The sequence below is a fragment of the Staurois parvus genome, unplaced genomic scaffold, assembly GCF_062004578.1.
Source record: "Staurois parvus isolate SC_StPar_1 unplaced genomic scaffold, SC_StPar_1.0 ptg001352l, whole genome shotgun sequence".
Taxonomy (NCBI): Eukaryota; Metazoa; Chordata; class Amphibia; order Anura; family Ranidae; genus Staurois; species Staurois parvus.
In genome coordinates, this window is record NW_028319148.1 from 2,295,996 (window position 1) to 2,368,084 (window position 72,089).

Consider the following 72,089-nt stretch of genomic DNA (forward strand, 5'->3'; position numbering starts at 1 on the left):
TTCCTCCCACTGACACCAATGATGGGGCACTATTCCTCCCACTGACACCAATGATGGGGCACTATTCCTCCCATTGACATCAATGATGGGACACTATTCCTCCCACTGACATTAATGACGTGGCACTACTCCTCCCACTGCAAAATTACAGTTATGAAGTAGCAACGAAAATAATTTTATGGTTGGGGGTCACCACAACATGAGGAACTGTATTAAAGGGTCGCGGCATTAGGAAGGTTGAGAACCACTGCTCTAGACGGTGTTTAAAGAAATGGCAAAACCAACCAAGAAGTCTAAGGGGTGTTGATGTGCTTTCTGATATTTCAGCGCTCTCCAAAGACCAGATTTTCTAAATGTATCTATATTTCCAGATGACCATGTTTTACAATCTTACAACTAACATATGTTTGCACAAAATGAAATCATGATTTGATAGATATCAGACAAGATATGAATCCTATCTATGGCCCCTTCAGAAGGGGTATTGTGTCCTATCAGCTTTCTGCACCTCATAAGATAGAGTTGGTTGAAAAATACAGTATATATACGATTTGCATTTCCGGGTAGGGAGCTGCCATTGGTGGCTAGGGATGTCAGTCACTGGGTTTCGGCTGGCACCTAGCGATCATCGGGGAAAGCTGACGGGAGAGACCTGTTTGTCAACAACACAGGTCTCTCTCCTGCCAGCAAGGACATGCTGCTTTGTATCTCTCTGCACAGCAGAGAAATACAAAGCAGCATGCCTCCCAAGTCAGGCACACACAGCACATAATGTAAAACAGCACACAGTTAACCCTTTGATCGCCCCACATGTTAACCCCTTCCTGCCCAGTGCCATTAGTACAGTGTTAGTGCTTTGAATTAGCACTGATCACTGTATTGGTGTCACTGGGGATGTCAGTGGCAGTTTGCTAGTTCCCCCCCCCCCCCCAGTGTCAGAATGTCTGCTGCAGTCCCGCAGTCCCACTATATGTCGCTGATCACCACCATCGCTAGTATAAAAAGAATGAAAATAAAAATTCCAGCATATATACCGCCATTTGTAAATGATATAACTTTCACGTAAACCAATTAATTTACACGTATTGTGATTTTTAGACAATACATTTTGGCCTGCATTTATGAAATTAGATTTTTTACATTTTTTTCACTGGATATCTTTTATAGCAAAACGTCAAAAATATTGTTTTTTTTGTTGTTGTTTATAGTGCAAAAAAATAAAAAATGCACAGGCAATCAAACACCACCGAAAGAAAGCTCTATTTGTGGAGAAAAAAATGACATACATTTAATTTGGGAGCAGTGTTGCATGACCGCGCAATTGTCAATTAAAGAAACGCAGCTCCGTATTGCACAAAATGGCTTGGTCAGGAGGGGGGGGGGGGGGGGGAGTAAATCCTCCGGAGGGTAAGTGGCTAGACATGTCCAACCATGATCATATAAGCGTGAGTTCAATAAGAACCTTACGTTTATTGAAAAGTATTGGTGTGGCGGGGGGGGGGGGGGAACAGGACAGAACACACAGAGTAGATGATAAACACACAGAGCTTTATTAAAGAACTGAAAGTCAATCAATTGGGGTCGGAAAGTAGCGTAGCAGCACCTAGGGGAATAGCAAGGAGAGGGCTCAAAATAATTGTAATCTGTCCCCAAGGGGCAAAGTTAGAGCCTCTAGCAATTGGTAATCCAAGTAGGGAGCAGAGGGGGAACAGAGTTCAAGAACAGTCCAGGGGAATAAAACAGGGGTGCACACACTCACGACTCTGGCAGGGATGATCCCAGGTTCACAGCAGGCGACAGTTCAGGGGGCGACCCTCCTCAGCACACAGCAGAGGGTCCTAACAACAGGTACCAGTCCAGAGTACCAGCAGTGTACTCCGTGGGGAACAAGCCTCTCAATCTCAGCATCAGTGTCAGTAGTAGTAATAATCCTTCCAACTTTAGCATCAGTGTCAGTAGTAGTAATAATCCTCCCCAGTGTTGGATATTGCTGCCGAGTGTCAGTAGTGAGAATAATCCTCCCAATCTCAGCACCAGGGCAAGCAGCAGTAATAATCCTCTCAGCTCGGGGGCAGCAGTAATAGTCTTTTGGGTCTTTTGCAGAGTGCTGCAGGGGTCTCGCCTCCGCGCAGACCTTCCTGACAGCTGCACAGCGGTTGAACGACCCGGGACTCTCTCTACCAGCCTTCTTAAGGCCTGTATAGAGCGTCCCTGGTCGACCGGCAACGAGCCACGCCCCCTTGACACAGGCCACGCTCATGGGAGCGCGGCCTTTGTCATTTGCCGAGTGCAAGCACGGGAAAACCCCTGTGCCCACGCTGCCTCGTCGAGGTCGTGAGGAGTCAGAGTGACTGTCGCGGCCCAGTGGCTGGGGAAGTGCGGGCTTCTCAGCGGGGGACCGCCTCTCTCCCTCTGGCTGCTCTGGATGGGGAGAGACAGGAGATGGGGGAGTGACGAAAGTCACACCTCTCATCCTGGACAGCCCGCATCAAAGGGCCATGACAGGATGAGGGTGGGGGAAGGAGGGGGAAGCTGCAGAGGAGAGAGGAGCAGAGCAACAGGCAGTCTGCACACTGTGACAATTGGACTCAGGGGTATTCTATGTGATATCACCTGGCAGTCACTGTGTTGAGAAGAGCCTTGTGTCAAGGGTGGGTACAGAGTACCCTGTCTGTTCTGTCAGCTGGCCAACCCCTTGTGTGCCATCCATTGTCCTCAGTGAATTGGAGCTGTCAGGAATGGACTGGCTAGCAATGGTGGGACTCACCTGCCTTATGAGCTGCAGTACCAGGGCTGGCCAGCGGGTGCTCCCAGCAATCAGAGACTCAACCTTGCAGCCAGCTAAACACCTGGAACTGATTATACTGGTGTATTTAAGGGATGGCCAGACCTGCAGACTCTGCCTTGGTGTGTGTTTTTCCTGCGCCCTGTATCTTGTTCCTGCATCCTGCATCCTGTTCCTGTTCCTGTCTTGTTGCTGACCCGGCTTGATTCTGACCTCTGCTGACTTCTCCTGTTCTGATCCCTGGCTTGTGACCCCGACCATTCTCTGCCTGACCCCCTGTACCTACCTGCCTGTTAGTTGCTGTACCCTGCTCGTGACCTGACTACTCTCTGCCTGCTCCTCCTGTTCCTACCTGCCCGTTTGTTATTGACCCGGCCTGCCTGACGACGCTTGCATTGTATGTATTATCTGTGGGTGGTTTGGTTCGTTTGCACTGTGTTATGTTTTAGTATTGCACTGCGTTTATGTTTGTATTGTTAGTCTTGAATAAATTATATTGTTTATAACTTATCTGAAGCCTGCATTTCCCTGCGTCAGTCACATACCTCTGGTCATACCCTGGAGCCCTGACAGGAGCTATCCCTCCTTACTCAGGGAACGGCTCTGTTGAGAGCAGTCTTCTGCTGGACAAAGTAGGGGCTGGAACCCGGGCCCAGAGCATATTACCCCTCCATGTAAACACTCTGCTTGCCTGGAGGCCACGTGGGCCCAAAGCTGGCCATAAACTGATATTGTTTTGTTCAGCCTACAGGCTACACAATATACATCAGGGGTGTCAAACTGGTGGCCCTCCAGCTGTTGCAACACTACAAATCCCATCATGCCTCTGCCTTTGAGAGTCATGCTTGTAAAAGTCAATCTTGCAATGCCTCATGGGACTTTGTAGCTTGGCAACAGCTGGAGGGCCACCAGTTTGACACCCGTGCCATACATCATAGAGTAGTATTCTGAAAATGAATTTATATTAATCCACTTTACTTACTGGTCTGTGAAAATGTATTTGTTTCAGGTTTGGAGAACAAAGAATAATAATGTTTCCTTATTAGGGAATAGATATATTAAAGTAGAAGTCCAGTCTATTCCTAACTAGTCCTTAGTAGCTTAAATGTGCTCCCATCTGTCTACTGGCTGTACACCTTCTAAACCTTCTACAGTATCTACTGTAATTCTCACAATTGTGAGAACAATCCGGTCTGGTCACATGGTCTCCCCAGCGGCTGGCTTCAGTGAAGAGGAGAGATCGCTGATAACAGTCAGGGTGCCTGGGTGCTGACGTCACCCATAGATTTGCTTTGGGGGATCCATTGCCAGCTATCCCTTCTCTACACCGAAACAGACTCTAACACCTGATCATGTGACCAGAGCCGATCATTCTCAGAATAGGTAAGTATACACATCTTCCTATCACGGGGTAGATAGAATAAAGTTTAGACGGGGGGTAGGGGATCAGGTTTAAACCTAGTTAGGAATAGGCTGGAATTCTACTTTATAGAGCAGTATGTTTGTATTATTGTAGGTAATATTAGTTAAAGGATAGGTTCACCTTTGGGAACGTTACCATGTTCCACCTGTTTTTTGAGTGGAACATGTAACATGTTCCCACTGCCTGAGTCCCTTAGGATGGGGGGGGGGGCTGGTAAATATGTAATTTACTGCCCTCTTTCTTTTCTACATAGTTACATAGTTAGTCTGGCTGAAAAAAGACAAAAGTCCATCCAGTTCAACCATTAAAAAGAAAAAGTTATAATCCTACACCCACAGTTGATCCAGAGGAAGGCAAAAAACCCAGCAAAGCACGATCCAATTTGCTCCTGCAGGAAAAAAAAATTCCATTCTTATCCCCCAAGAGCAGGGGTGGACTGAGCATTTGAGCACTCGGGCACTGCCCGAGGGCCCGGGATCAGTAGGGGGCCCCATGAGATGCCCCTGGTACCTTTTAATTAGCTTTTTCATAGGCTTTTTTGGGTGCGGGCAAGAACACAGAGGCCCCATGAGTTGTCAGTCTTCCCGAGAGGCAATCGATTATTCCCTTGAGTTCTAAATGAACACAGTGAGTGACTGGTACCGATTACTGTGTTCATTCATAACTGATGCATAGTAAACTGTGTGCTTCAGTTAATGATTGAACAGGAGACTCTGTACAGAGCACTTTCTGTTCATTCACTGTCCAGTGCAGCTGAGGCTGCAGAAAGGAACTGGGGAATGTGTTTCCTCAATCCCTTTCTCTGTCTCAAAAGTGAGCCTTTGGAGGTTTATTTATTTATTTCAGGTACTTATATAGTGTCATCAATTTACGCAGCGCTTTACATATATATTGTACATTCACATCAGTCCCTAACCCTCAAGGGGCGTACAATCTAAGGTCCCTAACCCTCAAGGGGCGTACAATCTAAGGTCCCTAACCCTCAAGGGGCGTACAATCTAAGGTCCCTAACCCTCAAGGGCCGTACAATCTAAGGTTTAGACCCCGGATACCTCACTAATGATCCCGCGACAACATTGTGAAAACAAAATGTAAACAATTTTTTTTAAAAATTGTAAAACAATAAAAAATTAAAAAAAATTTAAAACTCAGACTCAAATTTCTAATCAGACTGAAAAGCCACACCTAATATGCAGCATAATTTAGTAACATTCACTGTTTTCCACAATGCACTACGTGCTCCGCAGTTCACCATCTCCCTGGCATCAGCATTACTTTGCCCAGGGGCTATTAAGATGCCACTGCCCTTTACTCCTGAACACTGAACGAACGTTATACTATGTGTAATATATCTTCTCTGTTCTGAGATTGGGGAGATCACTTTTTACATTCATGCAGAAGGAAACATGCAGTTTGACACATTGAGAACATTTTCATACCCCTGTAGCACTACCCCCTTAGAGGTTGCTGATGAATTAGGTCCCTCTATAGTCCTGCACAGCCAATCATTCAGCATTTTCTACACAAGCTTGCATTCGGAGACAGAAATCAGTCCTTAAGTGTTGGTTTTGGTATTTATTGAGGGGATTAGAACTTGGATAGGGTAAGGGGAGGGTATTGGATGCCCAAGGGAACAGATATGAGGACAACTTCCTGAACTATTCACAAGCTTTTCTTCTTCAGCAACACAGTCTCTGTTGGAGAGCTAGCCAGCATCTCCTTAGTCAACCACACCAGACCCTAGATTAACTCTTCTTCACCCAGCAATCTGGAGACTTTCCTCCTGAGCAGGGGATGTGGCTCCTGATCCTTTAAATAAGGTGCACAGTCACTAGCAAAAGGCTAATCTGGTTTTCCACCAGAGTGTTCCTTCCCCTGTCCACCCAGGGGGTGCAGGTGTACTCATTTAGATCCTCTCCTGTACCACTTGTGGGTTGGTGGCTGCTACCATCAGCTGGGCTGCTTCTTGTCCGCCATACAGTTGGTCCTCTCTCAGTCTGTCCTCTCTCAGTGAGTCCTGAGTTTTCTTCCTTTCAAGCTCCAGGCTCGCAGGCAGGCCCCATCCCACTAAGTCTCCTGGCAGCCTTCCTCCACCAGCTTCACATCTTCATACTCCTTCTTCAATCCAACTCCTCATGCTCCTGCCACTGAGCAGGATCCAACACTTTTAAGGGAGTCCCAGCCCCCTGCCAAGCCTTCCATTGGGGATTGGCTGAGGTCCCTCAAAAGTGTGGCCAGCCACTCCTTAGAACCACCCACTTCCTCCAAGGCTCTGCTCTGAAAGCCTCAGAGCAGGGGGAAATTCTAGAGGGACTCGCCTGCAGAGTCTCTCAGTCCTGACTAGAATTTGGTCCCCCTGGCTATTACACCTAAGCTGCTAACCAGCTCCTGACTAACCATTAGAATCTAGCTCCTTCTAGCTACACTAGAAAGGTGTTACACCACTATTACTATATTTTTTACATTATAATGTTTTAATGATTTTATTTAACCTGTAATTATTTATTTACTAATAAACACATTTTTATTAACACAGAATAAAATGTCCATCTTCTCAGTCTTAAACGGTATTTCTTCAAAGTGTTTAATTAGAAAAAATAGTTTTACACTCTCCCTGGATGATTTCATATATTAACCACTTGCCCTCTGGAAGATTTACCCCCTTTCCCGACCAGGTCGTTTTTTATACGGCGCAACGTTACATTATTTGACAATTTCACAGTCATGCAACACTGTACCAAAATGAAATGTATATCCTTTCTTTCCCACAAATAGAGATTTCTTTTGGTGGTATATGACCACCTCTGCGTTATTTACTTTTTGCAATTTTGAAAAAAACCCAATATTTTTTATATTATACTATAAACATATCCAATAAAAAAATTTAAAAAGAAGATGTCTTCATAAATTTAGGCTAAAATGCATTCTGCTACATATTTTTGGTAAAAAGATTCCAATAATCGTATATTGATTAGTTTGCACAAAAGGTATAGCATCTACAAACTATGGGTCATATACTGGAATTTTTTAACTTTTTTTTAACACTAGTAATGGCGGTGATCAGTGACTTATATCGGGACTGCGATCTTGTGGCACACATTTTTACACTGACACTTTGTGGGAACCAGTGACAATAATACAGTAATCAGTGCTAAAAATACCCTGATCACTGTACTAATGACACCGGTTGGGAAGGGGTTAAACATCTAAGGTGATCAAAGGGTTAACTGTGTGCCTAGCTATGTGCTTGGTGTACACTAGATTGTGCTGGTACAAGAGGAAGTGATGGATCGTGTTCTCAGATCTGCAGGGACACACAATGGATCACTTTCTCCTGTCACAACACAGCTGTGTCTATAGAAATAGCTGTGTTCTTCCTCCCTTCCCGATGATCTGCGGGGATCGGCAAAGATCCGTTCAACTCGCAGATTACCTTCTGCTGTGAAAGCTCACAGCAGAGGCAATCTGCCGGCTACACACACTCCCCTCAGTGAGGCAAAAGTGTAAAATCATGTACAGTGAGGAACAGAAGTATTGGAACACCCTGCGATTTTGCAAGTTCTCCCATTTAGAAATCATGGAGGGGTCTGAAATTCACATTCACTCACAGTGGTCTCGGGACCACTCCGAGAGACAGAATTAAAAAAAAAATTCAGGAAATCACATTGTATGATTTTAAAAGAATTTATTTGTCTTGCACTGCTGAACATAAGTATTTGAACACCTAAGAAACAGCAAGAATTCTGGCTCTCAAAGACCTGTTACTGTGCCTTTAAAAAGTCCACCTCTACTCCACTCATTAATCTAACTTAGTAGGTCTTTAAAGGCACCTGTCCACCCCACAGTCAGTCAGACGCCAACTACTACCATGGGCAAGACCAAAGAGCTGTCAAAGGACACCAGAGACAAAATTGTGGACCTCCACAAGGCTGGAAAGGGCTACGGGGCAATTGCCAAGCACCTTGGTGAAAATAGATCAACTGTTGGAGCAATTGTTAGAAAATGGAAGAGGCTAAAGACGACTGTCAGTCTCCCTCGGACTGGGGCTCCATGCAAAATCTCACCTCGTGGGGTATCACTGATGATAAGAAAGGTGAGGAATCAGCCCAGAACTACAAGAGAGGAGCTGGTCAATGACATGAAGAGAGCTGGGACCACAGTTTCAAAGGTCACTGTCGGTAGAACACTACGCCGTCACGGTTTCAAATCATGCATTGCACGGAAGGTTCCCCTGCTCAAGTCATCACATGTCCAGGCCCGTCTGAAGTCTGCCAATGACCATCTGGATGATCCAGAGGAGGCATGGGAGAAAGTCATGTGGTCAGATGAGACCAAAGTAGAACTTTTTGGTCTAAACTTCACTTGTTGTGTTTGGAGGAAAAAGAAGGATGAGTTGCATCCTAAGAACACCATCCCTACTGTGAAGCATGGGTAGTAACATCATGCTTTGGGGGTGCTTTTCTGAGAAGGGGACAGGATGACTGCACTGTATTAAGGAGAGGATGAATGGGGCCATTTATTGTGAGATTTTGAGCAACAACCTCCTTCCCTCAGTCAGAGCATTGAAGATGGGTCGTGGCTGGGACTTCCAACATGACAATGACCCGAAGCACACAGCCAGGATAACCAAGAAGTGGCTCCATAAGAAGCATATCAAGGTTCTGGAGTGGCCTAGCCAGTCTCCAGACCTAAATCCAATAGAACATCTTTGGAGGGAGCTGAAACTCCGTGTTGCTCAGCGACAGCCCCGAAACCTGACAGATCTAGAGGAGATCTGTGTGGAGGAGTGGGCCAAAATCCCTGTTGCAGTGCAAACCTGACCAAGGACTACAGGAAACGTCTGACCTCTGTAATTGCAAACAAAGGTTTCTGTACCAAATATTAACACTGATCTTCTCAGGTGTTCAAATACTTCTGTTCAGCCGTGCGAGACAAATACATTCTTTACAAATCATACAATGGGATTTCCTGATTTGTTTTTAATTCTGTCTCTCAGAGTGGGAATGCCCCTACAATGTGAATGTCAGACCCCTCCATGATTTCTAAGTGGGAGAACTTGCAAAATCGCAGGGTGTTCAAATACTGTACTTCTGTTCCTCACTGTATATATACGTGATTTTGCACAGGAGAGCCGCCCTATAGGGCAGAGGGAAACTGGTTATATGTAAAGTTACAGTTAAAAATAGATACTTTAAGTATAATTTATTCCAAGACATTAATCCAACTATGCAAGGAATTCCAAAAGGATTTTTCCCCTCCATGTGCCAAAGTTGTTCAGGCAATTTCGTTTTGACTTCATCTGGGCCAAACCTCTAGGACAGTGGTCTCCAAACTGTGGCCAGGGGGCCGGATGTGGCCCTTTTCTTGCCTTTATCTGGCCCTCGGGGTCCACTTATACAAGACTATTCCTTTCCTCCCATCAACAATGGGGCATAATTACTGCTACTGACATCAACAATGAGGCACTATTTCAACATTGTCACCAACAATAGGGCACTATTTCTCCCACTGACACCAATAATGGGTCACTATTCCTACCACTGACACCAACAATGGGGCACTATTTTAACCCCCAATGACACCAACAGTAGGGTACTATTCCTCAAACTGACACCATTGAAAGGGGCACTATTCCTCCCACTGACACCAACAATAGGGCACTATTTCTCCCACTGACACCAATAATAGGTCACTATTCCTACCACTGACACCAACAATGGGGCACTATTTTTACCCCCAATGACACCAACAGTAGGGTACTATTCCTCAAACTGACACTAATGAAAGGGGCACTATTCCTCCCGCTGACACCAACAATTGGGCACTATTCCTCCCACTTACATCAATGAAGGGGTGCTATTCCTCCCCCTAATACCAAAGATGTGTTGTTTACTCCCACAGATGCTGGAACAATTTCTACTCCCAATGGCCAAAGTCCGGTCCCCGAAAGTCTGATGGACAGTAAACTGGCCCTATGTTTAGAAAGTTTGAAGACCTCTACTCTAGGAGGTTGAGTTTGATTGACATTAGTCTTGTTGTGGAATCTCTTATTTGCATGGTGACTAAATGACCAATTACCAGGGATGCTTATGGGGGTGGCATGGGGGTGTACATTATGGTTACCATACGTACCTGCTTCCTGAGGAAGTCCCTGTTTTGAGGTTTCTATCCCCCAAAATAACATGCTCCCCCCAGCACTGTCCCTGGCCATCCAGTAACATAGCATACACATTGTATTGTACAAGTGTCAACCCACCAATAGCACTGTGTAGACACCAACCCACAATGGAGCCACTTGACTTTTTCTTCTTGATACCTTCAAGGCATCTCTCTTAACTATGCATGAATATCTTGATGCCTCTTATTTGAAGTCTATTTGTCTTCTGTCCTCTTTTTCCAAAAGTCTTGGACCCATTGTTTGAAGACATTAAAAATGGAGGAGTGCTTTTGATGGTATAACAACATACGGGGGGCATCATTTTGGGATGGTGGGTGGTTAAAAGTGGATAAGGCCAGCAGGGTGTCCCTGCACTTCATTTTGAAAATCTGGTAACCTCAGTATTCATAGCTCTGCAGACGTTTTGACTTTACTAGCAAGTCAAGGCAAAGCTTCATACTGTAGGTCAAAAAAAGATTTGTTTTAAATGCTTTCATATTTGTATGACTTCTAGAGCTAAGTTGGGGGCTGTAAGCAGTGCTGCATGCACATTCTGCATTTTTATTGGAAACATGAAGTAGAGGAGGTGGAGGGGATTTCCTCCCCAGAAAACCTGTTTGCAAAGTTCCAAAAAAACCCCAGAGTTAAGCAACATCACGAATCTCCAGTCAAGTTTGTTTTTTTTATTAGTTCTTTTTCACATCTGCATAGACAATCTCTGTATCGGGATCCAATGAGCTCTCTGTCTTTTTCGTTGTAGAAGATGATGAGTGATTCACAGTAGCATATACCAAATTTTCACCCTGTTGGAATATTTAAATGAACAGTATAGGTTAAATAATTATAGCCATGTACAGTGCTCAGCATAAATGAGGACACCGCTTTCTTTCTGAAAAAAAAAAAAGAAACAAAAAACAATATATACAGACACACAAGGTGACACACGCAGGTTAAAATGGCAATTAAAGTTTAAGTTCCCACATCTGTGGCTTTTTAAATTGCAATTAGTGTCTCTGTATAAATAGTCAATGAGTTTGTTAGCTCTTACATGGATGCACTGAACAAGCTAGATACTGAGCCTTGGGGAGCAGAAAAGAACTGTCAAAAGACCTGCGTAACAAGGTAATGGAACTTTATAAAAATGGAAAAGGATATAAAAAGATATCCAAAGCCTTGAATATGCCGGTCAGTACTGTTCAATCACTTATTAAGAAGTGGAAAGTTCAGGGATCTCTTGAAACCAAGCCACGGTCAGGTAGACCAAGGAGGATTGCAGATCGCAAAGAAAAAGCAACAGGTAAATTCAAGAGAAATACAGGCTGCTGTGGTTGTTTCAAGGAGCACAAAACATCGATACTTCATCAAAAATGAGCTGCATGGCTGAGCTGCCAGAAATAACTTTTACTGTGCCGATGCCACAAAAAGACCCGGTTAAAATATGCCAACACCTTAACACATCTCACAGCTTCAGGCACACTGTATTCTGAAATGATGAGACCAAAATAGAGCTTTCTGGTCGTAACCATAAGTCATTTGTTTGGAGAGGGGTCAACGAGGACTATAGCGCCAAGAATATCATCCCCACTGTGAAGCATGGTGGTGGCTCACTGATGTTTTGGGGGTGTGTGAGCTCTAAAGGCACAGGGAATCTTGTGGAAATTGACAGGAAGATGAATGTAGCATGTTATCAGAAAATACTGTCAGACGATTTGCATTCCTCTGTACGAAAGCTGCTCATGAGACGTTCTTGGACTTTTCCATCACAACAATGACCCTAAGCACAAGACCAAGTTGACCCTCCAGTGGTTACAGCAGAAAAAGGTGAAGGTTCTGGAGTGGCCATCGCAGTCTACTGACCTTAATATCATCGGGCCGCTCTAGGGAGGTATCAAATGTGCGGTTCACGCAAGACAACCAGACTTTGCAAGACCTGGAGACATTTTGCCAAGATGAATGGGAAGCCATACCAGCGGCAAGAATTCGGGGGCCTCATAGACAATTATTACATAAAGACGGCACGCTGTCATTGATGCTAAAGGGGGCAATACACAGGATTAGGAACTAAGGGGATGCAGACTTTTGAAAGGGGGGGGGGGCGCATTTCATTTGGTTTCTTGCCATGCCTTGTTTTAAGATTGTACCATTCTGTTATCACCTACAGATGAATAAGAATCCAATAAGAAATAAAAGAAATGTGTTTTGCCCGCTTACTCATGTTTTCTGTAGAAATGGTCCATACTGTATATTACCAATTCTCCAAGGGGAGGCAAACGTTTGAGCACAACTAACTGTGAACCTGGAACAAGTAGATTTCTAAAATCACATTACCCTTACTCCAAAAAACATAACAGAGGTTTACCACACTGCCAGTCAGATGTAACCTTTCCTAATTCCATTAATGTACGTGGTGTACAATGTATCTGTATACTCAGAACTAGTTATTTACTAGCCCTAGTAGCCAAACGGAGAGCTCGTGTCCCTCAGAAGTGTAGGAGTAATGTGTGTATTGGAACTTCTGCGTGAATTTATTTTTACCTACTTTTGTATCCTCTGTCTTCTCTGTAGTTTCAGCAATAGCCTTCCTGATCAATAAAGATAATTTGTGTTAGTCGGAGAGGTGCGTAGATACTCATACATTTGTATTGAAGCATCAATTACATTTAATTGTTGTCATTTATTAAAGATTAAAGTTTTATTTAGAGAGATAGACAACTAGGAAGACAGAATTTGATATAGATAGACGGACGGACAGACGGAAGGACGGACGGACGGACAGACGGAAGGAAGGACGGACAGACGGAAGGAAGGACGGACAGACGGAAGGAAGGACGGACAGACGGAAGGAAGGAAGGACGGACAGACGGAAGGAAGGAAGGACGGACAGACGGAAGGAAGGAAGGACGGACAGACGGAAGGAAGGAAGGACGGACAGACGGAAGGAAGGAAGGACGGACAGACGGAAGGAAGGACGGACAGAAGGAAGGACGGACGGACGGCAGGAAGGAAGGACAGACGGAAGGAAGGAAGGACGGACAGACGGAAGGAAGGAAGGACGGAAGGACGGACGGAAGGACGGACGGACGGACGGAAGGACGGACGGAAGGACGGACGGAAGGACGGACAGACGGAAGGACGGACGGACGGAAGGACGGACGGAAGGACGGACGGACGGAAGGACGGACGGAAGGACGGACGGACGGAAGGACGGAAGGACGGACGGACGGAAGGACGGACGGAAGGACGGACGGAAGGACGGACGGAAGGACGGACGGACGGAAGGACGGACGGACGGAAGGACGGACGGACGGACGGAAGGACGGAAGGACGGACGGAAGGACGGACGGACGGAAGGAAGGACGGACAGACGGAAGGAAGGAAGGAAGGACGGACGGACGGAAGGAAGGACGGATGGACGGAAGGAAGGAAGGACGGACGGAAGGACGGACGGACGGAAGGACGGAAGGACAGACAGACGGAAGGACAGACAGACGGAAGGAAGGACAGATAGAAAGGTCATAATGGATGAGCATACCTAGAGCTGTGTACTTTGTTACCTACATGGGGAAATAAAAAAAAAATCACAATGTTATCTTCTCTGTAACCACTCTCCAGGGCATTTTTTTTTGCACACACTTGTAAAAATCAGATTTATTTTTTTTTGCCAGAAAATTACTTAGAACCCTCAAACATATTTTTCTGAAAGCAGAGGCTCTGAAAAATAAAATGGTGGCTTTTGGAAATTGTCAGGAAAAAATACACTAAAATGAATTGCAATGGACACAAACACAAATAGAACACAGTTTTGGTAAAATGTAAAAGACGATGTTGCATTGATTAAATAGATACCTACGGTGTGGAGACACCAAATTGTGCACATCTGTGACATGGCGACAAACTTCAGTACCTACAATTTTTTATAGGTGATGCTTGAAAAGCCTTTACAGACTATCAGTGTAAATGTATTTGTGAATGACGACCATAGAATTATTGAGCTCACGCTGAGGTTTATGGCCATAACTGCAATTGCTATTGATAAATACGCGCGGGGCCTACAGTACGGGTGCAATTGCATTTGCGTGTATCCTCAGGGTGATGGGGGTGCTGTAAAATTTTATACAATTTTGACTTCCCCTTACTTTCTTTGGTCACCAGTACAAATAGCGGGAGAATCTCCGAAGTGGGGGACACAGAGAGCAATAAAAACATACATTTTAATAGTTTGTCTCCTCTTATTCCGCTCTCCAGTGTCCCCACCAAAATCTCCTTACTCATGGTCCTTTAGGACATAATGCTGTTTAGGACATAATAACATAAGCTCCCACTATATTTATGTTACAGTCATATGTACGACTAGTGCCTACACCTAGAATATCGTGTTGAGCAACAACATAGCTACCTTGTATTTCAGATTTAGAATGTTTTCCTTCTTCCAAAATTTACACCAATTTCCCCCATTCAACTAATAAGCCACAATACAATTTTACTAGAAAACCTTTATATCAGGGGTCTCCAAACTGGCGGCGGATGTGGCTTCTTGTTTGCTTTTATTCGGACCTTGGGTCACTATTCCTTCCATGAAGAGGGACTATTACTCTCACTGATACCAATGATGGGGCAATATTCCTCCCACTGACACCAACATTGGGACACTATTCCTCCCACTGATACCAATGATGGGGCACTATTCCTCCCACCGATACCAATGATGGGGCACTATTCCTCAGACTGATACCAATGATGGGGCATTATTCCTCCCACTGATACCAATGATAGGACACTATTCCTCCCACTGACACCAATGATGGGGCACTATTCCTCCCACTGATACCAATGATGGGGCACTATTCCTTCCACTGACACCAATGATGGAGAACTATTCCTCCCACTGACACCAATGATGGGGCACTATTCCTCCCACTGATACCAATGATGGGGCACTATTCCTTCCACTGACACCAATGATGGAGAACTATTCCTCCCACTGACACCAACGATGGGGCAATATTCCTTCCACTGACACCAATGATGGGGCACTATTAATCCCACTGACACCAACATTGAGGCACTATTGCTCTCACTGACATCAATGATGGGGCACTATTTCTCTCACTGACACTAATGATGGGGCAATATTCCTTCCCCTGACACCAATGGTGGGGCACTATTCCTTCCCCTGACACCAATGGTGGGGCACTATAACTCCCACTGATATCAACGATGGGGCACTATTCCTCTCACTGACATCAACGATGGGGCACTATTCCTCCCACTGACACCAATGACGGGACACTATTCCTCCCACTGATACCAATGATGGGGCACTATTCCTCCCACTGACACCAATGATGGGGCACTATTCCTCCCACTGATACCAATGATGGGGCACTATTCCTCCCACTGATACCAATGATGGGGCACTATTCCTCCCACTGATACCAATGATGGGGCGCTATTCCTCCCACTGATACCAATGATGTGGCACTATTCCTCCCACTGAAACCAATGATGGGACACTATTCCTCCCACTGATACCAATGATGGGGCGCTATTCCTCCCACTGACACCAACATTGGGGCACTATTCTGACCACCAAACCTATTGTTTACTCCTACCGATACCAGAGAATTTTCTACTCCCGCTGCCCACAATCCAGCCCCCTAAAGTTTGAATGGCAATGCAGGATTACCTCTTCTTTTTATCAAGGCGATAATCAACAGAATGAAGATGACCAGGAAAACCAGGACAAGGACCACACTCAGTACAATTAGTAATAATGGAGAGGGGTTACCTGGAAATTAAAAGATACAGGCAGTTATAAGAGATATCGGGGGTCATATAAAGGCAATTTTATTCATTATAGGTTTGCATCACCAGCCTAAAGCAAGGGACAAATCTCTAATGACCCTGAACAGGGGCGGACTGACAACTCAAGGGGCCCCGGGGCAATAGGGGATCATGGGGCCCCTGTGTCCTCACCCACACTCAAACCACACACAAAAAAGCCTATGAAAAGTACCAGGGGCATCTCATGGGGCCCCCTACTGTTTTTGGGCCCTTGGGCAGTGCCCGAGTACCCAAATGGTCAGTCCGCTCCTGACCCTGAACCCTCCTCATCAACCGGCACATTCTTATTGGGCATCAACTGGGGATTTCACCAACCCCAGATTTGCTGTAAATTTATTGATTTGGCGTTGGGTGACATTCCAGTGAATTTGTTCTCTAATGTTGTCTTCCCACACTGGAAGGTGAATTTTGAAAAAAAAAAGTACATCATTTAACCACTTAAGGGCCAGGCCTTTTTCTGACACTCTTTGTCTACAAGTAAAAATCAGTAATTTTTGCTAAAAAATTACTTAGAACCCCCAAATATTATATATACTGTATATATTTTTTTAGCAGAGGCCCTACAGAATAAAAAAGTGGTCATTTCAGTCCTTTATGTCACATAGTTTTTGAGCAGCGGCTTTTAAAACACAATTTTTTGGGGAAATACATTTTAGTGAATTTGAAATATACAAAAAAGCACAATATGTACCCGAATTTTGTTTTAATATATGAACGATAATGTTACTCCGAGTAAATAGATATCTAACATGTCATGTTTTAACCCCTTCCAGTCCGGACACTTTCACCCCCTTCCAGTCCAGACACTTTCACCCCCTTCCAGTCCAGACACTTTCACCCTCCTCCAGTCCGGACACTTCCCCTCCTTCCAGTCCGGACACTTCCCCCCATTCCAGTCCGGACACTTTCCCCCCCTTCCAGTCCGGACACTTTCATCCCCTTCCAGTCCGGACACTTTCCCCCCCTTCCAGTCTGGACACTTTCATCCCCTTCCAGTCCGGACACTTTCACCCCCTTCCAGTCCGGACACTTTCACCCTCCTCCAGTCCGGACACTTTCACCCCCTTCCTGTCCGGACACTTTCCCCCCCTTCCAGTCCGGACACTTTCACCCTCCTCCAGTCCGGACACTTTCACCCCCTTCCTGTCCGGACACTTCCCCTCCTTCCAGTCCGGACACTTCCCCCCATTCCAGTCTGGACACTTTCATCCCCTTCCAGTCCGGACACTTTCACCCCCTTCCAGTCCGGACACTTTCACCCTCCTCCAGTCCGGACACTTTCACCCCCTTCCTGTCCGGACACTTTCCCCCCCTTCCAGTCCGGACACTTTCCCCCCCTTCCAGTCCGGACACTTTCACCCCCTTCCAGTCCGGACACTTTCCCCCCCTTCCAGTCCGGACACTTTCACCCCCTTCCAGGCCGGACACTTTCACCCCCTTCCAGGCCGGACACTTTCACCCCCTTCCAGTCCGGACACTTTCCCCCCCTTCTAGTCTGGACACTTTTACCCTCTTCCAGTCCAGGCTAATTTTCAGCTTTCAGTGCTATCACACTTTGAATGACAATTGCGCGGTCATGCAACACTGTACCCATATGATATTTGTAGCATTTTTTTGAGACAGATAAAACTTTATTTTGGTGGTATTTATTCACCACTGGGATTTTTTTTTGCTGTATAACTGAAAAAGTCCAACTATTTTGAAAAAAAGTGCTTTTCTTATAAAATTTTGCAAATAAATAATCTTTCTTCATAAATCTTGGCCAAAATGTATTCATCTATCTTTTTAGTAAAAAAAAAAATAACCAAAATTAGTTTATAACCAAAAATTATAATTTTTCAAAAATGATTTTTTTATATTTGTATTTTTTTTTTAACATACTGTCACCCTAGCAGTACAGTGTCACCATAGTGACACTGTACTACTTGTGGGGGGTAATAAAGATTTTATTTTTTTACACTGATTGTTTTTACACCCATAAAGGCTGTAAAAGCAATAATTTCTCCTCTCTGGCTGAATTCTTGCAGCCATTGAGAAATACTGTGTGAGCTGTGATTGGTCACAGCTTGTCACATGGTACAAGGCTGTTATTAATAGCCTTGTACCATGTGACCTCTGTGATCGTTCACAGATTTCACTAGTAGTAAGCAATGATGTCACAAGTGACATCTTGCTTACTACTCTTCATGTGATCACTGATTGGCCAATCAGTAATCACCAGGGGCGGACTGACCATTCGGAAACTCGGGCACTGCCCGAGGGCCCGGGGTTAGTAAGGGGCCCCATGAGATGCCCCTGGTACCTTTCATAGGCTTTTTTGGGTGTGGTTTGAGTGCGGGCAAGGACACAGGGGCCCCATGATCCCCTATTGCCCAGGGGCCCCGTGAGTTGTCAGTCGGTCCCTGGCAATCACATGATCGGGACCTCACACAAAGGTCCCGTACACCGGATCGCGATGCTGCGCGCTTCCAGTCCAAAATGACGGGCGCCGTTTATGAACGGCAACCCGCCCCTACACAGCCACCCTCCAGTCGTTTATATACATTGGCCAGACGGGAAGTAGTTAAAAAAAAGGCCTTGTTTATGTGGTGCAGAAACCACAAGTGACATCACTTCGGTCCTCCTAGTCTATCGAGATGAGTGGAGGCCATATTTCCTTTATTTAACCTCTATGTTCAGCCGTCAACAGCTCCAGGTCAGTTCCTGGAGCTACTGTTCATCCAGGTTAGCCTAGGAAGCACAGGAAGGCAGCGGGAGAGGGGGGGGTGACCCCCTCCTGTCACTTCTAAAAGTGATCCAGCGGTAAATCCACCACTAAGATCACTTTTAACAGAAAGTCCGGCACCTGAGGGAAAAATTAATGCCGGGGTCATGGCGTCTAGCTGCAGCCATACTTCCATTATTAAGTAAGGTCATATTTTCCCAGTTAGGCGGTCGACAAGTGTCCAGTTCCAGTTGCTCTGTGCACTTGATTTATAGTTACATAGTTAGTGATGTGATGAAAAAAGACACTAGTCCATCTACAATGAAGGAAATAAGTATTTGCTCCCCTGCTGATTTTGAATGTTTGCCCACTCACAAAGAAATAATCGGTCTAAAAATCGAATGTTCGGTGTATTGTAACCCTGAGAGACAGAATAGCAACAAAAAATTCAGCAGAAATGCATGTCTAACAAATGATGACTGATCTGCATGTTCATGAGGGAAATAAGTATTTGATCCCCTTCACAAAACATGACTTACTGAGGTCAGATGTTTCCTGGAGTTGGCCCCCAGGTTTGCAGACATCTCAGGAGGGATTTTGACCCACTGCTCTTGGCAGATCCTCTTCAAGTCATTAAGGTTTGGTGGCTGACATTTGGCAACTCGAACTTTCAGCTTCCTCCACAGATTTTCAATCGGATTAAGGTCTGGAGACTGGCTAGGCCACTCCAGGACCTTAATGTGCTTCTTCTTGAGACACTCCTTTGTTGCCTTGGCTGTGTGTTTTGGGTCATTGTCAAGCTGGAACACCCATCCACCACCCATTTTCAATGCCCTGGCTGAGGGAAGAAGGTTCTCACCCAAGATTTGATGGTTAAATCTCTTTTCCTCCAGATGTAAAGAGCACCCCCTTGTCCTCTGTAATGCCCTGAAAGTGAAACTCTACACCAGGTTCACCATATGGGTCACTTATGTATTTGTACATGGTGATCACACCCCCCTCCCCCCCAATCTCCTTTTCCTAAAAGAGAATAAATTAATTTCAGCTAATCTTTCCTTATAGCTGAGCATCTTATCAGTTTGGTTGCCCTTCGTTTTTCATATAAACAATTCAATGCATTAAGATGTTCCCACCATCATTTCCCGGTCACTCTATAAGAAACAATTTGCTTCTTAAAGAAAAATCCTGAAGGGAAAGATCCCCTAAAGACCCTGGGCCCCCTTCTTCAAAAGACACATTCTTATTGGCCACAGGTCCCGATAAGAACCCCACCCACAGACCCACTCCACCATCAGGTCAGGGTTGTGGGGAAGAGGCCTTTGACCTCATCAACATGGGGATAAGATGCATTGCCAAGGAGAGATTCTCCCTGTCTAGGAATGGTCCCAATGGTGAGGACCTGTGGCCTGGTAGGGCTTGGGAGAGCATGCTTTCCCTTGCCTGCATGCATTGATAAGGATCTAATATGGATTTTTGGAGTAGACCCACACTTTTATTTTGAGTGAGTCTAGTGTAAACTTTTTTTTGGAGGGGGGAGGGGAGCGCGTTCCATTTCTGTTTAGCACCATTCCTGCTCCTTTGTTTACATTCAGCCAACGGCCAGGAGTCCCAAGCTGACAGCTGAGTTGGCTGGGTGGGGAGGACTCACTGGTTGTCAGCATGTTAAAAAAATGTAATAAAATAAATAAATTAAAAAAATGTTTAAAGTGCCCCCATTCCCCATGCTCGCATGCAGTGGCTAACACATACGAAGGTCACAGAATAAGCCTGGTTCTTAACCACTTTCTGTCCAGCCCATGTACATAAACGGACGGATGGGAGCAGTGCAGGGACGGGTAGCCGTTTCTAAATGGCCTCCCCGCTCCCTGCTTGTGCTCGCTCCCTGGGAGCGTGCAGCACCGTGATCCAGTGCCCACAGTGGAACACCGATCATTGTACGGGACCTCTGTGTGAGGTCCCGATCATGTGATCACTGATTGGCCAATCAGTGATCACATGAAGAGTAGTAAGCAAGGTGTCACTTCTGACATCATTGCTTACTACATGTGAAATCTGTGTATAATCACAGAGGTCACACGGTACAAGACTATTCACAACAGCCTTGTACCATGTGACAAGTTATGACCAATCACAGCTCACACAGTAGTTCTCAATGGCTCACCCCCCACAAGTAGTAGTGTTACCATGGTGACACTGCACTGCTAGGGTGACAGTATGTTAAAAAAACAAATAATAATATAAAAATAAAATAAAAATGTAAAAAAAAAAGATTTATAAACTAATTTGGGTTATTTTTTTTTTTTTACTAAAAAGATAACAGAATAAATTTTTTTTAAAGATTTATGAAAAAAGATTATATATTTGCAAAATTTTATAAGAGAAACACTTTTTTTCAAAATTTTTGGACATTTTCATTTATATAGCAAAAAAAAATAAAAATCTCAGTGGTGAATAAATACCACCAAAATAAAGTTTTATCTGTCTCAAAAAAATGGTAAAAAATTTGTATGGGTACAGTGTTGCATGACCGCGCAATTGTCATTCAAAGTGTGATAGCGCTGAAAGCTGAAAATTGGCCTGGACTGGAGGGGGGTGAAAGTGTCCAGACTGGAAGTGGTTAAGTGGACCATTGGTTACACACAGAAAAGGTAAAATGAGGACATGAGATGAATGAAGTAGTCGTTTTACATTAGCTGGAGTCACTGAATGACATTTTATTGGAAAACTAAATCCACAAAGTTAACAAAATTGTAGTAATAAAAATAAAGCACAACATTTTAGATCCTTTTCAGCATGTTTATGTATTTTGTGATTCGAGGATTAAAAGAAATAGCCAATTAAAAGGAACATTAACCCAAATATTGTGCAATATGTCAAAATACTTTTTTTTGCTAAAAAAAAAATAATGAAATGATCAATAAATGACACCAAAAATTAGTAAAAACAAAAAGCAAAACTAATAACAGCTGCTGCAATAGCAGAAGACTACTTTCAATTTTTGTCATTTGCAAGTTATTACATACCTCTAATTCCTAAACGTGTTCCAGCACCGTCTTCTAAGATTGTCCCCACAAAGTTCGGGTCATTCATGGTAGCCAAACATCTTCGTATTATCACTCGGCAGTAGAAGGTGGTGTTATCTGAACCATTGAAGTCTTGCAGGAGAAGATTGGAGCCATTTACCAGTCTGGTCTTGCCCCTGTAATCCGGGTGTATGTAGTCCGGGTTTGGGTGGTAGACGTAGTCCTCTCTTGGGTCTCCGATCATCCAGTACACTTCAGTCATTAATACATTGCTCTTATTCTGTACTGTGAAGCTGCAAGTGATTGTTGTGGGTCCATAGAATTCAGCTTCCTCTGGCTGACTGATGTTTAATGAATTTGTTTTATCTAACAGTTAAGAAAAAAAATGAAGAGTTACATCCTAATGTAGTATTCAGTGAAATCATATCTAAGGCGTCAAGAAAAGTATTAAACTCCCGGCAGCTTTTTGTTTTCTGCCTGGGTCCCCTCTGGGAAGATTTACCTTCACTTCCTGTCCTGTCTAAGGGCTTTTACCTTTGATAATCAAGTGGGAACATTGAACTTTCTATGTCTTTTCCACGACGTCCAGCACTGTCTGCGCCAGCTGCTAGAACTAAAACCTGGTTAACCAGTCTGAACCCAATTGGGTCCCATCTGTGGTGCCTGTTACAGATGTGTAATAAATAATACCAATAGTAGTAAGTAATATTGATCATTTTGATAATAATGAAGCCATATATATATATATATATATATATATATATATATATATATATACAGTATATGTGTATATATATATATATATATATATACAGTATATATATATATATATACTGCTCATAAAAATGAAAAGAAGACTTTTTAATCAATGAATCTCCTGGGATATTGATCTGGTCAGGTAAGTAGCAGAGGGGGTTGTCAATCAGTTTCAGCTGCTTTAGTGGTAATTAAATTAACAACAGGTGTACTAGATGGACAACAATGAGATGACCCCCAAAACAGGAATGGTTTTACAGGTGGAGGCCACTGACATTTTTTCCCTACTCATCTTTTTTCTGACTGTTTTTCACTAGTTTTGCATTTGGCTAGGGTCAGTGTCACTACTGGTAGCATGAGGCCATACCTGACCAAATAATCAGAAACAGACTTCATGAAGGTGGCCTGAGGGCTCAACGTCCTCTAGTGGGCCCTGTGCTCACTGCCCGGCACCATAGAGCTTGATTGGCATTTGACATTGAACACCAGAATTGGCAGGTCCACCACTGGCATCCTGTGCTTTTCACAGATGAGAGCAGGTTCACCCTGAGCACATGTGACAGACGTGAAAGGGTCTGGAGAAGCCGTGGAGAACGTTCTGCTGCCTGTAACATCGTTTAGCATGACCGTTTTGGTGGTGGGTCAGTGATGGTCTGGGGAGGCATATCCATGGAGGAAAGCACAGACCTCTACAGGCTAGACAATGCCACCCTGACTGCCATTAGGTATGATGAAATCCTTGGACTCATTGTCAGACCCTACGCTGGTGCAGTGGGTCCTGGGTTCCACCTGGTACAGACAATGCCCAGCCTCATGTGGCGAGAGTATGCACGCAGTTCCTGGAGGATGAAGGAATTGATACCATTGAATGTCTCCCACGCTCACCTGACCTAAGTCCAATAAAACATCTCTGGGATATCATGTTTCGGTCCATCCGACGCCGCCAGGTTGCACCTCAGACTGTCCAGGAGCTCATTGATGCCCTGGTCCAGATCTGGGAGGAAATCCCCCAGGACACCATCCGTCCTCTCATTAGGAGCATGACCCGACGTTGTCAGGCATGCATACAAGCACGTGGGGGCCATACAAACTACTGAGGACCATTCTGAGTGGCTGCAATGACATTTCAGCAAAATGGACTTGCCTGCTGCATCATTTTTTCACTTTGATTTTTGGGGTGTCTTTGAATTCATTCCTCTGTAGGTCGATCATTTTTATTTCCATCAAACAATGGGGCATCTTTACATTCTCAACACATTACCCCGTCCATATCAGTATAGAGATCCAGCAGGAGATTTTTTCCCATTGAGATCTGATGGGTTTCAAAGTGTTCCTTTAATTTGTTTGAGCCGTGTATTTAAAGTGAAACTATAATGATTTTATTCCATTTTACTTTACATATGTTATCATCTTTTCTCCACACTTAAGCTTTTAACACATGAAAATGCATTCACAGAGCACTACTAATTATCTAAAGATACAGCCTAGCAGTATTCATGTCCTTTCAGACACTCCTTCTCAGACAGAGCTGTAGAGAAGGAGGGTAGCAAGGTGAGGAGTCCCTGCACTGATTTACTTGTGTGAGTAAATTTCAGCTTAAGCTACTGAGGTCTGTAAGCAACTACATTTTTATAACATTAGATAAGGAGAAACTGGAAAGCAAAATTTCAAATTTACTCAACTCAACTAAAAAATATATACAAATATATATAAATATATAAATATTTTTATAGTTAATATTTAAGTCCTGACCTTTGACAATAAAGAAAACAAGTAAAATATTTTTGCACGTTGCCATTATTTTTTTTTTATTAAAATGTGTCACTTCCACCTAAGAAATGAATAACAATAAATTATGCATTACAATTACATACACATGTACCTATTTTGGTAATAATGAAGTAATTTGCATACATTTTTAAAGGGAATGAACTTTAGTCCCCTTTACTTTGCATATTTTATCATCTTTATTCTAAACCTAAACATTTATTATATGACAAAGGATTCACAGAGCACCACAAGTTAGCTAAAGAGACAACCTAGCAGTAGTCATTTCCTTAAAGGCACTCTATAGCTGATAGGAACCTCAGACAAAGCCGAAGAGAAGGAATGTAGCAAGGTGAGGAGACACTGTGTAAATATCAACTTGCGCTATTGTGCCCTGTAAACAACTGAATTTTTTTACCATGAGGTAAGGAGGTACTGGAAATCAATATTTCATGTTTACATAGCTAAAATGAAAAATGTACACAGTATATGCATTTTAAAGTTCAGCCCTGACTTTTGGAAATAAAGTAAACATGAGAAAATAGTTTTGCTAGTGAAACTGTTCTGTTACTATTATTGCTCCTATCAAAACGTGTCACTTCCACTTAAAATAATGAATAACAATAAATGATGCATAAAAATACATAAAATGTACCTATAATTTGAAGTTCTGGTCCAAGAAGGTTAGATGATGTATTTCCATGACTTGTAGAAGTTGTTATATTCCACCAATAAGATCCTTGGTGTGAATGAGTCACTTGATTTATTTTGAAAGATAAAATCGAATCTTTGAACACGCAGTTTTCTGTTTCTGTCGTAGAACTTATACGGCAGGCAGTAACGTTGGGTAAAGTATTTACATTCCTAATTCTGATGCGACTGAGAAGTGTCACATTTTCTCCAGGAGCAGAAAAGATAACAGGAATCGTCTCCACACTGGGGTCATGTTCTCCTGACGGATTCAAAGAAATAAAGTATAAAGTATGGTATAGAAAGAGTAAAGCAATGCACAGAACAAAACAGCAAATTCTAATGGAATGCTTTTTACGAGAGGCATTCAAGTCAAACTGGGACTTCTAATTTTACAGGTATAAAAATGCTACACTCAGCAGTAAGTGGCAAGTGCGTCCTATTACTGATAGGCGCATGTCGGGGGCCAGTCTGGAGACCGTTAATCAAGATGGCAGATAACAATGTTAGTGCAAACATGGAACAACATGTGGTGATGATGTTTCTTGAAAACGAAGGCGTAAAACCTATAGAATATATCTACAGAAGACTTCAAGCACAGTACGGTGATCAGACGTTCAGCCGCAGTAAGACATTTGAATGGTGCAACCCGTGGATGATCAGTGTTTAAATTCGATGTTAGGCAGCATGGCGCTTCATGTTCTCTTTGCAGCTGCCCTAAGTCCTGAAATTGTTATGAGGCCCAAAGCATCTGTCCCTGGAGCCCACAATTAGCATACTAACAGTGCCGGGACAGTCCCACTAATTGGTCCATTGTCCTGGGATGTCTGTGTCCTGGAAAGCTGGATCCCAAGTTTAAGTAATCTGCAACATGCCTCTGTTTGCCCTGGTCACTATGGTGCCTGGACATTGGAGCCGCGGTTCGCAGCATTAGTATCTGATCCCTTTCACTGTGGGGAGAAATTGGGCAGGTCTGCAGGCAGGCTCCAATTCTTGCAAGGAACCTGTAGAAAACATCCTGGTCTCACCCCCTCCTCCTCAGAAGCACAGCTTTTTTTTTTATGTATTGCATGCTGGTGGACGGTTTGGCTGTCGAAAAAAAGAAGAAAAAATGGTGCTGGGGGTACAGTGGTGACAAAGAGTATGGTTGAGATATGTTAAGGGTACAGAGGTATGCAGGAGTATTGATGACAGTGGTAGAGAGGCAAAGTGCAGTGGTGGCAGGAGGCACATGGTTTGCATAGGATTGCAGGTGTGGGATAGGGTACAGTGGTAGTAAAGGTGTGGGATGAACAGTAGGGAGCAATCAGTGAGCAGTAATAATGTGCAGTAACCTCTAGCAACCAATCAGTGATTGATATGCAACCAATCGATTGATATGCAGTAATCTCTAGCTACCAATGGGTGAGCAGTCATGATGTGCAGTAACCTCTAGCAACCAATGGGTGAGCAGTAATAATGTGCAGTAACCTCTATCAACCAATCAGTGAGCAGTTATGATCTGCACTAACCTCTAGCAATCAATAAGTGAGTGGTAAGGATTTGCAGTAACCTCTAGCAACCAGTTAGTGAGCAGTAGGGATGTGCAGTAACCTCTATCAACCAATCAGTGAGCAGTAATGATATGCAGTAATCTCTAGCTACCAATGGGTGAGCAGTAATGATGTGCAGTAACCTCTATCAACCAATCAGTGAGCAGTAATGATATGCAGTAATCTCTAGCTACCAATGGGTGAGCAGTAATGATGTGCAGTAACCTCTATCAACCAATCAGTGAGCAGTTATGATCTGCAGTAAACTCTAGCAACCAATCAGTGAGTGGTAAGGATTTGCAGTAACCTCTATCAACCAATTAGTGAGCGGTAAGGATGTGCAGTAACCTCTAGCAATTAGTCAGTGAGTGGTAATGATATGCTGTAAACCAATAGCAATCACTGCCTGATCTGCTGCAGTAAACTGATTTTGAGACCGCAATCGTAAAGAAACACCAAATGATGGGATTTTAAATACCCCTCCAAGGGTCAAATATACACATAACAACCTAATTAAAAATATCTTACAACACTTTATTCCACTGATATAAAAACATGATTACATTATAAACATTAGTAATATAGGATGTAGAATCCGTCCCTTATCTCCCACATATAGTGGTGGAGGGACTGTTACGTTGGAATCCTATGGAGATCTGAACTGTAAGTCGATACGTTTCGTGGGGTGACCCGCTTCCTCAGGACCTTAGATCTCAGAGAAGTGGATATGGTAATCGATGCATCTATGTGTCCCTTATTGTAGTCCAAAGTGCCACCAAATGTAAAGGCACTGGAAAACAAATGGTATGTTCAAAAATTGATGGAGAGCCCAAGCCTGGTATGTCCTGCCGGCCCATGGGACGACCACTACCGGAGAGGAATAGTGGACTCAAGCCCTTGACGCCGATGTAACACAAATATGCTTCCTCACAGAACTGGGCTTTTTCCCGTGAGGCCGCATATTTGCGTACTTTCTTTCTGCTGGCAGCGTGCCGCACGGCGCACTCCCAGCACAAAGACCGGGGTGTCACTGAGAGCCCCGGATCCCGTTCTAACGATCGGGTCCCGGGACTCCCCATTCCGGGTCACATGGTCGCTGTGATAGCCTCTGATTGGCTATCACAGTGATCAGTCACTGTGCAGCCCGTCCCCCTTGTTTTTTTTTCTCTCTATGAATGGAGGAGAGAGATACATTGTATCACTCTAACTCCTGGCATAGAGAGAAAAAAATGTTTGTTTAAAAAAAAGACAAATAAAAAAATATAGAAAAATTACCTAGATCAAGGTTTGATCTAGTTCAGTGCCAGGGTTAGTGTTTGGGTCAGGGTCAAAGGTCAAGGTCAAAAGGCCATGTTTTTAAAAAATAATTGGTATCAGTATCAGTTATTGTCAGTGTGTTTTAGGTAAAAAAACAAAAAAACAAAACAAGATGCGCACTATTGTTTCTGGGCTGTACTACGGGTACGAACAACAAATAACATACACATAGATGGTATCGCTGCGATCGTCAAAAGCTGGAGAATTTATTTTGGGTTGTTCTTTGGTGGTAGGTTATGGTGTTTTACTATTTTGAGCCAGTTTTCCTTTGATAATGAAAAAAAATCAGGAGATATCCATTACCATTTACCACCAAATGAAATTTGTCCTGAGAAAAACGCAGTATAATTCACCTGGATGTACAAAGTAGTTGTGATGATATGTACGGTTTTACTAACACAAGTCAAAGTTGCAAAATTGTGCTTAGGCATTAAGATTTGTTTTACCCTTAGGTGTGAAGGGGTTTAACAGCAGTGAATTGTTGAATGTATGGGCCAGTTACAGTGAGGAACAGAAGTATTTGAACCCCCTGCGATTTTGCAAGTTCTCCCACTTAGAAATCATGGAGGGGTCTGACATTCACATTGTAGGGGCATTCCCACTCTGAGAGACAGAATTTAAAAAAAAATAGGAAATCCCATTGTATGATTTGTAAAGAATGTATTTGTCTGGCACTGCTGAACAGAAGTATTTGAACACCTGAGAAAATCAGTGTTAATATTTGGTACAGAAGCCTTTGTTTGCAATTACAGAGGTCAGACGTTTCCTGTAGTTCCTGACCAGGTTTGCACTGCAACAGGGATTTTGGCCCCCTCCTCCACACAGATCTCCTCTAGATCTGCCAGGTTTCGGGGCTGTCGCTGAGCAACACGGAGTTTCAGCTCCCTCCAAAGATGTTCTATTGGATTTAGGTCTGGAGACTGGCTAGGCCACTCCAGAACCTTGATATGCTTCTTACGGAGCCACTCCTTGGTTCTCCTGGCTGTGTGCTTCGGGTCGTTGTCATGTTGGAAGACCCAGCCACGACCCATCTTCAATGCTCTGACTGAGGGAAGGAGGTTGTTGCTCAAAATCTCACAATAAATGGCCCCATTCATCCTCTCCTTAATACAGTGCAGTTGTCCTGTCTCCTTCACAGAAACGCACCCCCAAAGCATGATGTTACCACCCCCATGCTTCATAGTAGGGATGGTGTTCTTAGGATGCAACTCATCCTTCTTTTTCCACCAAACACAACGAGTGAAGTTTAGACCAAAAAGTTCTACTTTGGTCTCCTCTGACCACATGGCTTTCTCCCATGCCTCCTCTGGATCATCCAGATGGTCATTGGCAACCTTCAGACGGGCCTGGACATGTGATGACTTGAGCAGGGGAACCTTCCGTGCAATGCATGATTTGAATCCATGACGGTGTAGTGTTCTACCGACAGTGACCTTTGAAACTGTGGTCCCAGCTCTCTTCATGTCATTGACCAGCTCCTCCCTTGTAGTTCTGGGCTGATTCCTCACCTTTCTTATCATCAGTGATACCCCACAAGGTGAGATCTTGCATGGAGCCCCAGTCCGAGGGAGACTGACAGTCGTCTTTAGCCTCTTCCATTTTCTAACAATTGCTCCAACAGTTGATCTATTTTCACCAAGCTGCTTGGCAATTGCCCCGTAGTCCTATCCAGCCTTGTGGAGGTCCACAATTTTGTCTCTGGTGTCTTTTGACAGCACTTTGGTCTTGCCTATGGTAATAATTGGCGTCTGACTGACTGTGGGGTGGACAGGTGTCTTTAAAGAGCTCAGACAGGTGCTACTAAGTTAGATTAATGAGTGGAGTAGAGGTGGACTTTTTAAAGGCACAGTAACAGGTCTTTGAGAGCCAGAATTCTTGCTGTTTCTTAGGTGTTCAAATACTTCTGTTCAACAGTGCAAGACAAATACATTCTTTACAAATCATATGTCAATGTGATTTCCTGAATTGTTTTTAAATTCTGTCTCTCAGAGTGGGAATGCACCTACAATGTGAATGTCAGACCCCTCCATGATTTCTAAGTGGGAGAACTTGCAAAATAGTTCCTCACTGTATATATCCCATATGTCCTCACTAACAAGAGAAATCAGGGAGAGCAGGACCTCAATCCCATAGAAACCTGAGGACAGAGGTCACATGTCGCATGGACTCAACAAATGAACGCATTTTTTGCACATTTCCATCTGGTATTTCTTACAATATTTATGTGATTACATTTGTTGATTGCACTATGATTTAACCTATTGAATGGTTGTATATTTGATAGGTGACAGCAGACAGCACACTTGTGTTTTTTTTTGTTTTTTTTTTTAGAAAAAAAAAAGTGTTTGCAATGAATACCAACTACTCCGCTACTCACCGCTCACCCGACCAAAGGGTGCTGGCTCCAAGACGGGCCATGCTCCGTTAACATCAAAGGCATAAAAACAAAAATGGAGATGCTCAACTTAACCATTTCAATACCGTGCAATTTTACACCTTCCTGCCCAGGCCATTTTTCAGGTTTCAGCGCTGCTCTCACACTTTGAATGACAATTGCGCGGTCATATAACATTGTACCCAAACTAACATTTTATTATTTTCTTCACACAACTAGAGCTTTCTTTTGGTGGTATTTAATCACCGCTGGGGTTTTTATTTTTTGCTAAATTAACAAAAAAAGACCAAAAATTTTGAAAAAAAAACACATTTTTCTTTGTTTCTGTTATAAAAGTTTACAAATAAATAATTGTTCTTCATAAATTTAGGCCGAGATGTATTCTGCTACATGTCTTTGGTGAAAATAACCCAAATTAGGATGTATTTTTTAGTTTGTAGGAAAGTTATAGAGTTCACAAACTATGGTGTATATCTGAATATTGATCAATCCTGAAGTACTGACGGCCAATCTAATTTCTTGAGGTCCAAGAATGTCAGAACAGTACAGATATCCCCCAAATGTCAGAACAGTACAGATATCCCCCAAATGTCAGGACAGTACAGATATCCCCCAAATGTCAGGACAGTACAGATATCCCCCAAATGTCAGGACAGTACAGATATCCCACAAATGACCCCTTTTTGCAGAGTAGACAGTCCGATGTACTTCATAAGAGGCATGGCGAGTTTTTTGAAGTTGTATTTTTATGTCATAATTTTTCGGAAAATGAAAAAATTAAAAAATTATTTTCACTATTTTTTTTTACATACTGTCACCAGTGCAGTACAGCGTCATCATATAACTGGCATGGCGGTGAACAGGGACACTGACTGGTGACAGTATGAAAAAAAATATATATATATTTTTTTTTTTTATTATATTTAATTTTTTATTACATTTTTTTTAAGATTTTTTTTTCATATTTTACTATGACCAAAGTAGTACAATGTTACCATAGTAACACTGTACTACTTTGGGGAAGTGATCAGTATTTTATTTTTTTTTTTTACACAATTTGCTTATAGCAAAGAATTACTTTGCTATAAGCAAGCATTTACCTGAATGAAATCGATTCATTCAGCTTTTTTTCTTTTTTTTTTTGTGCTTAGCTGTGATTTGGTCACAGCTAATCACATGACATGTGCATGTGATTAGCTGTGACCATCACAGCTAGGCACTAGTATACAATGGATGGCATCATGAATGAAGCCATCCATTGTATACAACTGTCATGTGACCTGCTGTGATTGGTCACAGCAGGTCACATGGTACCAGCAACGGGAGCCGGTACTCGGATCTGTCATCGGCCGTGTCCCAGGTGCACGGCCCGTGACAGATCCCGCTGCTGCGCCGCTCTGCATTACCGCAAACGGCGCATGTGCGGGAGCACGCCAAATGGCGTGCACCCGGAATGAAGAGGCACATCTGAAGCCGCCAAACGGCCTTTGGCCGGGCGGCTAATGGTTAAAGGGTTCAAGGTACATTTATTGGTACCGCCTGATACGGAAATAATCCACCCGCTCCTGGCTGATCAGATCCATTCTTGTTTTTATGCCTTTGATGTTAAGGGCTCCATGTACACTGCAGCTGATAAACTCACGTTTAGGATCTGTTCAGTGTTTTTTTCAGCAGCCCCTGAACTCCCCCTAATGTTTTCCTATGTGTCCGTGTACACATCGTCCTTTACAGGCAGTTGAGTTTACAGTCGTTTTTTTGAACACAATAAACTCAGTTCAGACGTCGATTTTGTCAGTGTTTCAAACGCAAAACGCTTGTAAACGAGGCTAAACGCGTAAAATCGCGTTTATAAGCATTTGCAATTTTTTTTTACTCTTCCAGTTCCCAATGCTGTCCAGAGCCTTTTTCATCATGCAAAATGCATGCAAAGCATTTTTAAGGTGCTCAGATGGACAAAACACTGAACACAGGATGTTCCTATCAAGCTTGTCACACATTGTAATGGCCAATTCACACCTCAGACCTCTCCCACCCTTGGAAACAAAAGATATGTTAATGACCATTCACACCTCAGACCTCTCCCACCCTTGGAAACAAAAGATATGTTAATGACCATTCACACCTCAGACCTCTCCCACCCTTGGAAACAAAAGATATGTTAATGACCATTCACACCTCAGACCTTTCCCACCCTTGGAAACAAAAGATATGTTAATTACCAATTCACACCTCAGACCTCTCCCACCCTTGGAAACAAAAGATATGTTAATGACCATTCACACCTCAGACCTCTCCCATCCTTGGAAACAAAAGATATGTAAATGACCATTCACACCTCAAATTCCTCATGCCAGGTGACCTTAATGACTCCTCCACCAGACACCTTTCCCACCCTTGGAAACAAAAGATATGTTAATGACCATTCACACCTCAAATTCCTCATGCAGACCCCCTGCCAGGTGGCCTTGGTGACTCCCTCCACCAGACACCTTTCCCACCCTTGGAAACTAAAGAAATGTTAATGAGCAACTCACACCTAAGCTAATCTTAACACATACTGCTGTCTCTGCTTCTACTCTCTGTATTCCTCTAAAACAGTCTGAAATAATTAATAATTTACCACTTTTCAGTACATTCTGGGCATTTGGGAGGTTCTCCTGTGCTTATCTTTAAAAAACGCTTCTAGAGGCAAACATGCAAAAACGTGTATAAACGCGGCTAAACAGACGTTTTTTTAACCTACGTGTTCCAGGAGTCAGTTTCCATCGTTCAGAAGCGTCCCGTGTACATGGGGCCTAACAGAATAAGTGTGGGGTGCTAAAAGGGAAAAGGGGGGGCTGATGTTGGCCATTAAAACATTTGTTCTTGCCTTACCTTTTACCAAAACTTGAGTTCCATCTGGATTCTGCCATTGTTCAATCTCTTCAGTGTCTTCAAATTGTAATTTTAAACGGAAACAATAATTTTTAGCATCAGAAGTCATTAAATTATTTATAGTTATGGTCGCATTTCTGTAGTTTGGATCCAGATGGACGCTTAGTCTGCCTGAATAGCTGGGGGATATGTTGGGGGTTTCCGTGTCATTGTAAATTTCATCTTTTTCACGTCCACAATAATTTTCGGTGGCTGATGCTTTTACTGCAAGATTTACAGACGCGATTTTGTTCTTCTGTACTGGAAAGGCAATCTGGCAGGGGATTGTTATCGCTCCTCCAACCACTGATTCCCTTCCTCTCGGCTGATCGATGCAGTATTGTGTGGAAGTTTCATGGAACCCGCCTATGAAAAGAACATATCGGAATTATCACTCAGGTAGGAAAAAGGACAAGAAATCATATTTTAAAAGGTGGACATTCGCTTTCCAATATCTGTGTGTCTATTCCAACAAACATTTGTCCCGGCGCTTATGTCAAGTTATCTTGTGAGTGAAACCGAGAGTTCTGATTTCCCTGAAATTTTAAAAAATTCTGAAACCTGAAAAATCTGATGACTTCAGTAAATTTTGCTGTTTTCACAAAACGCATTGGAGTCAAATGGGAAGGGGAAATTACAGTGGGGGGGTTTTTTTTGTGGTTCTTTTTTTTTCATAGCACCATAGCGCAGAAAAGCTGTGTATTTGAAATTCATACTTTTATATAAATAATTTGCCGTTCATTTGAATGTGCTAGAAAACTTGACAAAACAATATAACAATGTTGTTATTTGGTATGTCTGAAAGAACTTCTGAACGGCATTCTTTCAATAACTGCAACTGTCTCTCCATTGAAACAGAAGTATTGCAGGGGCAGTGGTGTATTTAGGTTTTGTGCTGCCCTAGGCAACACAAAAATCGTCTGGCCCCATGAACATGACCAACACACACCCCCTTTCCCCCTCCCACAGAGAGAGCCTGACATTGACCAACAACAACCCTGCCCCCCACCTGGGAGAACCTTCCACTATCAACAATTCTTTTTTTCAGATCCTCAAAAAGTTCTTTGCCATGAAGTGCCATGTTAAACTTCTAGTGACCAGTAGGAGAGAGTGAGAGCGATAACACCAAATGTAACACACCTGCTCCCCATTCACACCTGAGACCTTGTAACACTAATGTGTCATGTGACACCGGAGAGGGAAAATGGCTAATTGGGCCCAAATTGGACCTTGTCACTTAGGGGTGGACTCACTTTTGTTGCCAGCAGTTTAGACATTAATGGCGGTGTGGTGAGTTATTTTGAGGAGACAGCAAACTTACATGTTATACAAGCTGTACACTGACTACATCACATTGTAGCAAAAGTGTCATTTCTTCAGTGTTGTCACATGGAAAAATAGAATCAAATATTTACAAAAATGTGAGGGGTGGACTCACTTCTGGGAGATACTGTATATATATATATATATATATATACAGTATATATATATATATATACAGTGAGGAACAGAAGTATTTGAACACCCTGCGGTTTTGCAAGTTCTCCCACTTAGAAATCATGGAGGGGTCTGACATTCACATTGTAGGGGCATTCCCACTCTGAGAGACAGAATTAAAAAAAAAAATTCAGGAAATCCCATTGTATGATTTGTAAAGAATGTATTTGTCTCACACTGCTGAACAGAAGTATTTGAACACCTGAGAAGATCCGTGTTAATATTTGGTACAGAAGCCTTTGTTTGCAATTACAGAGGTCAGACGTTCCTGTAGTTCCTGACCAGGTTTGCACTGCAACAGGGATTTTGGCCGACTCCTCCACACAGATCTCCTCTAGATCTGTCAGGTTTCGGGGCTGTCGCTGAGCAACACGGAGTTTCAGCTCCCTCCAAAGATGTTCTATTGGATTTAGGTCTGGAGACTGGCTAGGCCACTCCAGAACCTTGATATGCTTCTTACGGAGCCACTCCTTGGTTATCCTGGCTGTGTGCTTCGGGTCGTTGTCATGTTGGAAGACCCAGTCACGACCCATCTTCAATGCTCTGACTGAGGGAAGGAGGTAGTTGCTCACAATCTCACAATAAATGGCCCCATTCATCCTCTCCTTAATACAGTGCAGTTGTCCTGTCTCCTTCACAGAAAAGCACCCCCAAAGCATGATGTTACCACCCCCATGCTTCACAGTAGGGATGGTGTCCTTGGGATGCAACTCATCCTTCTTTTTCCTCCAAACACGACGAGTGAAGTTTAGACCAAAAAGTTCTACTTTGGTCTCATCTGACCACATGACTTTCTCCCATGCCTCCTCTGGATCATCCAGATGGTCATTGGCAACCTTCAGACGGGCATGGACATGTGATGACTTGAGCAGGGGAACCTTCTGTGCAATGCATGATTAGAAACCATGACGGTGTAGTGTTCTACCGACAGTGACCTTTGAAACTGTGGTCCCAGCTCTCTTCATGTCATTGACCAGCTCCTCCCTTGTAGTTCTGGGCTGATTCCTCACCTTTTTTATCATCAGTGATACCCCACGAGGTGAGATCTTGCATGGAGCCCCAGTCCGAGGGAGACTGACAGTCGTCTTTAGCCTCTTCCATTTTCTAACAATTGCTCCAACAGTTGATCTATTTTCACCAAGCTGCTTGGCAATTGCCCCGTAGCCCTTTCCAGCCTTGTGGAGGTCCACAATTTTGTCTCTGGTGTCTTTTGACAGATCTTTGGTCTTGCCCATGGTAGTAGTTGGCGTCTGACTGACTGTGGGGTGGACAGGTGTCTTTAAAGAGCTCAGACAGGTGCTACTAAGTTAGATTATTGAGTGGAGTAGAGGTGGACTTTTTAAAGGCACAGTAACAGGTCTTTGAGAGCCAGAATTCTTGCTGTTTCTTAGGTGTTCAAATACTTCTGTTCAGCAGTGCAAGACAAATACATTCTTTACAAATCATACAATGTGATTTCCTGAATTTCTTTTTTAAATTCTGTATTTCAGAGTGGGAATGCACCTACAATGTGAATGTCAGACCCCTCCATGATTTCTAAGTGGGAGAACTTGCAAAATCGCAGGGTGTTCAAATACTTCTGTTCCTCACTGTATATATCTATATATACAGTATATATATACAGTGAAGGGAATGTGTATTTGCTCCCCGGCTGATGTTGAATGTTTGCCCAATCACAAAGAAATGATCGGTCTGAAAATCAAATGTTCGGTGTATTTTAACACTGAGAGACAGAATAGCAACAACAAATTCAGCAGAAATACATGTCTAACAAATGATGACTGATTTGCATGTTCATGAGGGAAATAAGGATTTGATCCCCTATCATTCAGCAGGATTTCTGGCTACCAGGTGTCTTTCATACAGGTAACAAGCTGAGATTAGAAGCAGTCTCTTAAAGGGAGTGCTGCTAATCTCATTTTGTTACCTGTATAAAATACACCTGTCCACAGGAGCAATCAAACAATCAGATTCCAAACTCTCCACCATGGCAAAGACCAAAGAGCTGTCCAAGGATGTCAGGGACAAGATGGTAGACCTACACAAGGCTGGACTGGGCTACCAAACTATCACCAAGCAGCTTGGTGAGAAGGTGACAACAGTTGGTGCAATCATTCACAAATGGAAGAAACACAAAACAACTGTCAGTCTCCCTTGGTCTGGTGCACCATGCAAGATCTCACCTCGTGGAGTGTCAATGATCATGAGAACAGTGAGGAATCATCCCAGAACTACACGTGAGGATCTTGTCAATGATCTCCAGGCAGCTGGGACCACAGTCACCAAGAAAACAATTGGTAACACACTACGCCGACAAGGACTGAAATTCTGCAGTGCCCGCAAGGTCCCTCTGCTCAAGAAAGCACATGTCCAGGCCCGTCTGAAGTTTGCCACTGAACATCTGAATGATGCAGAGGAGGACTGGTGGAAAGTGTTGTGGTCAGATGAAACCAAAATCCAGCTCTTTGGCATCAACTCGACTCGCCGTGTTTGGAGGAGGCGGAATGCTGCCTATGACCCCAAGAACACCATCCCAACTGTGAAACATGGTGGTGGAAACATTCTGCTTTGGGGGTGTTTTTCTGCTAAGGGGACAGGACAACTGCACCGCATCAAAGGGACGATGGATGGGGCAATGTACCATCATATCTTGGGTGAGAACCTTCTTCCCTCAGGCAGGGCATTGAAAATGACCAACTACAGGAAACGTCTGACCTCTGTGATTGCCAACAAGGGATTTGCCACCAAGTACCAAGTCATGTTTTGTGAAGGGTATCAAATACTTATTTCCCTCATGAACATGCAGATCAGTCATCATTTGTTAGACGCATTTCTGCTGAATTTGTTGTTGCTATTCTGTCTCTCAGTGTTACAATACACCGAACATTTGATTTTTAGACCGATCATTTCTTTGTGAGGGGCAAACATTCAACATCAGCAGGGGAGCAAATACGCATTTCCTTCACTGTATATATTACATACCCCATAGACACAGCATGAGCAGGACCAGCACCCTGTATATAAGAATCACGACAGACTGTATATACTACATACCCCATAGACACAGCATGAGCAGGACCAGCACACTGTATATAAGAATCACTACAGACTGTATATACTGTATACTACATACCCCATAGACACAGCATGAGCAGGACCAGCACCCTGTATATAAGAATCACTACAGACTGTATATACTACATACCCCATAGACACAGCATGAGCAGGACCAGCACTGTATATAAGAATCACTACAGACTGTATATACTACATACCCCATAGACACGGCATGAGCAGGACCAGCGCCCTGTATATAAGAATCACTACAGACTGTATATATACTACATACCCCATAGACACGGCATGAGCAGGACCAGCGCCCTGTATATAAGAATCACTACAGACTGTATATATACTACATACCCCATAGACACGGCATGACCAGGACCAGCACCCTGTATATAAGAATCACTACAGACTGTATATATACTACATACCCCATAGACACAGCATGAGCAGGACCAGTGCCCTGTATATAAGAATCACTACAGGCTGTATATATACTACATACCCCATAGACACAGCATGACCAGGACCAGCGCCCTGTATATAAGAATCACTACAGACTGTATATATACTACATACCCCATAGACACAGCATGACCAGCACTGTATATAAGAATCACTACAGACTGTATATATACTACATACCCCATAGACACGGCACGACCAGGACCAGCACCCTGTATATAAGAATCACTACAGACTGTATATACTACATACCCCATAGACACAGCATGACCAGGACCAGCACACTGTATATAAGAATCACTACAGACTGTATATACACTACATACCCCATAGACACAGCATGACCAGGACCAGCACACTGTATATAAGAATCACTACAGACTGTATATACACTACATACCCCATAGACACAGCATGACCAGGACCAGCGCCCTGTATATAAGAATCACTACAGACTGTATATACTACATACCCCATAGACACAGCATGAGCAGGACCAGCACCCTGTATATAAGAATCACTACAGACTGTATATACTACATACCCCATAGACACAGCATGACCAGGACCAGCACATGGGACATCATGATTGCTAACTGATATCAGGACAATCTTTGCTGATTATAAAACATCCAAAGAGGAACTTATATTGTTACAATATCTGCATTATATGTGGAAAGACGCCGACGCAGATGGACTTCCTCTTCTCCCCGACTCTTCACAGACAAAGATAGAAGTAGATATTGACGCAAACCTGTAGTATCGTTACAAAACACTCTTTCAGAAGAAGTACTAATACACAGAGCATTGTACATCTAGTAATAAGGGCTGAGTCACACCATGCTTTTGTGATCCAGATGCATGTTTTTGATACATTTTCATGCGTTTTAATACGTTCCAGTGCATTTTTCCCCCTCTTGTCTTTTTTGCTAAAGCTTCCAGTTTTTTCGCCGTGATTTTATTGGTTGTTAGGAACCCGCACAAAAAAAAAATGTATGGGCACCACCCAAAATCCATACCAGGCCCTTCAGTTAGGTATGGATTTTAAGGTGAACCCCATGGCGAAAACATGGCCTCCCCCCAAAATTATTATTAATATTATTATACTGTATTTATAAAGCGCCAACAGTTCACTCAGCGCTGTACATTAGAAAGGGCGACAATACATGCTATAGTACAATAACAATACAATGCGATACATGAGGGGTTTGAGGGCCCTGCTCTTTCGAGCTTACAATCTAGGAGGGAGGGGATGGTGGCACAGGAGGAGATAGCTGTGGGGGATGGAGTGGTAAGAAGAGTTGAGGAGGTCTGAAATTAGCAGGGGGTGGGGTAGGCTTCCCTGAAGAGATGGGTTTTCAGGGTGCGCCTAAAGGAGAGGAGAGTAGGTGATAGTCTGATGGATTGGGGTAGGGAGTTCTAGAGGATGGGAGACACCCTGGAGAAATCCTGGAGGCGGGCATGGGAGGAGGAGACCAGGGAACTAGAGAGAAGGAGGTCTTGTGAGGAGCGGAATGTGCGTGCTGGGTGGTACTTGGATATTAGGTCGGTGATGTAGTTCGGGGCAGTATGGTGGACAGTGGACATCAGTGTTAGGATTTTGAATTTGATCCGTTGTGCAATCGGAAGCCAGTGGAGGGATTGGCAGAGGGGGGTGGCGGAGATGGAGCGGTTGGTAAGGTGAATGAGTCTGGCCGCTGTGTTCAGGATCGACTGAAGCGGGGATAGCCAGCGGCGAGGCAGGCCAGTGAGGAGGGAGTTGCAGTAATCGAGTCGTCTTACGATGAGGGAGTGGATGAGCTGTTTAGTGGTTTCTGGGGTTAGGAACGTGCAGATTTTGGCGATGTTGCAGAGGTGGAGTCTGCACGAGTTTGTTAAAGATTGGACTTGGGGCTGGAAGGATAGGTTGGAGTCCAGAATGACACCAAGTACTCTGGTCTGCGGGTGGGTTTGATGGTGGCGTTGTTGGACGTGATGGAGAAGTCAGTAGGGGGTGGGGTCTGGGCTGGGGGGAAGACAAGAAACTTGGTTTTGGAATGGTTCAGTTTAAGGAAGTGGAGCGACATCCAGTCTGATATGTCGCTCAGTAGGTGTGTGATTCGGGCGAAGACCGAGGGGGTGAGGCGAGGGTTGAGAGATAGATTTGTGTGTCGTCGGCATAGAGGTGATAGTTGAAGCCGAGAGAGAGTGTATGAGTTGGCCAAGGGAGGAGGTGTAGATGGAGAAGAGAAGGGGCCCAAGGACGGAGCCTTGAGGGACCCCAACAGAGACGGGGAGTGAGGGGGAGGTGGTAGCGTTGTAAGTGACGCTGAAAGAGCGTTGTGACAGGTAAGATGAGAGCCAGGAGAAAGCAGAATCTCTGAGGCTGAGGGAGTGTAGTTTGTTAAGGAGGAGGGGGTGGTCAACTGTGTCGAAGGCTGCAGAGAGGTCAAGGAGTAGGTTCACTGAGTAGTGGCCATTAGCCTTTGCAGTTAGAAGGTCATTGGAGAGTTTGAGTAAGGCAATTTTGGTGGAATGTAGGGGATGGAAGCCGGACTGTAGGGGATCGAGGAGGTTGTTGTCGTTGAGGTGAGAGCTTAGGTGAGTGTAGACTAAGCGCTCGAGGAGTATGGATTTGAATGGGAGCAGGGAGATGGGTCTGAGGTTGTTCGGGTCATTGGGGTCCAGAGAGGGCTTTTTAAGTATGGGGGTGATGTATCCATGCTTCAGAGGGGAGGGGAATGTGCCAGAAGAGAGGGAGAGATTAAAGATGTGGGTGAGGTCAGTGTGAGGAATGTTGGGTGGGGTGGAGGTCAGAGCAGTGGTGGGGCCGTGGGAGAGGGGTGATGAGGGGGTAGCTGTGTGAGAGGGGACGGGGTTGGAGGGAGTTTGAGCAGCGACTAAGTGTCGAGGGAGAGGGGTGATGAGGGGGTAGTTGCGTGAGAGGGGGCGGGTCTGGAGGGAGTGTGAGCTGCGGTGATGTCCTTGCGAATTGTGTCAATCTTGTTTTTGAAGTGATTGGCAATTTCAAGGGAGGTGAGTGAGGTGCTGGGTGGAGCTGGGGGCGGAGAGAGTAGAGAGTTAAAGATGGAGAAGAGTCGGCGAGGATTGAAGGAGAGGGTGTTGATGAGGGTCAGGAAGTAGGCTTGTTTGGCGGCGTGGAGGGAGGAGGTGTAGGTGTGGCTGGCAGATTTATAGCTGGTGAAGGCTGGTTGAGATCTGGTTTTGCGCCATAGTCACTCCAGGGCATGACCAGGGGTGGACTGACCATTTGAAAACTCGGGCACTGCCCGAGGGCCCGGGATCAGTAGGGGGCCCCATGAGATGCCACTGGTACCTTTTTCATAGGCTTTTTTGAGTTTGGGCAAGGACACAGGGGCCCCATAATCCCCTATTGCCTGGGGGCCCCATGAGTTGTCAGTCCGCCCCTGCCTGGTAACTTTCATTGGCTTTTTCATAGGCTTTTTTGGGTGTGGGCGAGGACACAGGGGCCCCATGATCCCCTATTGCCCGGGGGCCCCGTGAGTTGTCAGTCCACTCCTGGGCATGACTGTGTCATTTGAAAGTGTTGGTGTGATCAGTCTGCCAGGGCTGGAGCAGTCGTGGTCTGATGGTTCGTGTGGTTAAAGGCGCTAGTGAGTCAAGGGCTGTTGACAGCGCGTTGTTGTAGACAGTCATAGCCAAGTCGGGGCAGGACAGGGGGAGGATGCCATCATGGAGTTGATCAGCTGCAGAGTGGAGGGAGGCAGGGTTCAGGTTGCAGAGGTTACGGCTGGTAGTAGTGTGACATTTGGAGGGGTAGGCGTTGGAGGACGAGGAGATAGAGAAGGTAATCAGGTGGTCAGAGAGAGGAAAGGGGGTGTTTGTGAGATTGTGGGTAGCGCAGCGATTGGAGAAGATAAGGTCCAGGATATTTCCGTCGTAATGGGTGGTGGATTGTATGCACTGTGCAAGTGCAAAGGAGGGGGTTAAGTGGAGGAGATGGGATGTGTCCGGGTTGTCAATGTTGACAGGGATGTTGAAGTCCCCAAGGATGATGATGGGTAGCTCGGAGGAGAGAAAGAAGGGTAGCCAGGCGGAAAAGTCATCAAGGAAGCGGGATATGGATCCAGGAGGCCGGTAGATTACGGCAATCTTCAAATTCATACCAGACCCTTATCCAAGCATGCGGTCAGGGTTACTATGATGTCTATGGGTGGGGTCTCAGGGGGAGGCCTGTGATGTCACCCTTTTGTGTACTTAGTAAAGCAACGCTGTCATTCAATGATTGTTGGGACCGGGTTGGTCATGTTTGATGGGCAGTAATTTTTTCAGCTGCTGGCATTCATCAAGATTTATGATGTAGGGACATATTTTTTTTCTAATCAGGGCTGATCAATTTTCAAATGTACATTGCTCAAAAAAAACGAAAGGAACACATTTTAACCCCTCGCCTACCGGTACTTATACCCCCTTCCTGCCCAGGTCAATTTTCAGCTTTCAGCACTGTTGCACTTTGAATGACAATTGTGCGGTCATGCAACACTGTACCCATATGACATTTTATCATTTTTTTCACACAAATAGAGCTTTTTTTGGGTGGTATTTAATCACATCTTTTTGTTTTATTTTTTGCACTATAAACAAAACAGCAAAAAAATTGAAACATTTTGTTTTTATTATAAAATTTTGCAAACGGGTAATTTTTCTCCTTCACTGATGTGCGTTGATGAGGCTGCACTGACGGGCACTGGTAGGCATCACTGATGGGCACTGATAGGCTGCACTGATGGGCATTGATGATGCAATGATATGCAGCAATGATGGTCACTGATAGGTGGCAGCGATGGGCGACACTGACAGCACTTACTGGCAGCAATGACTGATGACACTGACTGGCGACACTGCTGGCTTGTAACAGCGTGAGAAAGTGCTGCCGATAACTGGCAACTGTAGTTGCTCCATGATCTGCTGTGTCATTGGACACAGCTGATCACATGGTAAAAGTCCACTGTGATTGGCCTTTTACCTCATCACGTGATCAGCTGTGTCTGTAGGGCACAGCGATCACAGAGATTGCCGGGTGGGCATACAAAGTCCAGGCAGGTAGTGCCATAGTTGGGACTTGAACCAACAACCCTAGTGCTGCTAGGTAGAAGTGCTAACCACTTAGCCACTGTGCTGCCCACAATACAAATCATTCTTCGAATGATTGGCTCTTGTGACTCAGCTGACCAGGGCCCCGCATTATAGGCTGTTCCTTATTTCTGATAGCAAACCTATAAACTTTCTGGACGAAAGGCTGCAATTTGCAAATTTTGCACCTCAATATGGCCGGTTGTTTCCACATGTATTTGCAATAGCATCCAGCTGAGACTACCATTTTTTTTCTGTCAAGTGGGGATGAATGCTGGTAAGTATTTTTTAATTGTAAACAAACACTCGAGTTCAGATTTTAAAACAACAAAAATAAATAAAAGCAGCTTGCACATATGAAGGCAATAATGTAATATAAATAAATGCAGCGCTAATTATATAATAGTCTTATAGGACTTTAAATTTCATAAACTCCATATAAATTCCCAAATGAATGGAAACAGGTGCATAAGAGGAAAAGTTTAATCCAAAAAAACATCACCGTTAGACCCCCCCTTTTCTTTATTTTTTCATGTGCAATTGAAGGCCTCTGCGTGGGCGTGTCTTGTTGCTCCTGTGTTTTTTAAATGTTTATAAACTAGTAAAAATCATTGAAATACAAAAAGCCGTCACCATACACCCAAACAGATTGGCCTCTTACCAGACAGTTTGACCACACAAAGGTCGGTCAACATGAGCAGTGTGATATAACATCATATGCAGCAATCGATCGTCCATAGAGATCCCCTGCAGAATAATAAGTAGCTTCTCCAACTTCAATAAACCTCCAAATGGCAGAAACTGCCATCAGGTGGTAAGGGAATGGATAGAGAAGAAAGGCAGCTCATAGTGTAGTATTTAAATGTAATTCAATAAATTTATTTATTTCCACATACATCAATGAATAAAACAAGCACCATGGTAAAACAGGATGTTTCTGACCGACAAGATGGCCACTGTCCCTCCAGAGCGTGATGACGTCACACGGAAAGGCTCCACCCTATGCGTTTCGTCATCAAAAAGACGTCAGCAAGGACGTGGCCAGCACGGTGCATCACTGCCAATAAATAGAGCTTGGAGGGACACTCCCCCTAATCGAGATGTGTTCCAGTAAGCGGAAGACATGCTGGAAACAGGAAGTGAAGGGTAAACGGACCTCAGAGGGACCCTCCCACACATTGGAATGCGCTCCAACGGCAGGAAGCAGATATCAATCAGAATGTTATTAAATTAAGAGGAATCGCACTCCCATAATAAGAAGCAACCCTCCAATACAAGTAATTTAACAAAGGTTCCTGATCCAAATAATACAAATATAATAACCAATCTCTATATTTCAACCAATAAAGATTAAACTATAATATGTTGGTATATATAACAACCTCAAATAGAGATAGCAGTAATAAAGAAGGGACAGAGCGATCTTGTGGTTCCAAAACAAATTACAATACAACATTCTAAAATCAATAAAAAATTAATAAAACATTTTAAAAAACAAAATACAATGTACGCAGCTATTACTAATGAAATCGTTTACGTCCCACTTTATGTTGAGACCAAAAGGAACATAGGTTTTAATGGAATAAATCCACGAGGTCTCTAGTTTGGAGATTTGTCGTCTAACATGATTACCTCTCCAGTTTGGTATAAATCTATCGATAGCTAAAAGTAAAGTACCATCTGGATTTTTATTGTGGTGTGTTGCATAATGCTTTGAAAGACTGTGATTAGGAAAACCCCTACGGATATTTCTAATGTGCTCATCCAACCTAGTGCGCAACATGCGTACTGTTTGGCCCACATATTGTAACCCACATGGGCACTGAATTAGATTACATTCTTAGTGGAACATGTAATAAAATGTCCAATATCATATGCACTAGAAGTGCAACTCAATTGAAAATTGAGTTGCATATCCCCCCCTTATGTATTATACATGGAGATCATATCCCCCTTATGTATTATACATGGAGATAATATCCCCCTTATGTATTATTCATGGAGATCATATCCCCCCCTTATGTATTATACATGGAAATCATATTCCCCCCTTATGTATTATACATGGAGATCATATCCCCCCTTATGTATTATACATGGTGATCGTATCCCCCCTTATGTATTATACATGGTGATCATATCCCCCCTTATGTATTATTCATGGTGAACATATCCCCCCTTATTTATTATACATGGTGATCATATCCCCCCTTATGTATTATACATGGTCATCATATCCCCCTTATGTATTATACATGGAGATCATATCCCCCCCTTATGTATTATACATGCAGATCATATCTCCCCCCTATGTATTATACATGGTGATCATATCCCCCCTTATGTATTATACATGGTGATCATATCCCCCCTTATGTATTATACATGGAGATCATATCCCCCCCTTATGTATTATACATGCAGATCATATCTCCCCCCTATGTATTATACATGGAGATCATATCCCCCCTTATGTATTATACATGGTGATCATATCCCCCTTATGTATTATACATGGTGATCATATCCCCCCTTATGTATTATGCATGGAGATCATATCCCCCCTTATGTATTATACATGGAGATCATATCCCCCCTTATGTATTATACATGGTGATCATATCCCCCTTATGTATTATACATGGAGATCATATCCCCCCTTATGTATTATACACGGAGATCATATCCCCCTTATGTACTATATATGGAGATCATACCCCCCCTTATGTATTATACATGGAGATCATATCCCCCCTTATGTATTATACACGGAGATCATATCCCCCTTATGTACTATATATGGAGATCATACCCCCCCTTATGTATTATACATGGAGATCATATCCCCCTTATGTATTATACATGATGATCATATCCCCCTTATGTATTATACATGGTGATCATATCCCCCCTTATGTATTATACATGGAGATCATATCCCCCCTTATGTATTATACATGGAGATCATATCCCCCCTTATGTATTATACATGGTGATCATATCCCCCCTTATGTATTATACATGGTGATCATATCCCCCTTATGTATTATACATAGAGATCATATCCCCCCTTATGTATTATACATGGAGATCATATCCCCCCTTATGTATTATACATGGAGATCATATCGCCCCTTATGTATTATACATGGAGATCATATCCCCCTTATGTATTATACATGGAGATCATATCCCCCTTATGTAATATATATGGAGATCATATCCCCCCTTATGTATTATACATGGAGATCATATCCCCCCTTAATCTCCTCTTCTCAAGAGAGAATACATTCAGTTCCTCTAATCTTTCCTCATAGCTGATCTCCTCCAGGCCTCTTATCAGTTTGGTTGCCCTTCTCTGTACTTTCTCCAGTTCCCCAATGTTCTTTTTGTGAATTGGTGCCCAAAACTGAACTGCATATTCAATTAATATTGCATAATGATTTGTAAATGATGTCTCTATCTCTGGAGTCTATACCTTTCTTAATACAAGAGAAGATTTTGCTCGCTTTTTGCTTGCTATTTGCCCTAAAGATGCTCAGAATTAAATGACACCCCCCCCCCTCCCTTTCCCAATAGACTACAAAAGGGTTTGCAGCAAAGTATGTAAGTTTTGAGCAAAATTTGCTGAGCTGTAGAAGATAAAAGAATCAAACCCAGGCGGATTTGCTCATCCCTATTGATTATAAAAGACATGCGATAGGACTTTATTTGAAGCTAAAAGTAATAAATAAAGAGCATGAAAAGAGCAAATCCTAAAAATAGATAAATTGTATGCATTTTGTTTATGTATTTTTTTGTCGTTTTTATCAGTCATGTTTTAAAGCCACAAACTTGGGTAATTTAAACTGAAAAACATTTAAACAAACATGCAGGAGCAGGTTTCCTTCCTGCTCGTCAGAACAACCAGTAGGTCCAGATATACTGTGTAGCCACCCTGCCATGAGGGTTTTGTCATTGTTGCTGGCTGGTGGCAGTAGGTATCACTGGCACCTTTTGGCAGTAGATAGAGGAGCAACAGCAATGATGGGTTATGAGTAAACAGCAATGATGGGTTATGAGTAGAGATGAGCGAAGAAATGAAAAATTCGATTCGACTGATTCGGCGAATTCGTGGACAATATTCGATTCGAGTCGAATAAATTCGCTGTGAATTTAACTTAAAAAAGGGTGTTTCTAGGCTTCAGAGAGACTTAATATTAGTGCAGAACACTGTACCTTTAATTTAAATGCCCTTGGAGTCTGCTGGGGAAGAGAAATAATACTGTCAGTCAGTATGACATGCAGATGAGTGCCGTCGATCTTAGAATCACCGCACACTTCACTCATTTGGGCAGTCACGGGGCCAAAACCAGAGTGTGGAGCCACAGTGTGGCGGTGGAGGCAGCAGCAATGGGAGGCCATACAGCACCCTATGACAAAAATGGAAACCACCAGCAGTGTGAGGAGACCTGAAAGTGGCACATGGCAGAGTGTGGCGATAGAGACAGCAGCAATGGGAGGCCGTACAGGGACCCATGACACACTCTGGACCTGGCAGCAGCATGAGGAGGCGGTACAGGGGCCCATGACAGATTACGGGCCTGGCAGCAGCATGAGGAGTCGGTACAGGGGCCCATGGCAGATTACGGGCCTGGCAGCAGCAATGGGAGGCCGTACAGGGACCCATGACACACTCTGGACCTGGCAGCAGCATGGGGAGGCGGTACAGGGGCCCATGACAGATTACGGGCCTGGCAGCAGCATGAGGAGTCGGTACGGGGGCCCATGACACACTCTGGACCTGGCAGCAGCATGAGGAGGCGGTACAGGGGCGCATGACAGATTACGAGCCTGGCAGCAGCAACTTGGACAGGAGGACGTTCAGCTTCTGCACCGTCGGGTGCGTGCTCGCAAACTGTTGTCTCTTGGAAACGGATTCCAAGAAAGACTGCTGACGGAATCCGTGAAGAGGAGTAGCAGGAGAAGGAGCATCTGAACGAGCGGAATATGCCAACAAGCGACAACAGTGGCCCATGACAGATTACGGGCCTGGCAGCAGCATGAGGAGTCGGTACGGGGGCCCATGGCAGATTACGGGCCTGGCAGCAGCTATGGGAGGCCCGTAATCTGCCAGCACCCTATGACAAAAAATGGAACCCACCAGCAGTGTGAGGAGACCTGAAAGTGGCACATGGCAGAGTGTGGCGATGGAGACAGCAGCAATGGGAGGCCGTACAGGGACCCATGAGAGACTCTGGACCTGGCAGCAGCATGAGGAGGCGGTATAGGGGCCCATGGCAGATTAGGGGCCTGGCAGCAGCTATGGGAGGCCCGTAATCTGCCAGCACCCTATGACAAAAAATGGAACACACCAGCAGTGTGAGGAGACCTGAAAGTGGCACATGGCAGAGTGTGGCGATGGAGGCAGCAGCAATGGGAGGCCGTACAGGGACCCATGAGAGACTCTGGACTTGGCAGCAGCATGAGGAGGCGGTATAGGGGCCCATGGCAGATTAGGGGCCTGGCAGCAGCTATGGGAGGCCCGTAATCTGCCAGCACCCTATGACAAAAAATGGAACACACCAGCAGTGTGAGGAGACCTGAAAGTGGCACATGTTTGGGGCATGATTCATGGCGGATTTAGTCAGTTGTGTCAGGAACTGGTGGTTTGAAATCCAGACTAATCCACGCCTGATTCATTTTCACAAACGTGAGTCTCTCCACACTTTGGGTGGACAGTCGTGTCCTCCGCGGAGTTGCAATACCTCCTGCCGCACTAAACACGCGCTCCGATGCCACGCTACTGGCCGGGCATGACAGCCTTTCAAGGGCAAATTCAGCTAGTTGGGGCCAAAGGTCAAGTTTCGTTGCCCAGTAGTCAAGGGGATTGTCTACCTCGGTTGGCAGGGTGCTGTCCAAGTAGGCCTAAGCCTGTTGTTTGAGGTCCTGCTCCAGGTCCACCTGATGCTGCTGCTGCTGCTGCGGCTGGTTAGTAGTTTCCTCACTGCGCTGGTGAAGAAAGCTACTCATCATCGACTGCAGACTGAGGCAGCCGCTGCTGGTGGAGCTGCCACTGCTCCTACCACCCCACCCCTCCCCTGCTGCCATGGCAGCGGAACACGAGCGCACAGGGCCCACAGTGTCTGAGGATGGACGTTGGCGCAGACAGGCAGAGACCAGCTGACTACATAGGTGTTTTTTATAGTACGTTATTTTGGCCTCCCTCTCAGCAGGTGTGAAAAAGGCCACCATTTTTGAACGGTAGCGAGGGTCCAACAAGGTGGACAGCCAAAAGTCATCCCTCTGTCTGATGGTTATTATTCGGCTGTCGCTACGCAAGCAACCGAGCATGCTATGGGCCATTTGTGCCAAGGAATGCGAGGGACTCCCTGCCTCCATCTCCACAGCATACTGCCACGGTGCGTCTAGGTCCTCTGTCTCCTCTTCCTCCTCCTCTACCAGATGCTCCTGCTCCTCCACTCCTGTCCGCTGAGTGGAAAAACCACCCATTTCACTCAATAATTCCTGAGCACCAATGTCCTCCTCTACCTCCTCCTCTTCTTCCAGTCCTGCCCCCACAGGGGCCATGTGGCGTTGAGATCTGTGCGCCACGTCTACCGCACCCTGACCAGCCATTGTTAACAGCATTTGTTCCAGGACGTGCAACAGAGGAATGACGTCGTTCATCCCATAGTCCTGCCGACTCACGAATAGCGTGGCCTCCTCAAAGGGCCTGAGCAAGCGCAGGTGTCACGCATGAGCTGCCAATGGCTGACATCTAAGTTACACAGGGAGTACCTTTATCTGCTTTTAACATCAGGAAATCTGTGATGGCCTTTTGCTGTTCGTAAAGGCGGTCTAACATATGTAGGGTTGAATTCCACCTTGTTGCAACGTCACAGCATGAGGAGTCGGTATAGGGGCCCATGGCAGATTAGGGGCCTGGCAGCAGTTATGGGAGGCCCATAATCTGCCAGCACCCTATGACAAAAAATGGAACACACCAGCAGTGTGAGGAGACCTGAAAGTGGCACATGGCAGAGTGTGGCGATGGAGACAGCAGCAATGGGAGGCCGTACAGGGACCCATGAGAGACTCTGGACCTGGCAGCAGCATGAGGAGGCGGTATATAGGGGCCTACGGCAGATTAGGGGCCTGGCAGCAGCTATAGGAGGCCCGTAATCTGCCAGCACCCTATGTCAAAAAATTCAACACACCAGCAGTGTGTGAGGAGACCTGAAAGTGGCACATGGCAGAGTGTGGCGATGGAGACAGCAGCAATGGGAGGCCGTACAGGGACCCATGACAGACTCTGGACTTGGCAGCAGCATGAGGAGGCGGTATATAGGGGCCCATGGCAGATTAGGGGCCTGGCAGCAGCTATGGGAGGCCCGTAATCTGCCAGCACCCTATGTCAAAAAATTCAACACACCAGCAGTGTGTGAGGAGACCTGAAAGTGGCACATGGCAGAGTGTGGCGATGGAGAAAGCAGCAATGGGAGGCCGTACAGGGACCCATGAGAGACTCTGGACCTGGCAGCAGCATGAGGAGGCGGTATATAGGGGCCTATGGCAGATTAGGGGCCTGGCAGCAGCTATGTGAGGCCCGTAATCTGCCTGCACCCTATGTCAAAAAATTAAACACACCAGCAGTGTGAAGAGACCTGAAAGTGGCACATGGCAGAGTGTGGCGATGGAGACAGCAGCAATGGGAGGCCGTACAGGGACCATGACAGACTCTGGACTTGGCAGCAGCATGAGGAGGCGGTATATAGGGGCCCATGGCAGATTAGGGGCCTGGCAGCAGCTATGTGAGGCCCGTAATCTGCCTGCACCCTATGTCAAAAAATTTAACACACCAGCAGTGTGAAGAGACCTGAAAGTGGCACATGGCAGCAGAGTGTGGCGATGGAGACAGCAGCAATGGGAGGCCGTACAGGGACCCATGAGAGACTCTGGACCTGGCAGCAGCAGGAGGAGGTGGTATATAGGGGCCCATGGCAGATTAGGGGCCTGGCAGCAGCTATGTGAGGCCCGTAATCTGCCTGCACCCTATGTCAAAAAATTTAACACACCAGCAGTGTGAAGAGACCTGAAAGTGGCACATGGCAGCAGAGTGTGGCGATGGAGACAGCAGCAATGGGAGGCCGTACAGGGACCATGACAGACTCTGGACTTGGCAGCAGCATGAGGAGGCGGTATATAGGGGCCTATGGCAGATTAGGGGCCTGGCAGCAGCTATGTGAGGCCCGTAATCTGCCTGCACCCTATGTCAAAAAATTTAACACACCAGCAGTGTGAAGAGACCTGAAAGTGGCACATGGCAGCAGAGTGTGGCGATGGAGACAGCAGCAATGGGAGGCCGTACAGGGACCATGACAGACTCTGGACTTGGCAGCAGCATGAGGAGGCGGTATATAGGGGCCCATGGCAGATTAGGGGCCTGGCAGCAGCTATGTGAGGCCCGTAATCTGCCTGCACCCTATGTCAAAAAATTTAACACACCAGCAGTGTGAAGAGACCTGAAAGTGGCACATGGCAGCAGAGTGTGGCGATGGAGACAGCAGCAATGGGAGGCCGTACAGGGACCATGACAGACTCTGGACTTGGCAGCAGCATGAGGAGGCGGTATATAGGGGCCCATGGCAGATTAGGGGCCTGGCAGCAGCTATGTGAGGCCCGTAATCTGCCTGCACCCTATGTCAAAAAATTAAACACACCAGCAGTGTGAAGAGACCTGAAAGTGGCACATGGCATGAGAGACTCTGGACCTGGCAGCAGCAGGAGGAGGCGGTATAGGGGCCCATGGCTGATTAGGGGCCTGGCAGCAGCTATGTGAGGCCCGTTATCTTGCAGCACCCTATGTCAAAAAATTTAACACACCAGCAGTGTGAAGAGACCTGAAAGTGGCACATGGCAGCAGAGTGTGGCGATGGAGACAGCAGCAATGGGAGGCCGTACAGGGACCCATGAGAGACTCTGGACCTGGCAGCAGCAGGAGGAGGTGGTATATAGGGGCCCATGGCAGATTAGGGGCCTGGCAGCAGCTATGTGAGGCCCGTAATCTGCCTGCACCCTATGTCAAAAAATTTAACACACCAGCAGTGTGAAGAGACCTGAAAGTGGCACATGGCAGCAGAGTGTGGCGATGGAGACAGCAGCAATGGGAGGCCGTACAGGGACCATGACAGACTCTGGACTTGGCAGCAGCATGAGGAGGCGGTATATAGGGGCCTATGGCAGATTAGGGGCCTGGCAGCAGCTATGTGAGGCCCGTAATCTGCCTGCACCCTATGTCAAAAAATTTAACACACCAGCAGTGTGAAGAGACCTGAAAGTGGCACATGGCAGCAGAGTGTGGCGATGGAGACAGCAGCAATGGGAGGCCGTACAGGGACCATGACAGACTCTGGACTTGGCAGCAGCATGAGGAGGCGGTATATAGGGGCCTATGGCAGATTAGGGGCCTGGCAGCAGCTATGTGAGGCCCGTAATCTGCCTGCACCCTATGTCAAAAAATTTAACACACCAGCAGTGTGAAGAGACCTGAAAGTGGCACATGGCAGCAGAGTGTGGCGATGGAGACAGCAGCAATGGGAGGCCGTACAGGGACCATGACAGACTCTGGACTTGGCAGCAGCATGAGGAGGCGGTATATAGGGGCCCATGGCAGATTAGGGGCCTGGCAGCAGCTATGTGAGGCCCGTAATCTGCCTGCACCCTATGTCAAAAAATTTAACACACCAGCAGTGTGAAGAGACCTGAAAGTGGCACATGGCAGCAGAGTGTGGCGATGGAGACAGCAGCAATGGGAGGCCGTACAGGGACCATGACAGACTCTGGACTTGGCAGCAGCATGAGGAGGCGGTATATAGGGGCCCATGGCAGATTAGGGGCCTGGCAGCAGCTATGTGAGGCCCGTAATCTGCCTGCACCCTATGTCAAAAAATTAAACACACCAGCAGTGTGAAGAGACCTGAAAGTGGCACATGGCATGAGAGACTCTGGACCTGGCAGCAGCAGGAGGAGGCGGTATAGGGGCCCATGGCTGATTAGGGGCCTGGCAGCAGCTATGTGAGGCCCGTTATCTTGCAGCACCCTATGTCAAAAAATTTAACACACCAGCAGTGTGAAGAGACCTGAAAGTGGCACATGGCAGCAGAGTGTGGCGATGGAGACAGCAGCAATGGGAGGCCGTACAGGGACCCATGAGAGACTCTGGACCTGGCAGCAGCAGGAGGAGGTGGTATATAGGGGCCCATGGCAGATTAGGGGCCTGGCAGCAGCTATGTGAGGCCCGTAATCTGCCTGCACCCTATGTCAAAAAATTTAACACACCAGCAGTGTGAAGAGACCTGAAAGTGGCACATGGCAGCAGAGTGTGGCGATGGAGACAGCAGCAATGGGAGGCCGTACAGGGACCATGACAGACTCTGGACTTGGCAGCAGCATGAGGAGGCGGTATATAGGGGCCCATGGCAGATTAGGGGCCTGGCAGCAGCTATGTGAGGCCCGTAATCTGCCTGCACCCTATGTCAAAAAATTAAACACACCAGCAGTGTGAAGAGACCTGAAAGTGGCACATGGCAGAGTGTGGCGATGGAGACAGCAGCAATGGGAGGCCGTACAGGGACCATGACAGACTCTGGACTTGGCAGCAGCATGAGGAGGCGGTATATAGGGGCCCATGGCAGATTAGGGGCCTGGCAGCAGCTATGTGAGGCCCGTAATCTGCCTGCACCCTATGTCAAAAAATTTAACACACCAGCAGTGTGAAGAGACCTGAAAGTGGCACATGGCAGCAGAGTGTGGCGATGGAGACAGCAGCAATGGGAGGCCGTACAGGGACCATGACAGACTCTGGACTTGGCAGCAGCATGAGGAGGCGGTATATAGGGGCCCATGGCAGATTAGGGGCCTGGCAGCAGCTATGTGAGGCCCGTAATCTGCCTGCACCCTATGTCAAAAAATTTAACACACCAGCAGTGTGAAGAGACCTGAAAGTGGCACATGGCAGCAGAGTGTGGCGATGGAGACAGCAGCAATGGGAGGCCGTACAGGGACCATGACAGACTCTGGACTTGGCAGCAGCATGAGGAGGCGGTATATAGGGGCCCATGGCAGATTAGGGGCCTGGCAGCAGCTATGTGAGGCCCGTAATCTGCCTGCACCCTATGTCAAAAAATTAAACACACCAGCAGTGTGAAGAGACCTGAAAGTGGCACATGGCAGCAGAGTGTGGCGATGGAGACAGCAGCAATGGGAGGCCGTACAGGGACCATGACAGACTCTGGACTTGGCAGCAGCATGAGGAGGCGGTATATAGGGGCCCATGGCAGATTAGGGGCCTGGCAGCAGCTATGTGAGGCCCGTAATCTGCCTGCACCCTATGTCAAAAAATTTAACACACCAGCAGTGTGAAGAGACCTGAAAGTGGCACATGGCAGAGTGTGGCGATGGAGACAGCAGCAATGGGAGGCCGTACAGGGACCATGACAGACTCTGGACTTGGCAGCAGCATGAGGAGGCGGTATATAGGGGCCCATGGCAGATTAGGGGCCTGGCAGCAGCTATGTGAGGCCCGTAATCTGCCTGCACCCTATGTCAAAAAATTTAACACAACAGCAGTGTGAAGAGACCTGAAAGTGGCACATGGCAGCAGAGTGTGGCGATGGAGACAGCAGCAATGGGAGGCCGTACAGGGACCATGACAGACTCTGGACTTGGCAGCAGCATGAGGAGGCGGTATATAGGGGCCCATGGCAGATTAGGGGCCTGGCAGCAGCTATGTGAGGCCCGTAATCTGCCTGCACCCTATGTCAAAAAATTTAACACACCAGCAGTGTGAAGAGACCTGAAAGTGGCACATGGCAGCAGAGTGTGGCGATGGAGACAGCAGCAATGGGAGGCCGTACAGGGACCATGACAGACTCTGGACTTGGCAGCAGCATGAGGAGGCGGTATATAGGGGCCCATGGCAGATTAGGGGCCTGGCAGCAGCTATGTGAGGCCCGTAATCTGCCTGCACCCTATGTCAAAAAATTAAACACACCAGCAGTGTGAAGAGACCTGAAAGTGGCACATGGCAGCAGAGTGTGGCGATGGAGACAGCAGCAATGGGAGGCCGTACAGGGACCATGACAGACTCTGGACTTGGCAGCAGCATGAGGAGGCGGTATATAGGGGCCCATGGCAGATTAGGGGCCTGGCAGCAGCTATGTGAGGCCCGTAATCTGCCTGCACCCTATGTCAAAAAATTTAACACACCAGCAGTGTGAAGAGACCTGAAAGTGGCACATGGCAGCAGAGTGTGGCGATGGAGACAGCAGCAATGGGAGGCCGTACAGGGACCATGACAGACTCTGGACTTGGCAGCAGCATGAGGAGGCGGTATATAGGGGCCCATGGCAGATTAGGGGCCTGGCAGCAGCTATGTGAGGCCCGTAATCTGCCTGCACCCTATGTCAAAAAATTTAACACACCAGCAGTGTGAAGAGACCTGAAAGTGGCACATGGCAGCAGAGTGTGGCGATGGAGAAAGCAGCAATGGGAGGCCGTACAGGGACCCATGAGAGACTCTGGACCTGGCAGCAGCATGAGGAGGCGGTATATAGGGGCCTATGGCAGATTAGGGGCCTGGCAGCAGCTATGTGAGGCCCGTAATCTGCCTGCACCCTATGTCAAAAAATTTAACACACCAGCAGTGTGAAGAGACCTGAAAGTGGCACATGGCATGAGAGACTCTGGACCTGGCAGCAGCAGGAGGAGGCGGTATAGGGGCCCATGGCTGATTAGGGGCCTGGCAGCAGCTATGTGAGGCCCGTTATCTTGCAGCACCCTATGTCAAAAAATTTAACACACCAGCAGTGTGAAGAGACCTGAAAGTGGCACATGGCAGCAGAGTGTGGCGATGGAGACAGCAGCAATGGGAGGCCGTACAGGGACCCATGAGAGACTCTGGACCTGGCAGCAGCAGGAGGAGGTGGTATATAGGGGCCCATGGCAGATTAGGGGCCTGGCAGCAGCTATGTGAGGCCCGTAATCTGCCTGCACCCTATGTCAAAAAATTTAACACACCAGCAGTGTGAAGAGACCTGAAAGTGGCACATGGCAGCAGAGTGTGGCGATGGAGACAGCAGCAATGGGAGGCCGTACAGGGACCCATGAGAGACTCTGGACCTGGCAGCAGCAGGAGGAGGTGGTATATAGGGGCCTATGGCAGATTAGGGGCCTGGCAGCAGCTATAGGAGGCCCGTAATCTGCCAGCACCCTATGTCAAAAAATTCAACACACCAGCAGTGTGAGGAGACCTGAAAGTGGCACATGTTTGAGGCATGATTCATGGCGGATTTAGTCAGTTGTGTCAGGAACTGGTGGTTTGAAATCCAGACTAATCCACGCCTGATTCATTTTCACAAACGTGAGTCTCTCCACACTTTGGGTGGACAGTCGTGTCCTCCGCGGAGTTACAATACCTCCTGCCGCACTAAACACGCGCTCCGATGCCACGCTACTGGCCGGGCATGACAGCCTTTCAAGGGCAAATTCAGCTAGTTGGGGCCAAAGGTCAAGTTTCGTTGCCCAGTAGTCAAGGGGATTGTCTACCTCGGTTGGCAGGGTGCTGTCCAAGTAGGCCCAAGCCTGTTGTTTGAGCTCCTGCTCCAGGTCCACCTGATGCTGCTGCTGCTGCTGCGGCTGGTTAGTAGTTTCCTCACTGCGCTGGTGAAGAAAGCTACTCATCATCGACTGCAGACTGAGGCAGCCGCTGCTGGTGGAGCTGCCACTGCTCCTACCACCCCACCCCTCCCCTGCTGCCATGCCAGCGGAACGCGAGCGCACAGGGCCCACAGTGTCTGAGGATGGACGATGGCGCACAAAGGCAGAGACCAACTGACTACATAGGTGGTTTTTATAGTACGTAATTTTGGCCTCCCTCTCAGCAGGTGTGAAAAAGGCCACCATTTTGGACCGGTAGCGAGGGTCCAACAAGGTGGACAGCCAAAAGTCATCCCTCTGTCTGATGGTTATTATTCGGCTGTCGCTACGCAAGCAACCGAGCATGCTATGGGCCATTTGTGCCAAGGAATGCGAGGGACTCCCTGCCTCCATCTCCACAGCATACTGCCACGGTGCGTCTGGGTCCTCTGTCTCCTCCTCCTCCTCCTCTACCAGATGCTCCTGCTCCTCCACTCCTGTCCGCTGAGTGGAAAAACCACCCATTTCACTCAATAATTCCTGAGCACAAATGTCCTCCTCTACCTCCTCCTCTTCTTCCTGTCCTGCCCCCACAGGGGTCATGTGGCGTTGAGATCTGTGCGCCACGTCTACCGCACCCTGACCAGCCATTGTTAACAGCATTTGTTCCAGGACGTGCAACAGAGGAATGACGTCGTTCATCCCATAGTCCTGCCGACTCACGAATAGCGTGGCCTCCTCAAAGGGCCTGAGCAAGCGGCAGGTGTCACGCATGAGCTGCCAATGGCTGACATCTAAGTTACACAGGGGAGTACCTTTATCCGCTTGTAACATCAGGAAATCGGTGATGGCCTTTCGCTGCTCGTAAAGGCGGTCTAACATGTGTAGGGTTGAATTCCACCTTGTTGCAACGTCGCAGATCAGGCGATGCTGTGGAATTCCGTTCTGCCGCTGCAGCTCAATGAGGGTGTTCTTTGCGGTGTAGGAATGGCTGAAATGCATGCACAGTTTACGTGACATTTTAAGGATGTCTTGCAGTGGGATGGTGGATTTTAGGAACCGCTTGACAACCAGATTGAACACGTGAGCCATGCATGGCGCATGGCACAACCTTCCTTGACGCAGAGCAGACACCATGTTCTTTCCGTTGTCAGTCAACATGGTTCCGATTTTTAGTTTGCGCGGAGACAGCCATCTGTCGATTTCTCTGTTCATTACACTCAGCAGTTCCTCCCCTGTGTGACTACGTTCGCCAAGGCATACCAGGTGCAGCACAGCGTGACACCGTTGCGCCCTGCACATGTGATATGCCGGTCGGGTAATGGGACTTGGCACGGGGGTGGCGGCTGAGGACACGGCGGAAAAAGAGGTGGTAGAGGCGGACATGCTTGCTGGACCAAGGACGTGCAAACGTGGAGGCAAAAGCGTCGTGACCTGTCCAAGTTGCTGGTGCGGCTGTGCCGGCACCACGTTCACCCAGTGGGCCGTAAATGACATGTACTGTCCCTGACCGTAGTTACAGCTCCACACGTCGGCGCTGCCGTGCACTTTGGCAGAGACCGACATGCTCAAAGACTGGCCCACCATCTCTTCTACATGTGAATGCAGGGCTGGCACTGCCTTTTGGGCAAAGAAATGACGGCTTGGCACTCTCCACCGCGGCGCGGCACAAGCCATCATTTCTCGGAAAGGTGCTGAGTCCACCAGTTGGAAAGGGAGGGACTGCAGCACCAGCAACTTGGACAGGAGGACGTTCAGCTTTTGCACCGTCGGGTGCGTGCTCGCAAACTGTTGTCTCTTGGATACGGATTCCAAGAAAGACTGTTGACGGAATCCGAGAAGAGGAGTAGCAGGAGAAGGAGCATCTGAACGAGCGGAAGATGCCAATGAGCGACAACTCCCCTCAGCAGAGGTGTTGGAGCCTTGACTGGCTGATAGAGGGCGATTGACGACGTCGGGTGACGGAGCAAGTAACGGAGCGGGTGATGGAGCGGGGGCTGGGGCAGGCAGAACCGCCGTATGTTTATCACGGTTTTCCCAGGCCACCGAATGGTGACGCTGCATATGCTGACGCAACGCTGTAGTCCCAACATGGGCCCCCTGGCCACGCTTGCATTTCTGGCCACATAGTCGACATACGGCTACATTTACTTCCTCGGGCGGCTTGAGGAAAAATTGCCACACCACCGAGTAGGAAACTTTGCCCCCGCTACTCTTCACTGGCTGACTGCTACTTCCTCCGTGCGCACCGGCACCACTACTGGCCGTGGTGGTAGGCTGCAGTGGAGCTGGTGCTCTACTCCGTGGACGTTTGGCTCCACTGACACTGATGCGACCCTGCTGCTGTCTCCTGGGCAACCCACCGACTGTTTTGCTCGCTGCCAAGCTGCCACCCTCTTCTCCTGATGATGCGGAAGAAATTGCCTGATGACGACGAGGCTGCCAAGTGCGATCAACCTCCTCATCATCAAGTAGGGTCTCCGCCTCACTACTAGCCCCCTCGGCTGCGTCTGGGTCAGGAGACAGACCTGTCTCTAGACCGGCTACCGAGCCACTCTCCTCGCCAGTACTTGTTCGCTTGGCTGCTGAAAAGGCCGATGTCTCCCCCCGTTCCTGACCGCCCTCTGTTAGCTCTTCCTCACTGTACAGTGGGGCTGAGCCCACAGCATGCGATACTTCGCTTGGTGAGGGAACAGCAAAGGACAGGGGCAGGTAGAGGACACGTGATTTCAGTGGGCTTGGTCCCGGGCCATGCCAACTAACGGTTGTGTCTGACGTACCCACCGACCGTTGGCTGTAGGTGTCAGAGGTGACCTGGGAAGAGGAAGACGACCGAGCCAACCAATCAATGACGGCAGGGTTGTCGGTGGAGACACGACCGCTGGATGACACCGGGAGCACTGGCCTCTGGCTGCGAATACTGCTGCCTCGACCCCTTCCTCTGCTGCCACGTCTGCTCGCTCCTAAAACATTGCCTCCTCTGCCACTCCTCTGCATGTTGTCTGACATACTATTTAATTCAACGATTAGGTGTCCCTGAGTAACAATTCTCTGGCACTCAGTAACAATTCTGTCTGTCCCTGAGTATGAATTCTGTGGCCCTGAGTAACAATTCTGTGTCTGTGCGAGTAACAATTCTGTGTCTGTGCGAGTAACAATTCTGTGTCTGTGCAAGTAACAATTTTGTGTCTGTGCGAGTAACAATTCTCTGGCACTCAGTAACAATTCTGTCTGTCCCTGAGTAACAATTCTCTGGCACTCAGTAACAATTCTGTCTGTCCCTGAGTAACAATTCTCTGGCACTCAGTAACAATTCTGTCTGTCCCTGAGTAACAATTCTCTGGCACTCAGTAACAATTCTGTCTGTCCCTGAGTATGAATTCTGTGGCCCTGAGTAACAATTCTGTGTCTGCGCGAGTAACAATTCTGTGTCTGTGCAAGTAACAATTTTGTGTCTGTGCAAGTAACAATTTTGTGTCTGTGCGAGTAACAATTCTCTGGCACTCAGTAACAATTCTGTCTGTCCCTGAGTAACAATTCTCTGGCACTCAGTAACAATTCTGTCTGTCCCTGAGTAACAATTCTCTGGCACTCAGTAACAATTCTGTCTGTCCCTGAGTAACAATTCTCTGGCACTCAGTAACAATTGTGTGTCTGTGCAAGTAACAATTCTGTGTCTGTGCAAGTAACAATTTTGTGTCTGTGAGAGTAACAATTCTCTGGCACTCAGTAACAATTCTGTCTGTCCCTGAGTAACAATTCTCTGGCACTCAGTAACAATTCTGTCTGTCCCTGAGTATGAATTCTGTGGCCCTGAGTAACAATTCTGTCTCTGTGCGAGTAACAATTCTGTGTCTGTGCAAGTAACAATTTTGTGTCTGTGAGAGTAACAATTCTCTGGCACTCAGTAACAATTCTGTCTGTCCCTGAGTAACAATTCTCTGGCACTCAGTAACAATTCTGTCTTCCCTGAGTAACAATTCTCTGGCACTCAGTAACAATTCTGTCTGTCCCTGAGTATGAATTCTGTGGCCCTGAGTAACAATTCTGTCTCTGTGCGAGTAACAATTCTGTGTCTGTGCAAGTAACAATTTTGTGTCTGTGAGAGTAACAATTCTCTGGCACTCAGTAACAATTCTGTCTGTCCCTGAGTAACAATTCTCTGGCACTCAGTAACAATTCTGTCTGTCCCTGAGTATGAATTCTGTGGCCCTGAGTAACAATTGTGTGTCTGTGCAAGTAACAATTCTGTGTCTGTGCAAGTAACAATTTTGTGTCTGTGAGAGTAACAATTCTCTGGCACTCAGTAACAATTCTGTCTGTCCCTGAGTAACAATTCTCTGGCACTCAGTAACAATTCTGTCTGTCCCTGAGTAACAATTCTGTCTGTCCCTGAGTATGAATTCTGTGGCCCTGAGTAAGAATTCTCTGGCACTCAGTAACAATTCTGTCTGTCCCTGAGTATGAATTCTGTGGCCCTGAGTAACAATTGTGTGTCTGTGCAAGTAACAATTCTGTGTCTGTGCAAGTAACAATTTTGTGTCTGTGAGAGTAACAATTCTCTGGCACTCAGTAACAATTCTGTCTGTCCCTGAGTAACAATTCTCTGGCACTCAGTAACAATTCTGTCTGTCCCTGAGTATGAATTCTGTGGCCCTGAGTAACAATTCTGTCTCTGTGCGAGTAACAATTCTGTGTCTGTGCAAGTAACAATTTTGTGTCTGTGAGAGTAACAATTCTCTGGCACTCAGTAACAATTCTGTCTGTCCCTGAGTAAGAATTCTCTGGCACTCAGTAACAATTCTGTCTGTCCCTGAGTAACAATTCTCTGGCACTCAGTAACAATTCTGTCTGTCCCTGAGTAACAATTCTGTCTGTCCCTGAGTATGAATTCTGTGGCCCTGAGTAAGAATTCTCTGGCACTCAGTAACAATTCTGTCTGTCCCTGAGTATGAATTCTGTGGCCCTGAGTAACAATTGTGTGTCTGTGCAAGTAACAATTCTGTGTCTGTGCAAGTAACAATTTTGTGTCTGTGAGAGTAACAATTCTCTGGCACTCAGTAACAATTCTGTCTGTCCCTGAGTAACAATTCTCTGGCACTCAGTAACAATTCTGTCTGTCCCTGAGTAACAATTCTCTGGCACTCAGTAACAATTCTGTCTGTCCCTGAGTAACAATTCTCTGGCACTCAGTAACAATTCTGTCTGTCCCTGAGTAACAATTCTGTCTGTCCCTGAGAATGAATTCTGTGGCCCTGAGTAAGAATTCTCTGGCACTCAGTAACAATTCTGTCTGTCCCTGAGTAACAATTCTCTGGCACTCAGTAACAATTCTGTCTGTCCCTGAGTATGAATTCTGTGGCCCTGAGTAACAATTGTGTGTCTGTGCAAGTAACAATTCTGTGTCTGTGCAAGTAACAATTTTGTGTCTGTGAGAGTAACAATTCTCTGGCACTCAGTAACAATTCTGTCTGTCCCTGAGTAACAATTCTCTGGCACTCAGTAACAATTCTGTCTGTCCCTGAGTAACAATTCTGTCTGTCCCTGAGTATGAATTCTGTGGCCCTGAGTAAGAATTCTCTGGCACTCAGTAACAATTCTGTCTGTCCCTGAGTATGAATTCTGTGGCCCTGAGTAACAATTGTGTGTCTGTGCAAGTAACAATTCTGTGTCTGTGCAAGTAACAATTTTGTGTCTGTGAGAGTAACAATTCTCTGGCACTCAGTAACAATTCTGTCTGTCCCTGAGTAACAATTCTCTGGCACTCAGTAACAATTCTGTCTGTCCCTGAGTATGAATTCTGTGGCCCTGAGTAACAATTCTGTCTCTGTGCGAGTAACAATTCTGTGTCTGTGCAAGTAACAATTTTGTGTCTGTGAGAGTAACAATTCTCTGGCACTCAGTAACAATTCTGTCTGTCCCTGAGTAAGAATTCTCTGGCACTCAGTAACAATTCTGTCTGTCCCTGAGTAACAATTCTCTGGCACTCAGTAACAATTCTGTCTGTCCCTGAGTAACAATTCTGTCTGTCCCTGAGTATGAATTCTGTGGCCCTGAGTAAGAATTCTCTGGCACTCAGTAACAATTCTGTCTGTCCCTGAGTATGAATTCAGTGGCCCTGAGTAACAATTGTGTGTCTGTGCAAGTAACAATTCTGTGTCTGTGCAAGTAACAATTTTGTGTCTGTGAGAGTAACAATTCTCTGGCACTCAGTAACAATTCTGTCTGTCCCTGAGTAACAATTCTCTGGCACTCAGTAACAATTCTGTCTGTCCCTGAGTAACAATTCTCTGGCACTCAGTAACAATTCTGTCTGTCCCTGAGTAACAATTCTCTGGCACTCAGTAACAATTCTGTCTGTCCCTGAGTAACAATTCTGTCTGTCCCTGAGAATGAATTCTGTGGCCCTGAGTAAGAATTCTCTGGCACTCAGTAACAATTCTGTCTGTCCCTGAGTAACAATTCTCTGGCACTCAGTAACAATTCTGTCTGTCCCTGAGTAAAAATTCTGTGGCCCTAATAACGTTTCTGTGGCCCTAAGTAACAATTCTCTGGCACTGAGTAACAATTCTGTCTGTCCCTGAGTATGAATTCTGTGGCCCTAACTAGCGTTTCTTTGTCCCTAAATAACGATTCTGTGGCCCTCATTAACAAGTCTGTGTCCCTGAGTAATGGTTCTCTGTCCCTAAGTAACTTCTCTCTGTCCCCAATTCTCGTTTCTGTGGCCCTAACTCTGTCCCTGTCCCTAGTACAGAGCGGTCTGCCTCTGTTCAATGACTGCAGGCAAATGAAGATTTCCAAAATGGCCGCTATATATACCTCGACCATTACACAGTGCTGGCTGGCTGGCTGCTGATTGGCTGATGCGATCACATGTCGTTGAGGAATGCATTATGGGGCAGCGCGCCTTGTCTGCGCGCCTTCCCCGACATCCCCGCTCCGTCGCCGCACATGTCAGCCGCCATTTTCGGAAAAATTTCGATTCGCGCGTCCGAATTAGGCTGTTTTTCGGATTCGGCACGAATCGAAATTTTTCCGATATTCGACTCGAATTCCACTTCGGATACTTCGATTCGCTCATCTCTAGTTATGAGTAAGCAGTAGTGATGGGTTATGAGTAAACAGCAATAATGGGTTATGACTAAGCAGCAATGATGGGTTATGAGTAAGCAGCAATGATGGGTTATAAGTAAGCAGCAATGATGGGTTATGAGTAAGCATCAATGATGGGTTATGAGTAAGCATCAATGATGGGTTATGACTAAGCAGCAATGATGGGTTATAAGTAAACAGCAATGATGGGTTATGAGTAAGCAGCAATGATGGGTTATGAGTAAACAGCAATGATGGGTTATGAGTAAACAGCAATGATGGGTTATGAGTAAATAGCAATGATGGGTTATGAGTAAGCAGCAATGATGGGTTATGAGTAAACAGCAATGATGGGTTATGAGTAAACAGCAATGATGGGTTATGAGTAAATAGCAATGATGGGTTATGAGTAAGCAGTAATGATGGGTTATGAGTAAATAGCAATGATGGGTTATAAGTAAGCATCAATGATGGGTTATGAGTAAACAGCAATGATGGGTTATGAGTAAACAGCAATGATGGGTTATGAGTAAGCAGCAATGATGGGTTATGAGTAAACAGCAATGATGGGTTATGAGTAAGCAGCAATGATGGGTTATGAATAAGCAGCAATGATGGGTTATGCTGGATAGAGATATAAATATTTGGGGAGTTGCCTAATGAGTCCTCTCCTTCCTGGTCTGTAGCCTTGGGAGGTGTATAAAGTAGTTTGTGATTGCTAGGCCTGAGGCCTGCTTTAGCCTAGCCACGAATGCCGAGGCTGCCCTGCCTGGCTGAGAAGGGCACACCAACCAAGGTGGAGAGCCAGTTAATAAGTCCAGCTGGAGGGAGGATGAGTCTCCCCCTAAGAGAATCCTGTTATTCCTTTGGAGGAGATGCATGAAGGTGTCCACTGCTTGGCTGTGGAGCTCTGAAGACATTGCTGCCAGTAACAGTGAAGTGGTGAGCGGGCGACCAGATATGATTATTGCACCACATCCCTTAAAATTGCAAATATTCAATAGAGAAGATGGGACTTTCAGGGTGCATGAGCATGAATACCAAATATATTAAAAAGTTATATAATTTTGTATTTTGTATTTTTGTAAAAAAACACAACAAGAAAGGATAAAATACAGAAACATAAAAACAATTTCAGTACTAAGGGTAAAACTGAGATTCCAACTTGGTTAGATAATTGTAGTTACTCCCTACATGTTTCGCCCTCACGGGCTTCTTCAGGGGAGATTTTTTGAAGGAATTTCAACCGCCGAGGCAGTCTACAGATATATCACAGGAAAATTATATAATTACCAAACAATCTTAATATATCCAATACAAAGTGTTTAATCAAATATATGTATATATGGGACTCAATGGCTCACCCTGGATGTGAAAGTTCACGGAGCTAGGAGAAAATGACCTAACAAAGATCTTAATTGGCCTACACGTCCAGTGTTTGCCTGATGGCCCTCCTTTTTGTAATACATTGTGATCCATGTTCGTTTATGCACTTTGACAGCAAGAAAATATGTTGTTGAAGGTATCTAAAATCCTAACCCTTTCTCCCGTGAGCCTGGAGCAAATAAAACATCTGGCAAAAAGTGACTGGCACCCATCATTATATCAATCCTCCATTACAACCATAGATCCCCTCTGGGGTACTGTCAGCCCACCCTATTAATGTAAAAATAAAGCTTAGCTCAGATCCACCCTCATCTTCCAAGTCTCCCTCTTAATGAGAATTCCATCACCCTATAGGTGGGTAGGGTAAGGCTTTACACCCAACTCCGGACTTCATACAGAATGGTTTAACCACATGCCACCCAGCAGCTGTAGAAATACATTGGCAGGGCGACACGGCTGGGCAAAACCACGTTTTAAAACATGTGTTTTCAAAACAGGTAGGGGGCACGAGCGGGGCGTGCCACCGCCCTACCTGTCCCGCCGATCACGGCCGCGGATGTTAGCCGCCGGGTCACTGCCGGTCATTACCGGTTGTGTCCCGGCGATTAGCGGCAAGCACTGACAGAGAGCACAGCTGCAGTAGCTCTGTCAGTTCCCTGTCAGCTCCTGACATGCTGACACTGAGAGAAGAGTTTATCTCTCCCAATCAGCTTGTCCCTGTGCAGTACACACCCCCGCCCCCTAGTAAAACACTCCCCTCACACAGTTAACCCTTTCACTGAATAATAAACGTAACCCCTTCCTCCCCAGTGCCATTAGTACAGTGTCAGTGTTTTTTTTTTGCACTGATCACTGTATTGGTTTCACTGGGGATTTCAGTGACCCCAAGTCAGTTCCCCCCAGTGTTAGAATGTCCGCCGCAGTCCCGCAGTCCCTCCATAAGTCGCTGATTGCTGCCATAAGTCACTGATCGCCGCCATAAGTCGCTGATCGCCGCCATTATTAGTATAAAAAAAATTTAAAAATCCCAGTATCTTTCCCGCCATTTGTAAATGCTATAACTTTCACGTAAACCAATTAATTTACACGTATCGGGTTTTTTTTTTTAGCAAAGACATGTCGCAGAATGCATTTTGGCAGAAATTTCTGACAAAATTTGATTTTTAAATTTTTTTTTACTGGACATGTTTTATAGCAAAAAGTCCAAAATATTGTTTTTTTTCCTCAAAATTGTCAGCCTTTTTTTTTTATAGCACAAAAAATAAAAACGCACAGGCGATCAAATACCACCGAAAGAAAGCTCAATTTGTGGGAAAAAAAGGATGTAAATTTCATTTATGTACCGTATTGCATGACCGCGCAATTGTCCGTTAAACTATCGCAGCACTGTATAGCAGAAAAATGGCGTAAATTGCAGTATTTATATCATAGTTTGTAGACACTATAACTTCCACACAAAGCAATCAATATACACTTATTGGGATTTTTTTTACCAAAAACATGGAGCAGAATACATTTTGGCCTAAATTTATAACCAACTTTGAGTTTACTATATATTATTTATAGCTGAAAGTAAAAAATATTGTTTTTCTTCAAAATTTTTGGTCTTTTTTTGTTTATAGCGTGAAAAATAAAAAGCGCACAGGTGATCAAATTCCACCGAAAAAAAGCTCTATTTGTGTGAAAAAAAGGACGTAAATTTCATTTGGGTGCAGCATTGCATGACAGCGCAATTATCAGTTGAATTAGTGCAACGCCGAGTAGCAAAAAGAGGCCTGGTCATTAAGGGGGGTAAATCCTCTGGAGGGCAAGTGGTTAAGAAGCTCACAGATACACTCCCAGATTATATTATAGGTCCACAAACCTAAAAATGACAACAATCTGGGGATTTTTTCCTGACCTCCTGGTTTCTGCCAGGGTGTCATTGGAAGGAATTACACTCCATAAATGCTTTCAGTGGAAGGAAATATGCTTTATTGGTGCTGACAATGGGAGGAATTGTGCCTCATCCCATCGCTACTAATCTGTTCTCCAGGTGAGAAATCCTTACAAAAATTTGAGATGCCCATAGTACATATCTTACAGTATACTATATTTGTGGGTTGACTTGAAGTTACTTGGACTTGGGGATTTGTCCTCATAGGCTCCGTTTAAACGGTTCAGATCTGCAAAGCATTTTCAGAAAACTCCTTTCTTGTATTTAGAAGCTCATAGTTTATTTATTGCTTAAAAGATAAGTACGGTCAAAGCTTGTTGACCAAACTTCTCATGTAGGTCACAGGAGTGCAGTGAGCTAAAGTCTGCTGTCAGCTGACATCCCAGACCTGCTCCAATCTCTGAGAGAATCCTGACAGTAATGTCAGGATCCACCCAGATCTCTGACTGGCAGCTGACTTAGCCTCTCAGTGCACTGCTGAAAGCCTAAGCCAGCTGCTCCAGTCCGTTCCAAATCCTGGCTCTTCAATGAGTACAGAGGGACAGAGCACAGATACAGCAGACCTGAACAATGAACCATCAGTGGTCAAGTGATCATTTATGGGGCTTAGAGGCAGCGGGGGACACCTTGCAGCATCTGACTGATACTGTATCAGGTAAGTAAGTATGTGTGTTTAGTTATTTATTTTTTTCAATCTTACACTTCACCTTTATGCTTTCTTCATGATATATCCCCTACGGTTCATGTCAGGTTTGAACCAAAGGATAAAACATTTAGGTAAAAACATACATAGTACAAGAGCCCAACTGGAGGCTAAGATGGCAAAGATCTCCATGGCCACAGTGTACTTTCCCTGGGCACTGAGAGATGCTGGGACATAAGATATCCAAACACTGAGAAAGGCCAACATGCTGAATGTAATAAACTGGGCCTCATTGAAACTGTCAGGGAGTCTTCGTGCCAGGAAGGCAACAACAAAACTAATGGTGGCCAGAAGAAAAAGGTAACCCAACATGCTCCAGAAAGCAATGTATGACCCTTCATTGCACTCAACAATGATCACATCAGGTTTGACGTGAATATTGTACTGGGGGTATGGAGGAAACATAGACAACCAAGTGAGGCACAAAAGAAATTGTAAAAAAGTACATGAAAAAACAATCACATAGGATATTGTGGGTTTGGTCCATTTCCTTAGATTGCTGCCAGGTCTTGTAGCCATGAAAGCCAAAACCACCACAATGGTTTTGGCCAAAATGCAAGAGATGCACTGAGCGAAAATCAACCCAAAGGCAACCTGGCGCAAAAGACATTTCTTGAAGTCTGGATAGCCAATGAAAGACAACGAGCAAATAAAACATAGAGACAGCGACACCAACAGAAGGCAACTCAGGTAATAATTATTTGCTTTCACTATGGGAGTTGTTTTAAACTTAACATAGAAATGTAAAATAACCACAGGGAGTGAAAAGGAAAGGAGAGCAGTAGAGGTCAATGTTGTTCCCAAAGCGTCTTCATATGACAGATACTCTATGGGCTTCTGGAGGCACTTGTTCTTGTCTGCGTTCGGCCACTGATCCCATGGGCACTGAATGCAATCAATGGAATCTGGAACAGAAAACATGTCTTACAATCCAATTCATGTTTCTGAAAACAGGGTGGTGGAGATAATTGTACACAAATAAGAATTCCCGAAAAGATCTTGACCCAATTAAAAAACTCAACATTGTTTTTAAAAAAGGGGTGCTGTTGATAAAACTCCGGGCCCATTTACACTGAGTTATCAAAAATGAGTGCATTATAGCGTGTGATAATGCATGCTTTCCTGCGTTGTAGTGCCATTCATGTGTAGTATCATGCCGCAATCAACGACCATGCATAGTAGTGCATATTTATTGTTATAAGAAAATGGGTCACATTTGAATTTTGGCCCATTATGGTGCATTGGCAGCCCATTCATTTAAATGGGCTGCATTAACCCCCTGGTGGTATTCCCGAGTGTAGCCCGGGGTAAACTTTCAGTACCAGAAGCGGTAACCCCCCCGAGCTACACTCGGGAATACTCTGCAGCGTTGCTCCGGGATCCCTCCAGCACTTACCTTGTCCTGCGCTCCTGCGATGTCCCCCCTGCAGCGTCCCCGGCCATCTCCTCCAGCGGATGCCGGCATCTGTCTTCTGGGTTCCAGTCCCTGTGAGCGCCGGGACGTACGGGGACGGAACGGCGGTAAATTTAAAAATTTTAAAAGGGACATTCACTAAATACACTAAAATCACATAGTATAACATTCCTGTATCAAACCATTTCACATACATTTTGTCCCGAGTGCTTTGTCCGGCGCCCTGCCTGCATTTTTACTGTTCTTTCTGCCTGGAAACTGAGAAACGTCCATGGCGTCCAAAAAGCGTCCCTTTAGGTCAAAAGCGGTTTTAGACCGGCTAGAGAACAGCGATAGTAAATCAGAACCACTTGCAGAATTGAGTGATAATGATTCGTGGGGGAAATTCCTCATCAGACACTGAAAACGATTCTGCGACTTTGCTCAGCGATGTGCGAACTTGGCGCTATATTTCACATTTCAGTGTTTTTGGTTTTTTACATTATTGAATTAAATTTATTATTATATTATTATTTTTAGGATTTTTTTATATTATAATTTATGATTTCGTGTTTCAAATTTTATCATACCCGGGATGTTTACTAGACTCTTGTTCGGACAGATTTCAGTGAGTTATTCCTAAAAATTACAGCCTACAATTAAAAAAACAACATATTTCCATGCTAAAAAATGTACCGCTTTGAGCACAGAAATACTGACATAATCAGACCTCTAGGGAGGCTAACACAATGCATGTTAACGTATGACATAAAGATAGCTAATACATGTGCAGTAATGCACCGCAAATAAGTCGCGGGGGCCCGAAATGTAACCAACTGCATTTTATCCATTTATTTCGTACTAAGAAATTGTGTGTTTCTTGGGGAAGAAACTGATGGTTGTAATCCTCTGTAAGTTTTTGAAAAATATATTGGATTCAAATAAATGAATTCAAGTGTATCTCTAGACTAGTGTTTCTCAACCTTTTTTCAGTCAAATCACCCTTAAAAATGATGGACAGTCCCGAGGCACCCTTAAAAATGATGGACAGTCCCGAGGCACCCTTTAAAATTTCAGACAGTCTTAAGGCACCCCATTCTAAAATATGAAAAACTATTCTAATAGTTTTATATAACGCAGCAACATCCACACATGTAGGACACCCAACATTAGAGGAGATTTATTCTTCCAAAGCAAATACACTTTTGCACACTGGTACTGACTAGTATTCCAATGTTTCTCCTCTCCCTCAGTTTTTCTCCATCACTGAGCTAATGGGACCCCAGCACTGATGGAGAGGGGTAGGGGAGGGTCATACAAGGATGCTGTGCAGGCAGCTGACATCCTCCTTATCAACTGATGATGTCATTGGTTGTCAGGACGCCGGTGGCTAGAAGGTCATAATGGTGCACAATGAAAACCTGTGGCTTTGTGTAACTAAAAGGCAGGCTTGTTCCACCCGCTGGCTTGTATACAAGTTTTGGGCAATTTTTAGACATTTTGCCAAGGCACGCCTGAAGAAACCTAAAGGCACCCCAGGGTACCTGGGCTCCCTGGTTGAGAAAGGCTGGTCTAGCCCACAGGTGTCAAACTGGTGGCCCTCCAGCTGTTGCCAAACTACAAGTCCCATGAGGCATTGCAAGATTGACAGTTACAAGCATGACTGCCAAAGGCAGAGGCATGATGGGACTTTTACTTTGGCAACATCTGGAGGGCCACCAGTTTGACACCCCTGCCCTAGACAAAACATTTTTTTATATATGGTAGAGAACAGCTAAATAATTGGACAGGTTTTTACTGTTGACTGAAAGTGATGGAAAAAAAATGGTTACTGTCATTGGAACTAGAAGTCAGGAAACATTTTCAGTCAAGATATCTGTTATGGTGGCAGTTGTGCAAGACAACTGTCCCCTGACTTTGGGGGGATTTACACCCACTTCCTGCTGTGCGGACGAAACAGGAAATGGAAAATTTTCTCAATGAGATATGGACAAAAAAAACTGAAAAAGGTTGTAAACATTCCTGGATTTATCTAAAATGAGGAAAGAAACCATTTTGGCTTAAATGCTGATTTGCATTATGCTATTACATACATATACAGTGAAGGAAATGCGTATTTGATCCCCTGCTGACTTTGAATGTTTGCCCACTCACAAAGAAATGATCGGTCTAAAAATCGAATGTTCGGTGTATTGCATCAATTAGAGACAGAATAGCAACAACAAATTCAGCAGAAATGCATGTCTAACAAATGATGACTGATCTGCATGTTCATGAGGGAAATAAGTATTTGATCCCCTATCATTCAGCAGGATTTCTGGCTACCAGGTGTCTTTCATACAGGTAACAAGATGAGATTAGAAGCAGGGAGTGATCATTTCTTTGTGAGGGGCAAACATTCAAAATCAGCCGGGGATCAAATACGCATTTCCTTCACAGTACAGTATTTGTTCACCTTCATTTGGACTCACCAG

The 72,089-nt window shown here is 45.4% G+C and overlaps 2 protein-coding genes across 2 annotated transcripts in view; both read right to left on the minus strand.

Annotated features, from left to right (window-relative positions):
• Positions 1–11,033: 11,033 nt before the first annotated feature.
• Positions 11,034–33,506, minus strand: LOC149436687 (uncharacterized). The gene is made up of 7 exons (XM_089661606.1): positions 33,268–33,506; positions 25,115–25,411; positions 21,937–22,302; positions 16,052–16,153; positions 13,898–13,919; positions 12,905–12,947; positions 11,034–11,168 (listed from the first exon to the last, which is right to left on the minus strand). The coding sequence occupies exons 1-7, from the start codon at positions 33,374–33,376 to the stop codon at positions 11,052–11,054; spliced, it is 1,056 nt and encodes a 351-aa protein (XP_089517732.1). The 5' UTR covers positions 33,377–33,506; the 3' UTR covers positions 11,034–11,051.
• Positions 33,507–68,228: 34,722 nt separating this feature from the next.
• Positions 68,229–72,089, minus strand: part of LOC149436688 (extracellular calcium-sensing receptor-like) — a 12,863-nt gene continuing 9,002 nt past the window's right edge. Inside the window, exons 5-6 of the mRNA XM_089661592.1 lie at positions 72,087–72,089; positions 68,229–69,127 (exon numbers count right to left, since the gene is read on the minus strand). The exon at positions 72,087–72,089 is cut by the window's right edge and continues 121 nt beyond it. Of these exons, the coding sequence (XP_089517718.1) occupies positions 68,229–69,127; positions 72,087–72,089 (902 nt within the window). The remainder of the gene's footprint in view (positions 69,128–72,086) is intronic.

What these genes read in the sequence shown, in the direction of transcription:
- LOC149436687 (XM_089661606.1), bottom strand. Translation starts at nt 33,376, where the DNA reads ATGACTTCTGATGCTAAAAATTATTGTTTCCGTTTAAAATTACAATTT. An exon ending in AACTCAAGTTTTGGTAAAAG is followed by an intron (nt 25,412 to 33,267) that starts GTAAGGCAAGAA and finishes TGAATCCGTCAG; the next exon opens with GAGAACATGACCCCAGTGTG. An exon ending in ACCAGAACTTCAAATTATAG is followed by an intron (nt 22,303 to 25,114) that starts GTACATTTTATG and finishes CTTAACTGTTAG; the next exon opens with ATAAAACAAATTCATTAAAC.